Raw genomic sequence first — 72,089 nt, 5'->3', positions numbered from 1 at the left:
GCCAAAAGTGGCTAACAAACTTCGTGTCCCTATCTGACACTATGCTCTTGGGGACTCTATGAGGTCTCACCATCTCTCGAAAGAACAAATTAGCAATGGTCGTTGCATCATTGGTCTTTCGACATAGGATGAAATGAGCCATCTTGGAAAACCGGTCCACCACTACGAAGATAGAATCTATGCCACATTGAGTCCTTAGTAGTCCCAACACGAAATCCATAGATAGGTGATAAGTGTCCAATTCAACATTCAAATGTCCACTTTAGTGCTAGGTTATTTAATTAATTTGGTGTTATTTTGGGTATTATTGCTTGTTTTGGTTTGATTTGCCTCCACATGACTCAAATGATTAAAAGGAGCAGAATTGGACTTAATTGAAGAAACTTTGGACCAAAAAGGAATTTGGTGCTGAATTAAAGGAGCTGAAGCGAAAATGGAGTTAGTCTTGCCCAAGACTAAGGACCTCCGAATCTGCGGATGTTCAAATTGACCAGGACCTTTTCCAACTCGAAAAAGAAGGCAGAAAATCAGGGATTTGAAATTTGTAAAAGAGGTTGCTGATTTAGATAGATATTATTTGGTTACCTAACTTTTAGGATAAGGTTTTCTCTATAAATAGACGGGGAACAAAACTTCTTCTGGGAGGTTTTTTTCTTTTTGGGTTCTTAGTTAGCTTTATTTATTTTTATCGTCTTTAATGGTTATCATAGTCAAATTCATGACTATGTGTAGCTAAACACTTTATTCGATTAAGGGATTAATTAAAGGCTAGCATTATTTCCTATTGTGAGATTGTTGTTCTTAATTTCAGAAATCTAATTTTATGTGATCTGTTTACATGTTTATCAATCTATAAAATCAGACCTTCAATGAAAGTTTAGGTTACAGTTCGGCCGGGCTTCAGCCTTTTCATTCATTAAAACAATGTTAGGCTATAGGATTTGTAATCATCTGAAATCCTGACTATGTTCAAGCGCATAAGCATGTAACTTGGTTTAAATCGGAATTGCTAGAATTCGGTTAACTTAGATTGGGTCCTTCTAATTCCTAATGCTTTCGTTAGATTAAATTCTAAGCACTAAGCTAGAACTGTCTGATCGAATAGAGGCTTATCTTTAGGAGCGCTAGGATTTGCTTTACAATTAAGGAGGATTAGGTCGGGAATGAATAAGGAACGACTATAACCAATCCAGATCATGTTCATTATGATGTCATCTCACTTTCAATGATCAACGAGGAAATAATTGTTCAGCCTGCGAGTTTCCCTTGATCGAAATTCCAACATATAATTTTACATTCAATTTCAATTCGATTCTGCAATTTTTATTTATTCATTAATCAACAATTTCAATCCCCCTTATTTACTTTTTTTTTTTGGTAATTGCTTGGTTATATTTGTGATTAGATCAGTATTAATCCTTTGGGTAAGACATTTACTTACCCTTTTTACAAATCCATATTCGGTCAAGTAAAGTATTAATTATTTTTGGTGGATTCGACACCCATCAAATTTTGGCACCGTTGCCGGGGATTAATTTAACTTGATTTAATTCCATATATGACCAGGTCTGAAACTTCAGAGCAACTTCTTTTTAATTCAGAAATAGAAAAAAACAGCAAAAAGACTTCGTAAAGAAGTGAGGTTGCAGAAATTACAAGGTGCTGAAACTTCCAGTTCTAGTGAAGAAGAGGAAATTTCCAGCGAGGAAAGCGAGTCATCTGATCAGCAGCCCTTATACGTCATTTACCCAATCTTGGATGCAACTTTTGAACTTAAATCAGGGTTGATTCATTATTTGCCTAAGTTTCATGGAATGGAAAGTGAAAATCCGCATAATCATCTCAACGAATTTCATGCAGTCTGCTCAGGTATGAGTCCCCAAGGAATAACTGAGGAACAAGTGAAATTAAGAGCCTTTCCATTTTCTTTGCAGGATGCAGCTAAAGACTGGTTTCTCAACCTGCCCTCTGGATCCATCACAACATGGATGGGTATGGCACAAGCATTCCTGGAAAAGTATTTTCCAGCTTCTCAAGCAACAATGATCCGAAGAGAGATTAGTGGAATAATGCAAAAAGATATTGAGACACTCCATGACTATTGGGAGAGGTTCAAAAGGCTATGTGCAAGCTGTCCCCAACATAGGATAACCGAGCACTCTCTCATTCAATATTTTTATGAGGGAATGTTAGGAAAGGAAAGAAAAATGGTAGATGCTGCAAGTGGGGGAAGCCTCATTGATAAAACGCCATTTGCTGCTAAAGAATTGATCCAAAGCATGGCAGCAACTTCCCAACAATTTGGGAAATAACAAGATGCTCCACGAAAAGCGTATGAGGTAGGTACTTCTTCCATTAAAGAAAAATTAAATACTTTGACATCTCTTGTACAAAATTTGGTTATAGGGAAGGTAGCTCAAGTGAAAACATGCGGGATATGCTTAGAATGTCCTACATTGCACGAAGGTACACCGGAGCAGATCAATGCCGTCTTTGGATATCAAGGGCAACCTCCACGGAAATATGATCCATACTCCAACACGTATAATCCAGGATTGCGTGATCACCCATATCTCAGCTACAATCAGCAAAATAATGTGCTTCAATCGAATGCAACCCAACAATATCAGCAAAGACCTCAACAATATAGACCTGTTCAAACAGATCCAAATTCAGGTATGCTGCCAAATCCTAATGACCAATCTGTTCTTTTTAACTTGTTGAAATTTCAGGAAGAATAAAGCAAAATCAATGTAAATGTTCAAGCAAATTTCCAAAATTTAGAGAAGCAAATGAGTCAAATAGCGACCATTCTGAGTGCAATACAATCCCAGGAGAAGTCACATTCACAAACTGAAGCGAATCCGAGATAGACATGCCTTTTGTAATTAAGGTCCCTTTCCCTCAACGTTTAGCCAAATTAAAGAAGGAAAAAGAAGAGAAAGACATCTTTGAGGTATTTCATAAGGTTGGGGTGAATATTCCATTGCTTAATGTTATTAGACAAATCCCTCGATATGCTAAATTCCTTAAAGAATTGTGTGCTAACAAGATTAAAAAAATTTGGTATGAAAAGATTACCATGGGTGAGAATGTGTATGCTGTACTCCAAAAGAAAATGCCCCAAAAAGGTAAGGATAGAGGTATGTTTGCTATTTCTTGTCAAATTGGGAATACTAGTATTAAGAGAGCAATGTGTGATCTAGGAGCGTCAATTAATGTCATGCCTAAATCAATTTATTCATCTTTAAATGCTGGTCCTTTAGAGGAAATAGGAGTAGTAATCCAACTCGCTAACCGATCTATAGTTTATCCCGAAGGTTTGTTGGAAGATGTTCTTGTGCAGGTTAATGGTTTAATTTTCCCAGCTGATTTCTATGTCGTAGACATGGAAGATGAAGATCACTCTTCAGATTCATCAGAAATCCTGTTAGGTAGACCATTCCTAACAACTGCTCAGACAAAAATCGATGTTAACAAAGGAACAATGACTATAGTTTGATGGTAAAATTGTTCAATTTGATGTTTATAAGGCCATGAAAATTCCTAATGAAGTGTCTTCTGTTTGTGGCATAGATGTTATTGAACCAATAACTCATCAAGTTTTTGAAGCATGTAGGGAAGACAGGATGCAAGTAGTTATAGAAGAAAGCTTAGATGTGAGAAGCAAAATAGAGGAGAAAGAAGAGGAGATTGGAGAAGATGTGCAAGAAACACCGGCCGTTGAGCAGTGTAACATGAATATTGATGAAGCAGGAAAACTCAAGAAGTTAAAAGGACAAGAACTTGAGGAACTAAGGAATAAAGCTTGTGAGAGTTCGAGGATTCACAAATTGAAGACTAAGAAAGTGGAAATTCAGCGTTTGGAGAACGGGAAATTGCAGAAAGTAAATGGCCATCGTCTCACGCCATTTTATGAGAATATCCCGATTGAAAGTGGTGAAATTATGGAGATACAAGTTCCTGGAGACTAGCCTGAAGCTCGATTCCGTCTAGCCAAAGACGTTAACTAGCGGCGCTAATGGGAGGCAACCCAGTGTTAGTCCTGCCCAGGACCAGCATCTGTCATTTATATTCAGTCTTTTATTTATTTATTTATTTATTCAATTCATATGGAATAACCAATTTTTCCATCATCTTCTCCAAATGACTTAAATTTCTGGGTTTTGATTTTACAGGTATAAAAGAAAAAAAAAAGAAGTCCCTAATTCTATCCCTCAAGCCGCCACTCCCCCTCTCATACCTACCTGACGGCAGGTCAAACCCCTTCACCACAACCCGCAGCTTCTGGCCACCATCCTCCACGGGGCAGTAACTCTTACTCTTTTCTTTTATTCTACTACTGACCTTAGATTCTTAATGGTTTCTCTTTTTACATCGAGACGATGCATGTTATAAGTGGGGGAGGAGACTTGAGTAGTATAGGATGTTAATATATATGTTTGGTGCTGATTGGTGTGATAGGAGCTTTGCTTTGGTTTACATGTGTTGCGGTAAATTTTTATTTATTTATTTTTTGATGTAAATTTGGGGTCGGAACTGATTTTTGACTAAGTGTGAGGTGCACACCAATTTCTGATTGTGAATAAGTTTGAAATAGCGTGGGGGTGTACACCCTTTGTTTTGTCCCTAGAAATAACAATGCTAGCTCTCAGTTTTGCACTTGGTTGAAACTAGGTTGCCAACTTAGTACTGAAACCCTTAAGTTTTGTTTTGAATAAAGCTTTCGATTTCAAAAGGTTGGGATTGCACAATTGTCTTGAGCATGCATATGAATCACTTGACTAATCTCCCATTACATGACAGACGTTTTCGATGAAGTAACACCAATTTGACCCCAATTTTTGGAAAGTTTTTTTAGCCTAAATGCAAGAACAAAAACATTACACTTTGTTCTATTCTTTCAGAGTGTTATCCAATTCTAGTTTGGAATTCTAGAACTTGCCATGTTATGCATTTCGAGACCACACTGATGTATTCGAGTATTAAAAATGATAAGGGCAGTAGGTTTCTTTTCTTAGCCATTTCAAATAAAATTCGAACCCTTAGTCTTGCTCAAGACTAACAAAAATAACAGTACCAGCCCTTAGTTAGCCACATTTGAGCCTTTTTCCATTCTTGACACACCTTTGTTCGAGTCCCTTGGCCAAGGACGTTCTAGCCATCAGAGTTTGTACATTCTTTAATTTATTTCTATGTTTAGTTGTTGCTTTGAGAAATTTCCATATTCAAATTGACCACAAGTTCATCAAAGTATGAGGATTTAGCATAAGTCCTTTAGTTATATGTGGTTGTGCTTCCAAAGGTGTCTCAATGGATATTAGATTACAAAACAGTAACTATTCTTTGTTAATAGCAATTTTAGTGCAAAGAAAAAAAAATAATGAAAAAGAAAGAAAACAAAAAAAAAGGGAAAAAGAAGTAGAAAAGAAAAGAAGTTTTTCTGCTCAATGTTTCATGAGCATTGTTTATAAGTCTGTTTGATTTTTATTTTGGCCATTTCCATTCTCATCAATCACGCTTCTCTCTCATTTCCTTTCCAAACCTTACCCCTAGCCTGCATTACACCCTGTTTTAAGTCCCTTTGATTTATTGACTTGAATTCATACTAAGTTGTGGAGATTTGATATATTGGCAAGCCTATGGTAATTGCATTCTAGGTTATGAATTGAGCGATTTCTTGAAAATTAATCATAGCCTAAACACTTGAGTGTAATGAGCGATTTCTGTGAGGGTGTTGTTGATTCTAATTCACACCTTATGTACATGGTCAAAAGCTTGTTTGCTGAGATTTTTCAAGTGGTTACGTTGTGTGTTTAAACATGAATAATATCTTGGCTTTGAGAATTGATGGCTGATAATCTTTACATTATGAGGGGGGTCAAGAAACGTTGGTAAACATGAAATCATAAGAGTAAAGAGCTGATGACATGATCTGATATGCTTGGGGACAAGAATTGGGTAAGTGTGGGGTATTTGATAAGTTTCCAATTCAAAATTCAAATGTCCACTTTAGTGCTAGGTTATTTAATTAATTTGGTGTTATTTTGGGTATTATTGCTTGTTTTGGTTTGATTTGCCTCCACAAGACTCAAATGATTTAAAGGAGCAGAATTGGACTTAATTGAAGAAACTTTGGACCAGAAAGGAATTTGGTGCTGAATTAAAGGAGCTGAAGCAAAAATGGAGTTAGTCTTGCCCAAGACTAAGGACCTTCGAATCTGCTGATGTTCAAATTGACCAGGACCTTTTTCAACTCGAAAAAGAAGGCAGAAAATCAAGGATTTGAAATTTGTAAAAGAGGTTGCTGATTTAGATAGATATTATTTGGTTACCTAACTTTTAGGATGAGGTTTTCTCTATAAATAGATGGGGAACAAAACTTCTTCTGGGAGGTTTTTTTCTTTTTGGGTTCTTAGTTAGCTTTATTTATTTTTATCGTCTTTAATGGTTATCATAGTCAAATTCATGACTATGTGTAGCTAAACACTTTATTCGATTAAGGGATTAATTAAAGACTAGCATTATTTCCTATTGTGAGATTGTTGTTCTTAATTTCAGAAATCTAATTTTATGTGATCTGTTTACATGTTTATCAATCTATAAAATCAGACCTTCAATGAAAGCTTAGGTTACAGTTCGGCCGGGCTTCGGCCTTTTCATTCATTGAAACAACGTTAGGCTATAGAATTTGTAATCATCTGAAATCCTGACTATGTTCAAGCGCATAAGCATGTAACTTGGTTTAAATCGGAATCGCTAAGAATTCGGTTAACTTAGATTGGGTCCTTCTAATTCCTAATGCTTTCGTCAGATTAAATTCTAAGCGCTAAGCTAGAACTGTCTGATCGAATAGGGGCTTATCTTTAGGAGCGCTAGGATTTGCTTTACAATTAAGGAGGGATTAGGTCGGGAATGAATAAGGAACGACTATAACCAATCCAGATCATGTTCATTATGATGTCATCTCACTTTCAATGATCAACGAGGAAATAATTGTTCAGCCCGCGAGTTTCCCTTGATCGAAATTCCAACATATAATTTTACATTCAATTTCAATTCGATTCTGCAATTTTTATTTATTCATTAATCAAAAATTTCAATCCCCATTATTTACTTTTTTTTTTTGTTAATTTCTTGGTTATATTTGTGATTAGATCAATATTAATCCTTTGGGTACGACCTTTACTTACCCTTTTTACAAATCCATATTCGGTCAAGTAAAGTATTAATTATTTTTGATGGATTCGACACCCATCAATAGGTCTTCCCAAATAGACCCTGGCACCGGTAATGACATAAGTAGGCCCGTATTGGACGCATGTCCCATGGAAGTTTGACAATCCACACATCTCTCCACGATGTACGCTACATCTCTTCTCAACTTCGGCCAATAGTAACAATAGTTCACGGCCTCAAAAGTCTTGTCTCTACCAAAATGTCCTCCCAAAACTCCACCATGTAGTTCCCATATCACCCTTTCTCGGATTGATGTCCCCGAAAGGCATAATTGCTTACCCCTCATGAGATATACATCCCACAACTGATAATCTCCATCCTCGGTTGGCTCCTTACACTTCTCCCAAATACGATTGAAGTCCGGATCCTCTCGGTATTCCTCTTTGATGTGCTCAAAACCCACTAACTCCAAAGCCACTGTTTTGAGGAGTGCCACCCTCCTACTCAAAGCATCTGCCACCTTATTTTGTTCACCCGCCTTATGGAGAAGTTTATAAGGGAACTTATCCATAAAGGTGGACCATCTGGCATGCATGGAGCTCCGGAGCTGTTTTTGGCTTCCCAAGTATTTGAGGGCTTGGTGGTTGGTGTATAGCATGAACTCCTTCCCTATGAGATGGTGCTCCCACGTCTTAAGAGCCCCACACTACCATATAGAACTCCTTGTTTTAGGTGGCCCATTTTGGTGTGGCTCACATAACTTCTCGCTGAAATACTCAATAGGCCTCTTATCTTGCATCAAGACTCCTCCGACTCCACTTGCATGATATTCTAACTCGAAGAGCTTGTGAAAATCTAGAAAAGCCAATACCGGGGTCGTGTTTAGCTTCTCCTTAATCAATGCAAAACTACCCTCTTGTTCATTCCCCCACTTGAAGCGTCTCCCCTTCTTCAAACACTCAATCAAGGGTGCTACAGTAGCGCTAAAATTTTGGATGAACCGCCTATAGAATATGGCTAGCCCGTGGAAACTCATAATGTCCCCAACGTTCTTTAGAGTCAGCCACTCCCGGATAGCCATTACCTTCTCTTCATCAACCCAGATTCCATCCCCACTCACAACATACCTGAGAAACATAAGACTCTCCATCAAAAAGTCACACTTCTTTGTGTTAGCAAATAGTTGGTTCTCCTGGACTAATCTCAATACGGCTCTCAAGTGCTCCACATGCTCTTCCAAGGTCCAACTATGGATGAGGATGTCATCGAAGTAAACCATAATGAACTTCCTAATCATCGGCTGAAGGACTTGATTCATCAACCTCATAAAATTGCTCAGTGTGTTGGTCATCCCAAAAGGCATCACTAACCATTCATATAGTCTGTCCCGCATCTTAAAAGTGATTTTCCATTCATCTCCCGCTCTAATCCGGATTTGGTGATACCCACTCCTCAAGTCAATCTTGGAAAACACCTTAGAACCACCCAATTGATCTAACATATCATCAAGTCGGGGTATGGGAAACTTATATCGAATGGCAATCTTATTGATGGATCTACTATCCACACACATCCTCCATGACCCATCTTTTCCGGGGTTAATAAGGCCGGAACCGTAGATGGGCTCATACTCTCTCTTACGTATCCCATCTTCACTAACTCTTCCACCTTCTCCCACATAACCTTACTCTCCTTCGGGCTCATTCGGTAGTGAGGAAGACAAGGTAAGCTAGCTCCCGGCACTAAATTAATATGGTGTTGAATTTCCCTTAGAGGTGCTAACCTGTGGGGTAATTCTTCCGAAAACACATCACAGGATTCATTAAGAATCCTTCCTACTTCTTTTAGAACTTCTCCCTCTTCACCCTCTACATCACATAGCTGCCCACTAGCCTTCACCATCACCACATAAACCATTTGGATTTCCTCACACTCACTGATAAACGACTTGTGAGTAGGACAAACGATCAACGTGGCCTTTTCTTTAGTTTTAGGCTCTCCTACGATTGGGGTAAGCATGTATTGAATCCCACTCTTCACAAACCGATAGGTGTTCTTCCTTCCCGTGTGAGTAGCATCACGGTCAAACTGCCAAGGACGCCCCAAAAGTAGGTGGAAAGCACCCATCTTAACGATGTCACAATAGATCTCATCCCGACACTCCCCTGTTGGAAATTAGGCTAAGGTATAGCAGCGGAAATATAAAAATTTTAGCCTACTTCCTTTTAACCATAGGATCCGTTAATCGTTATTTCATATAAAGAGGGATAAGAAGAAATACCTTATGATGAACAATCTACCGTTGTTAATGAAGTGCCCACAACTCTTCTCCGAGTTCCCAAGCACAAAGTAAAACACAGTGAGATTAAGTTAGAATCAACCGTATGACATGCAGCCAAAATAGATTGCCTCTAATTAATCAACACAAGATCAAAGAGAAAAGAAGATGAATGAAATTAATCAAACGATGAAAGCCGTATTAATTCTCGTCCACGAACTAGGGGAGTCAAATTCTCTTTCTCTCTCTAGATGTAGGTTTCGAAAATCACATAGAGGGGAGGGTAAGAGCTTAGCCGAAATTCTATGTAGTAGGGGGTATATATAATCACTTGTATCTAAACCCTAGTTAGATAGGAATAGGTTACTTAATAGGAATTCCATTCGGAATAGAATTCCTAATTATTATCTTACTATATATCTAATATATCTAGGATAATAATAAACAACCTTATTGGATAATAATAGGAGTATATTAATCTAATTAAAACTCCTAACTTAATTATCTCTTAATTAATTTAATTCATATTCCTAATCAAATTAGGATTAATAAAATCAAAATAATTAATTACTAATTATATATAAATTTTGGCCCCCCTTTAATTAAATGGGCCTTACTGGGCTCAATTGGGCTTCCATCAATTAATAACATCCATCTCTCTTTTGGTTCCAAGTCTTATGTGTGATCCATTAGGTTCTTACTACTTTTGGCCGTATGCAACTATTAAATTAGTTTCTTCAAGAATTATATTTAATCTTTGCATAACGGAATGATGTACTGAGTATGTTATTGGCAAGTCTGTAATCATTCCCCCAGAGTCCGTTAAGAAGACAGGTTGATTCCATCGTTAACCTTTCTGTATTAGTTACAGTATAATTCGATCCTTTATCAACTACATCCTTGAACTGAATCTTATGACTATGGATGATGTCAAGTCACATATAGGGAGACGTTCGTTTTTCTTGTACAGACCGAGTCAACTCAAATAGATAGGTTAAGTGAAATCCGTATTTCTTACTCTTAAGCTATCACCTTGCAAGGATTTAGAGTCAAGTCTTCCACAAGCGATCCTTGGATGTATCTCCCATTAATCGGGAGTGATAAATGCTCAATCCAATGTATAACTACCCTGATATTACCTCCTGTGACACCCAACCTTTGCCGTTCACACCCCAGAGTCATCTCTGTTAAGGATCGTGGGACAGCAGGATCAAAGTCTCACATTCAGTAATTCAGGATGACCAATTAACATTCATTTGAGTCTGAGGATTAGTTATACCTATTAATACCAATGAGATGAACAGGTGACAAGGATGAATCTACCCATCCTGTTATCTCAAATCGGATCCCCAATCCTAATGAACGACGTTTCATCGGATCTATGTAACTGTCCAGATATCTATATATATGAAGCTTGTGAGATTAGCTTTCTGTCGGACAGAAGACATTGTTACATACAAGTCTCAACAGTGATATATCAATCCTAAACATATCACTTGACTTGTGGTGGTTTTAAGTTTATTAGTTTATTATAAAGTTTTGTCTCACTTCATGCTTGTATGAACACTTTATAATCACTTTAAACAAACTTACAGATTTCCTTTTATTAGACTTTATTTAGTGCTTAAAAGGGATTGCCTTTATATAGTTATAAAACATATATCTCATTAAACAAATGATATAAAGAACAATTCATTTACATTAAGTTTGTATCCTAGAACAATTGTCTATAGGACACTAAACCCCAACATACTCCCACTTGGACTAAAGCCAATTGTTTCTAAAACTTATCCCAGTAGAAGTTAAATGACGATCATGTACTTTCTGGGTTAAAGGCTTTGTCAACGGATCTGCAACGTTGTCCTCTGTAGGTACTCTTTCTATTCTCACATCTCCTCTAGCCACAATCTCTCTTATGATGTGGTATCGCTTTAGGTAGTGCTTGGATGCATTATGAGACCGTGGTTCCTTTGCTTGCGCAATGGCTCCATTTTTATCACAGTACAGAGTAATGGGATTGACAATGTCAGGCACCACACCTAGTTCTGTAATGAACTTTCTAATCCAAACTGCTTCCTTTGCTGCTTCCGCAGCAGCGATGTACTCTGACTTGGTCGTAGAGAAAGCTACGCTTCCCTGCTTGGAACTCTTCCAACTGACCGCGCCCCCATTCAAGATAAACAGGTATCCTGATTGGGATTTAAAATCATTCTCATCTGTGAGATGACTAGCGTCTGAAAATCCTTCAATTTTTAGATCTCCTTCTCCGTACACTAGGAACATATCTTTAGTCCTTCTCAAGTACTTAAGAATGTTCTTGATGGCAATCCAATGCTCGTCTCCTGGATTCCCTTGGTAACGACTCGTTACAGATAACGCGAACGCTACGTCAGGTCTAGTGCATAGCATAGCATACATAATCGAACCGATCGCACTGGCGTACGGGACTACAGCCATGCATCGTTTGTCATCATCAGTTTTAGGACATTGATGATTGTTTAACTTTACTCCATGTAGCATGGGTAAGTTACCTCGTTTCGATTCAAGCATGCTAAACTGATTTAGCACCTTTTCAATGTATGTAGCCTGTGAAAGACCAAGCAGTCTTCTCGATCTATCTCTATAGATCTTTATACCAAGTATATAAGCTGCTTCACCAAGGTCTTTCATTGAGAAGTTACCGGATAACCATACTTTTACCGACTGTAATAGAGCAATGTCATTTCCCATTAACAGTATATCGTCCACATATAGTATGAGAAATGCTATAGAGCTCCCACTTGCTTTCTTGTAAATGCAAGCTTCTTCGCAATTTTGTTCGAAACCAAATTGTTTTATGGTTTCGTCAAAACGCTTATTCCAGCTTCTAGATGCTTGCTTGAGTCCATAAATGGATCTCTGAAGTTTGCAAACTTTATTTGCATCCTTTGATATGAAACCTTCAGGCTGCATCATGTATACATCCTCAAGCATATTTCCATTTAGGAAAGCTGTTTTCACATCCATTTGCCAAATCTCATAATCGTAGTGAGCGGCAATAGCAAGCATGATTCTGATTGATTTGGACATAGCAACAAGAAGAAGGTTTCGTCATAATCAACACCTTGTTTCTGACGATATCCTTTTGCTACCAACCTAGACTTGTAGGTGCTAACCTTTCCATCCATGTCAGTCTTCTTTTTGAAGATCCACCTGCACCCAATGGGAATTATCCCTTCGGGTGGATCAACCAAAGTCCACACTTGGTTAGTATACATGGAATCCATTTCAGAATCCATGGCCTCAAGCCATGCTTTAGAATCTGGACTAGTAAGAGCCTCTTCGTAGTTTTCGGGTTCGTCGTCTAACACGGGAACCTCATTATCATCTCCCGCTAGAAAACCATATCTAACTGGGAGTTCACGAACTCTTTGTGATCTACGAATAGGTGGCACTGGAGTCTCATCTAATGGGACTCCTTCGGGTACCTCAACCGCCTCTGTCGTTTCAGTTGGTGTCTCTTCTTCTTGAACTTCGTCAAGTTCAATCATGCTTCCCTTTTGTGTTTCTTCGAGAAACTCTTTCTCTAAGAAGGTTGCATGCTTGGATACGATTACTTTCTGATCATCTGGATGATAGAAGTAATATCCCATAGTTTCCTTAGGGTATCCAATGAAGAAACATTTATCAGATTTAGAATCTAGTTTGTCGGACGCAATGCGTTTGACAAACGCTGAACAACCCCATACTCTCATGAATGAGAACACGGGTTTCCTACCAACGAACAATTCATATGGTGTGGAACTAGCGGATTTAGTTGGTACTCGATTTAGGGTGAAGAGGGCAGTTTCTAAGGCATAGCCCCAGAACGTCTTTAGAAGTAAGGCCATGCTCATCATGGATCGTACCATATCTAGTAGGGTACGGTTTCTCCTCTCGGATACACCATTGTTTTGTGGTGTATAGGGAGGTGTCCATTGTGAGCATATCCCATATTCAGTTAGATAATTCAGGAAATCATCTGAAAGATATTCGCCACCTCGATCAGATCGAAGCGTCTTTATTTTCCTTTCTAATTGATTTTCCACTTCATTCTTGAAGCATTTGAATTTCTCAAAAGGTTCTGATTTGTGCTTCATCAAGTAGACGTAACCATATCGGGTATGGTCATCTATGAAGCTTATGAAGTATCTGAATCCTCCTCTTGCTTGGACTGACATAGGACCGCATACATCTGAATGAATAAGTCCTAGAGTGTCTGATACACGCTCACCTTTATTGCTAAAGGGTGTCTTTGTCATTTTACCTTTTAAACATGATTCACATGTTTCCAATGATTCATGATCGATTGGATCTATAAGCCCATCTGAATGTAGCTTTAGCATGCGTCTTTTGTTTATATGGCCTAGATGACAATGCCACAAGTAAGTTGAATTATCTATCTTATGTCTTTTGGTATCAATTGCAAAAACATGAGTTTTGTCATCCAACACATAAATCCCATTTTGTGATATTCCTGAAAAATAAAAGATCGAATCTTTATAAAAATTGCAACTATTGTTCTTTATTGAAATATGAAAACCGTCGTCAACAAGACGGCTAATAGAAATAATGTTACGAGACATTTTAGGAACGTATAAACAATTCCTTAATTCTATTACAAGCCCAGAGGGCAAAGATAAAACATAATCTCCAATTGCGATGGCGGCAACTCTTGCTCCATTTCCCACTCGCAAGTTTATGCTTCCTTTCTTTAGTTCCTTAGTCTGTTTTAGCTCCTGCATATTTGTACAAATATGAGATCCACATCCGGTATCAAGTACCCAAGATTCAGACAGTGAAACTGTATTTATTTCAATATAAAACATACCAGATGTTGTAGCACCGTTATTTTCCTTCTTGTGGAAGGTTAGGTACTCCATGCAGTCCCTCTTCCAATTCCCCAAGTCACCACAATAGTAGCATTTTCCTTTGGGCTTCTTTAATTCCTTTCCCTTTGTTTCAGTGAGCATAGCCCCCTTGCCTTTATCAGGATGGTTTGGATCGGGAGAGATCCCTTTCCTTTTTCTCGATCCTTCAATAGCAAGGGCCAGTATCTCCTCGTTTTCTTTTATAATGGGCTCGACTGACTCTAGCATATGTGCAAGCTCTGCAAGAGAGATTTGCAAGCCACTCATTTGGTAGTTCTCGATGAACTGTGAGTAACTCTCGGGAGGGATTGAAGAAGTAAGTTTTCACTTAGTTCATCATCCATCGCATCTCCAATACTAGAAAACTTGGTGATAAGGCTGAACATTTTGGCACAATGTGCCATTACAGATGTGCCCACCTGCATCTTGCTTTTGTATAACTCCTTTGTTATTTCGAAGCGCTCGCACCGAGTTTCATTTACAAATAACTCTTTTAGGTGCTTGACCATGGAATAGGCATCCATATCTGAATGTAGTTGCCTTTTAACTTCCGGTGTCAAAGATGCAAATATGATGTCTCTTGTCTGATCATCATCAGATTTGTGCTTCAAGTAAGCATAAGACTCTTGGTAGGAAGCATCATTCGTTGGGTAAGGGGGTATCGGTGTATCAAGTACATACCCTTTCCTCTCGAACTTCAAAACAATTTTGAGGTTGTGATACCAGTCGGTGAAGTTTGAACCATTCAATTTGTTATCGGTAAGAATGTTTCGCAGATTGGTGTTAGTCATGATTTTAAGAGTGTGCGTTTAATTAAACCTGAGAGTGAGAAAGAGTAAACGTATGTCATTCATTTGCTTAAAGTATATCAATCTAAAATCATAGGCCTTTTAGTTTATTTTAGATTGCTCCCACTATTTTGCCAAATTAATAGCCCTCCATATTAACTCGAAGAATTTCACAAATCCTTTAATGAGCTAGGATCCTAACTCTTGAGATTTCGCCTTGAGTTTACTCAACAAGCTAGTCTCATTCATTAGGTAGATTCATATGATCAATCACATCTCTAATGTGATTCCTAGGTTATTGGGCTACTAACCACATTAGTAACTAATATGCTATTCATATTAATCCCAACCATCTTGCCCATTAGTTTATGACAACATGAGTTTACTCATCCAATTATCATAATATAATTTAAGTATTACCTCATATTCATGAAAGAACGATTTTCGATAATTCAGGTGTTACCATAAGACCCCGAGCTTGAGTTTACTCAACAACCCAAAGGCCCCCAGTACTGCCGGCTGAATTATAATATTAGGGAGGGGCAACCGATTTTAATAACTTGCTTATTTACTTAACTTTTTAATGAGGGATTTTATTTTAGGTCTCATAATCTAACTTAGTCTTGATTTGCTTTAGCATACATCAGACACATACATTCACATACATTGGCGTTATGGACATATCATCTAAATTATTCCGTCGAGCCAGAGACGGAATAAAAGGGCAAACCTAAGGAAATACTAACTATTACATATTTCTCTTTAGGTCCTCCGTCTTCTCCATGATGCCTTGAAATTACATATTAATTTCTATACTACTATAAGAAAACTTCAATTGAATTGAAGGGAATCAGATGGGAGGAGAAATTACAATAGATAGTAGAAAGGCAGGACGCGCATGCCCTATTTCAAAAAATACCAAAAGACTAAAAGAGGGTCCAAATATGTCCATAACTCCAAACATGCATAGACTCAATTAAATAAATTTAATTGGTTGATTACATAACCGGCTTATGTAATATTTAGGTTAATCACATTAACTCGTCAAATTAACTTTCATCCAATTTTACTTCTAATCGTTTTGTATCTTTATATTAATTCTTAGATTAATATAACCATATAAAACGTCGATTATGCATGTCCCAATTATTTTGATTTCAATTCATTTAACACTTTGATTTACAACTTGGTAAAAACAAACTTTTAAACCAATTTTCATTCGATAATCAAAACAGAAAACTATTAATTTTCGAAACATATATTTCTATATACAAGTTATATTCAAGCCGATTTTAACAATTAAAATCAAGTGGGATTCGGGCCGGGGCCCGAAACTGGGCTGCTGCCGTTTGGCAGCATCCCCGCGGCTACGCACGCGGCTGCCGCCGCGAGGCAGCAGCCGCGCGACAGCGGCTGGTCGCGCCGTGAGGCGCGACCCGAGCCGTTGTCGTATTTTTTTTAAAACATATATATGTATATATATATATATATCAGATTTTAAAATGGTTTTAAAAACGATTTTCAGAAATAGGAAAAACTACAATAGATTTCCGTTTTATCTTTTAGAATTAATAAAAATAATTTTATTAACCTAACTATAAAACTAATAGATTTTGTTATAATGATTATCAACCGAAATAATTAGGAACATACGCATAATCTATTTTAATCAATAATTAATTAAAATTTATTTATCTTTAAAATTAATTAATCAAACAATTTGTTAATTAATCCTAACCATAAATATTTATTCAATCCTATTGAAAAACTTCTAAATTTTCATGAAATAACAGATTTAACGATGGCTCTGATACCACTGTTGGAAATTAGGCTAAGGTATAGCAGCGGAAATATAAAAATTTTAGCCTACTTCCTTTTAACCATAGGATCCGTTAATCGTTATTTCATATAAAGAGGGATAAGAAGAAATACCTTATGATGAACAATCTACCGTTGTTAATGAAGTGCCCACAACTCTTCTCCGAGTTTCCAAACACAAAGTAAAACACAGTGAGATTAAGTTAGAATCAACCGTATGAGATGTAACCAAAATAGATTGCCTCTAATTAATCAACACAAGATCAAAGAGAAAAGAAGATGAATGAAATTAATCAAACGATGAAAGCCGTATTAATTCTCGTCCACGAACTAGGGGAGTCAAATTCTCTTTCTCTCTCTAGATGTAGGTTTCGAAAATCACATAGAGGGGAGGGTAAGAGCTTAACCGAAATTCTATGTAGTAGGGGGTATATATAATCACTTGTATCTAAACCCTAGTTAGATAGGAATAAGTTACTTAATAGGAATTCCATTCTGAATAGAATTCCTAATTATTATCTTACTATATATCTAATATATCTAGGATAATAATAAACAACCTTATTGGATAATAATAGGAGTATATTAATCTAATTAAAACTCCTAACTTAATTATCTCTTAATTAATTTAATTCATATTCCTAATCAAATTAGGATTAATAAAATCAAAATAATTAATTACTAATTATATATAAATTTTGGCCCCCCTTTAATTAAATGGGCCTTACTGGGCTCAATTGAGCTTCCATCAATTAATAACATCCATCTCTCTTTTGGTTCCAAGTCTTATGTGTGATCCATTAGGTTCTTACTACTTCTAGCCGTATGCAACTATTAAATTAGTTTCTTCAAGAATTATGTTTAATCTTTGCATAACGGAATGATGTACTGAGTATGTTATTGGCAAGTCTGTAATCATTCCCCCAGAGTCCGTTAAGAAGACATGTTGATTCCGTCGTTAACCTTTCTGTATTAGTTACAGTATAATTCGATCCTTTATCAACTACATCCTTGAACTGAATCTTATGACTATGGATGATGTCAAGTCACATATAGCGAGACGTTCATTTTTCTTGTACAGGCCGAGTCAACTCAAATAGATAGGTTAAGTGAAATCCGTATTTCTTACTCTTAAGCTATCACCTTGCAAGGATTTAGAGTCGAGTCTTCCACAAACGATCCTTGGATGTATCTCCCATTAATCGGGAGTGATAAATGCTCAATCCAATGTATAACTACCCTGATATTACCTCCTGTGACACCCAACCTTTGCCGTTCACACCCCAGAGTCATCTCTGTTAAGGATCGTGGGACAGCAGGATCAAAGTCTCACATTCAGTAATTCAGGATGACCAATTAACATTCATTTGAGTCTGAGGATTAGTTATACCTATTAATACCAATGAGATGAACATATGACAAGGATGAATCTACCCATCTTGTTATCTCAAATCGGATCCCCAATCCTAATGAACGACGTTTCATCAGATCTATGTAACTGTCGAGATATCTATATATATGAAGCTTGTGAGATCAGCTTTCTGTCGGACAGAAGACATTGTTACATACAAGTCTCAACAGTGATATATCAATCCTAAACATATCACTTGACTTGGGGTGGTTTTAAGTTTATTAGTTTATTATAAAGTTTTGTCTCACTTCATGCTTGTATGAACACTTTATAATCACTTTAAACAAACTTACGGATTTCCTTTTATTAGACTTTATTTAGTGCTTAAAAGGGATTGCCTTTATATAGTTATAAAACATATATCTCATTAAAACAAATGATATAAAGAACAATTCATTTACATTAAGTTTGTATCCTAGAACAATTATCTATAGGACACTAAACCCCAACATCCCCTATCTTAAGAGGTACCTTACACCTTTGGGTCACCTTTATCTCCCCCACATTCTTGATCCACCCCACACTATAGGGGTTTGGGTGCCTCTCCATAGTCAACCTGAACTTCTTAGCCACCACATCACTTATAATATTCTCTTGGCTCCACTATCAATAATCATATTGCACTTCACTCATTGCACAAGACAACATGTGCGAAAGAGTTGGTGTCTTTAATCCTCCTCTGTTCTACTAGAGACCAATCATCTTCTCACTACATGGATGGCACGATCATCTTAATAAGCCCCCTCATCCTCATCCTCAATGGGCTCATAAAACACATCGTCATCTTCATCATAGTCCTCTTCATACCTCTCAACTACATTGGCACTTTTCCTCTTGGGACATTTATTAGAGCAATGACCCGGCTCATTGCATCGAAACACTTGAACGAAGCTGGTTTTTCATAGGGGTTATTGCCCCTAGGAGGTTATACCGCCCTAAAGGGCCTTACATCCCCACTAGGTGCCTTAACCGCACTAGGGACTTTGGGGTCACTTGAACTAATAACGCCCTTCCTCTTATCAACTCCCTTTGGAAGCTCCTCTTCCACCATAGGTATTATCACTTCTCGCTCTCCTATACCCATCATGTGCCCTTAGATTCAATTAAGATTCGGCCTTCAAGGCAAGCTTCTGAGCATCTTGGACCCGGATCACCATCTATGTTTCGATTCGGTCTTGAATGTTATACCTTAGCCCTTCAAGATACCTTGAAGTCTTTTGTCTTTCTGTTTTCGACAAGTTAGCCCTTACCGGAAGCCTTAAGAACTCCGAGGTGTACTTATGCACGCTCCTCGGCCCTTGAGAGCAATTTCGATAGGAGCTATAAATGTACTGTTCATAGTCGGGTGGTAAGAACCGCTCCCTCAACATCGACTTCATCCTCAACCAAGATCTAATCGGCTCCCTTCCTCCCCTTCTTCTCCCATCTTTCATGTTATCCCACCAAACTGAGGCTCCCCTTTTCAACCGATATGCCACTAACCGAACCTTTCTATCTTACGGTATGCCCGCATAATCGAAGAACCTCTCTACCTCAAACAACCAATCAAGGAATGCCTCTATGTCAAGTTCCCTTCCGAACGAAGGTAGATTGACTTTCAATTTGAATGCATCATCCCACTAGAAGTTTCCTCCATACCTAATCCTTCCATTCGGCTCATCTCTATACCCGCCCCTCTCATTATCATGTCCCCCATACGGGTCATTCGTAACATAATTTCCCCTTTCATGACCACCTACAACATTATCATTCAAAACATCCAAATTCCCAGCACGCACATGCATAGGACCAACAACATCATTTACATTTCTAGCATGCCTATATCTATCATTCACAACATTATCATCATTTCGAATACCCATAGTTCTAGCAATCCTAAGCAGATCAAAGTCATTAAACATGTCCCTATCACTGTCACTATCGACATTTCTAACGATAACGACATTAGGATGTCTTACCTCATAACCCCAAGGGCCCATTTGTTGTGGCAAAGGATTTCTTCTAGGTGGTGGTGTTAGGTGTCATTCGAGTTGAGGCTTAATAGCCTCCTTTTGCCTCCGGTGAGGACCTACGACGGGTTGTAGTTGAATGTTTCGTACCTCAAGCTTTAGTTCTTTAATGGAGAGAGCCAACTCTCTCATGCTTGCTTGATGCCTTTCATTTTGCTATTGGAGGGTGTCATTCAACCGCTTCATGAAGGATTCTACCTCTTCAAATCTTTTCTCATTGGACTCCATAGCTTTATTTTGTATTCGTGGTTGAACCATTTTCGAGAAGAAGTCTCCGGAAAGGACAACGACTCGGCTCTGATACCAACTATTACAGACCGAAATCGAAGTGAGGATTTTGATCTTAAATCCACAAAGAAGTTCTTTACAAGCTAAAGCTTGAAGGAGTAAATCCCAAGTAGTAAGAATAAGCTCTCAATGGAGGCTAGGTTTTTTTATTAAATTCATAAAAGTTACTCTTCATTACAAAATAGGAAGTATTTATACCTATCTCTAATTGAAGGTAAAAGACCAAAATGATAGACTAGGATTTCCACCACAAGTGGGGGTCCTAGGGATAATTAGGGAACAAAATAATAAGGTGGCAGTAGTGTAAATAGAACATAGTGGTAAAACAATAAATTGATGGATCTTCACTTCTTGTCTCTCATAACCTGAACTTGGCAAGGAAGTCTTTTTCCCTTCATCCACGCTCCGTGTGAGTGACGTTCTGCCCCTAATCACTACAATGCGCGATCTTCCTCTCTTCGGACAATGCTCCACGCTCCACACTCCACGTCATTCAACTCGCGCTCCGCGTGAGTGGTTCTTTGCCCTTGATCAACCAAGATCGATCTTCCCCCACTCCAGCAATGGATCCACGCAGGGCGTGATTTATCGGACACTCCGCGTGGGTTACTGCTAGTTCCGCTCTTCCTTCAGCTCCCACATCAGTGTTGCCCCCAACACAAAGTATATTCTAGGATTAATTTTGTAACATTTATTTATAAATTATTCTCTTCGTCTCTTAGTGACTTTCAATTTCATGTCAAGATTGAACAAAATATGTTAATCAATCAAGGATTCGAGAGCAAAATTGTAATGTCCATACATTAAAGAACATTATATTATTATTAGTATGCATTTTTATTAGTACTATTAACTTGTTGCTATGTTAAGAGGTTAAATAAAACTAAAACTATTAGTTTTCATGCGATATTTTGAACTCCCGTTCAACCCCCGGTTGAATCTTATACCGTTAACCTTTTGTTCTTATCGGTCCAGTTTTGACAACCATGGTATATGGTATGTGTTTTTTTTTACAAAACAATGTATTTGAAATTGCACTGTTAAATTATGATGACAATCAAGAATATTTTTTAAAAATTATATTTACATATTGACAAAACACATACCCTAAAATTGAATTACAGTTTTGTAAAATGAATTTAAATATCAATTTAGTTCTCAAAATTGTCAAATTAGTAAAAAACATAAAATGTTCACCATATGCTTTATGGTTTCGTTTTAGAGACTTGTGTTTTGTCGATATGTAAAGATAATTTTTTTAAGGTAAAAATGTTATTGATTGTAATGAGAACTTAAGAGTGTAATTTTTGAACTACAACCCTTTCTTTGCAAATTGGACAAAGCAGAGGCATTTTTTTGTACTTTTCCTTAAAAAATAGAGAAAAGTAAGAACCTCATAGTTTAATCTATCTGAAAAGATAGTCCTCGTGGTTTAAAAGTATGTAAATAGAGATTTATAATTTGTGAGTTTACGGATAAAATATATATGAGTTTATTTTTTGACTAAATAATACGTATTGTTTAGTTAATTTGTAAAGTTGAACTGTGTATTTTATTTTGGATAATTTGCAAAGTTAGGTTGTTTTAATTGTTCCAAATCGCTCTGTTTTGAGGTAAATAATTACGACAATAATTTTTGAAGGAATAATGGAACTTGTAAACTGCAAAAGGCAGATATCTCTATTTGGAAACATTTAAACCATGGAGATTTTTTTTTGCAAAATTAGACAAACAAAATGTACTTTTTCCTAAAAAATACCTTTAAATCATAGATTGTACTGATAACATTGACAAAATAGCTTAATAAAGAAAATCATTACCTACACAAATTGCATATTAGTACATTCAAGAACAAAAAAAAATTGTGCTGTTCTTATAATTTTATAATAGATTTAGAGATTTTTCAAAAAGATAATTGATTTAAAGATGAAATACTTTAATCACATAAAATATCTAGACTTTTTATTTAATATGTACATAATATGATAGATTTTTTTTATTCTCTTTAATATGACATAATATGATGTCGCATATATATATATAAAATATCATATATCTAATGTTTCATTAGATAAAATAATATAAATAAAAAAAATTTGAAGGAATAAAACATTGTATCCAGATACTAACAAAAAAAAGATTAAAAAAACAATAAAAATTATAAAAAAACAAATAAAACAACAAAATATAAATCATATCTTTTTTATAAGTTGAATCCAGTTGAAATCCATTCTTTATCGTGTAGACTATTCTGAGCATTCAGATTTGAATATTTTCTTTGTTTGCAACCATACAAATTTATAAATTTATGGATAAGATGAATCATTTCAAGATCGGAAAAAAATATGGTTAAAAAATATAGATTCAACGGAAAAAACACATTGATAAGGAATATAGATTTTAAACTAATAAGAAAATGTAAATAAGAAAATAAAACTAAAACTAAAATATAGATAAAAGGAAAAAGAAAAAGACAATTTATTCTGTCTTAAGAAAATCTGGTTAGAAATAAGGAGATGACAGTGGCACAATGACAACCACAATGGAGGAAGGTGGAGGGTGGAGGAAGTGATTGTGTGAAAATATTGATTTGTAAATGAAAAAACTTGTAATATAAAATTACTTTTAAGTAATCAACGCTTAAATATATTTTTGTAATTTATTTATTTTCTTAAACTAAAAGGCCCACATAATGAAGATAAAGAATCCAATTTAATCCCTATGAATTTCCTTCTTCCTTCTAGATTTCATAATCATTCAAATGTACACTTAAACATGTCATAATCATGACTTGGCATTCCATAATTTTACAATTAACTATTTCATTCATTTATCAAAGGTAAATAACAATATTATTACTTTTTTTAAGTTCCAAATTTATCCTTATAATTTTTTTTTTTTAACAAAGTGTAAATTTACCTCTCTAATGTATGAAATGGTAAATTTTATTTCTAATGTTTTAAAATAAGATCAATTTTATTCTTATCTGATAGTATTTTTTGTACAACTTATACTTCATAGACTTAGATGTTATTTTGTCAAGCTATTGACAATTTTATTAGTATCACAATAAATTTAGACATAAATGATTTTTAGAAGACCTAATACATTACCAGTTTCCTGAACTTGTTCAAAATAGTAGATTGACTCTCTAAACTTTGTAAGTGTTTTACAAGTTCCCTAAATTTGTCCATAAGAGTAGATTAACTCCTTGAACTTTGCAAGTGTCTCACCAACTCCTTAAACTTGCTTATTCTGTAACAACTAAATACAAAAACTTATTAAACCTAAATTCTAAAAATACGTCTTCATCTATTCGAGAGGTAAGTTTTTTGCTTCTCCTACCTTTCAACCTATTATAAGAATTAGTGTTGCAGGTTTGAGAGATTGAATGGATGAGGATCGAGAGTTAGTATTATGGTTTTTGTATTTCATTGTTACAAAATAAGCCAGTTTAGGGAGTTGATGAGACACTTGCAAATTTTATGGAGCTAATCTACTTTTATGGACAAGTTTAGGGAGCTGATGATAGGTAATAAGCAAGTTTAGAGAGCTGGTGAGACACTTGCATAGTTCAAGAAGCTAATCTACTATTTTAGACAAGTTCAGGGAGATGGTGATGTATTAAGCCTTTTTAGAAAGTTTGATTTGACCATTCAATAACAAGTTAAATAGTGGTTAATCGGTTTGTTTAAATTTTATGTCAAGTAGAGATAAAATTAATCTTGTTTGAAAATATTAGGGAATAATTTTTTTTATCATTTCACACTTTAACGGTAAATATGCACTTCCCAAAAAATAATAGGGGCAATTGTGGAACTTATCCCTTTTTTTTAAACGTAATAATATGGGATAGAGTGTAAAAATACCTAATATTGATAGTCATGAGCAATTTTATCCCTAAAGTTTAAAATGGTACACTTTTACTTTCAACGTTGTCAAATTGGATCAACTTCAGACATCATTATAAAACATAATTATTTTGTTCTTTATTCTGCACCAGTTGTCCATCAGTTGGTTCTAAAAGAACTATTTCACATTTTTTGTGATTTAATATTAGAACTAGGGATTAATATTTGGATTTTTTTTTGTCAAACTCGTATAATTACAATATAATCTTTTGATTTTTATAAATATCTATTCATATAGTTATGATCTATTACTAATGAGTGCTAAAATGACGCATATGTAAGTTGTAGATGACATGATTTATGACTGGAATGACATTTTGATGAATTAATTTTCAAATTGAATCAATTTGTCAACGTTATAGGTAAATTTGCTCTTTGATACCAACATTATAGGTAAAATTGCACAATTTTAGACGTTAGAGGTAAAATTGCTTCTGACTACCAACTTTAGGAGTATTTTTACACATTATCTCTAACAATATTGTTACTTTATCTGTACACATTGCTTAAATTAGCTTAATTTTACCAAATCAGTGTCGCTCAATTAGTACACCTATAATTTTAGAGGGAAAATGTGCAAGTTGAAACCCATTCTTTATATATATAAAAAAAAACTTAATTATGACTATAAAAAATAGCTTAATTATAATAATTATCCAATCCCAAATTATAAACTAATATTTGCAAAACATCTATTTAAAATAGTTTAAGGCGACGGTGGATGCTAGTGGCGCGGATATGAACCCTAATCCAATTTGATCTGATTTTGTAATTTCCCCTTAAATTATTTAGTTAAGATAAAAATTATTTTTTTTGATAAGTTAAAATATTTAATTTATAAATTTAAATTAAATATTATTAACTAATATTTTTGTATTCAATTATAAAATTGTATTATTTAATATTTTTAATATTTATAATATTCAACTCTTAAAATCTAGTATTTATTTTATCAGCACTTAATTTTTAATTTTATCAAATAGAATTATAGAAAAAAATTCTTATAATTTCTTATTTTTGACAACTAGAAATATGTAAATTAAACGATTGGATATAATTATTTATATTGTAGAAAAGATTAAAAAAAAACATTCTAGCCATTCTAATTTTTGTGGACTGTTTCATTAATGTTCATTTTAACTACTAAGTTCTCAATTTTTTTTATGTTTGATTATATTAAGTCCTGTTACATTAGTTAGTTATAGGTAAATATTTAATAATTCAATTACAATATCGTTATTTATTTCATGTGTTTGAAATTATATTTTTTTCATTCAATTTATTTTATAGTCACATCACAGAAGTAAAAAAAATGATCCCAAACTATTAAAAATGCAAAGCAGTCATTTTTTATATACATAAAAGAATAATCAAAATCTATTTTTCTAGAAAAATTAATAAATTGTTAGTAGTACTTTGGTACTTCATTTCTGTTACTTTTTGATATAGTTGATTATGCTTACAGCATTTTTAACCCAATTCCCCTTAATTCCCTTCCCTATCCCTAATTTCCCATTTTTTCTTCCTCAATCTTTATTTTTTCTCCAACCCATTAATCAAATTGCTTCTCCAATTCCATTTAATATACAACATTTATTAATATTATAATACTTTTTACATTTAAAACATATCCTTAATAAATAAAACCTAATATAAATATATTAAATTAATGTTCCCATAGAATGGGGAACCATTTTCTTTCCCTTCTTTTAGGGAAGAATTCTGAATTTCCCTAAAAGAAGGGAAGGATATAGGGAGGGTTGGACTTCAACCATCCCTGTATTAGCATCTCCAATGTTTCTTATGGGGAGCGTTGGAGATGCTCTTAGCATGCTTGTAATAATGATAGCCTGACCAAATGAGAAGATGCAATTTGTGGGTTTTTCTTATTAAAACATACTAAGAACCAATATTTAATCAATGAGAATCAAACGTAACCAAAATAAAAGAGATCTGTGAGAGAATCTAAATAATTATCAGCAATCAAATAAAATTTAAAATTTACTAAAATTGATATACATTATAAGTTATCCAATTATTAATTTTTATTTTTTTCAAACAGCCCAAAAGTTTAAATTTTCTAAGAACTATTTTTTTCAAAGAATTTGTGATCGTACACCCAAAATATATAAATATAATTGTACAAAATGACATGTTGAATTCGGTAAAGGCTATGCTTACTTTGTTTTTTACAAAGTTGTTGGGCTTAGCCCAAGTACAATTTATGAAATAAAGCCCATTCAAGTGTCTTTATGTTTTTTCAAGTGAAAAACATCCCACATTGCTTTCAAAGCACTTGGTGGAGATGTTTATAAAGAAGGTCCTCACATGTTTGGGGTGTGCCCCAAGGGGTACCCACTTTTGTGAAAGGGTGAGGACCTATCTCCTTGGTTGACCACCACACGCGCGCGCCGTCCGACCGAACCGGGTCGGATCGGTGTGGTGTGGTGTAAAATGTATATTTTTTTATTAAAAAAAATTAATTAATTAATATTATTATTATTATTATTTTTATTAATTTCGGAAATAATTTTTTATTTAATTATTTACATTCTGATTCAGTCTTTGTGAACGTTATTCATAACGTCTATTTTGCTCTGAACGTGTCTTCACCAACCCAGTCTTCCTGATTTTCCTCCTTCATCTTCTCCATGTAATCAGAGCTCAACAGCTCTTTCCTTCCTGTATAAATAGGTGAGTCTGGCATACAGAAAAACACAACATTGAATTTACTCTTTCCTTTTTTCGATTCCAAAAAACTGAGCAAGTTACAGAGTGTATTACAGAAACGATTTTTGTACGGTGCAATACAAAATCGTATTTAAGATGGCTGTTTTATCCTGGAGGCGACCGGAGTTTATACTGTTTGCTAATTTTCGGCAGTTCCTCTACGTCTTAAAGAAAGCGACATTGTCCGCGACTCTGCCCATTTTTCTTTTGTTCGGTCTGTTCATTTTCTGAGTTCGATTTTCAACAATTTTAAGACGTTTTCAATTACTGCTGATGGCTACCGAACAATCAAATGGTATTGCTGAAATCAACAAACCATTCCGGTTTGAAGGAGCTCACTTCCGAAGATGGAGACAGAAGATGCTTTTTTACCTCACCACGAAAAAGGTTGCTTCTGTTCTGACTTCGGAGAAGCCTGTTGTTCCTGAAGATGATGATGAGGCAAATGTTCGTGCTGATATTCGTGCTGCTGAAAAATGGACAGAAACTGACTTTCTGTGCAAAAATTATATACTCAACGGGTTGACCGGCGATCTATATGATTACTATACTGCTGAAGAAAAAACAGCAAAAGAAATTTGGGAAGCTCTGCAGAGGAAGTATGACACTGAGGAGGTCGGATCGAAAAAATACGCTGTAAGCCGCTACCTCAAATTCCAGATGACTGATGACAAGTCAGTGGAAATTCAATCTCATGAATTACAGAAGATAGCACATGAAATTATTTCAGAAGGTATGCCTTTAAACGATCAATTTCAAGTTGCTGTCATAATTGACAAATTGCCTCCTTCGTGGAAAGATTTTAAAAATGTTTTGAGGCACAAAACAAAAGAATTTTCGATGGAAAGTCTGATTACATGCCTCCGAATTGAGGAGGAAGCTCGAAAACAAGATTTAAAAGAAGAAGTGCTTATTGTTTCTAATAACACTAAAAGGTCCACTGCGGTTCTGAAACCCACTTAAAAGAATTTTAAGAATCAGAACCGCAAACCAATCCAAAACCGCAACACCCGAGTTAATTTGAATTGGAACCTTCAAAGGAACCAAAATAGGCCACAGCAACTACCACCTAGAAATGATGCTGCTTTCCTATGCTTTAATTGTGGGAAACCAGGTCATATGGCACGTAAGTGCAGGAACAGGCCAAACACTACTCATAGTGTTAACCTGACTGAAGAGCAACATAATTTTGTTGCTATGATTTCCAAGATCAACCTCATAGGTGGATCAGATAGGTGGTGGGTAGACACTGGTGCTTCTCGTCATGTTTGCTATGATAGAAGTATGTTCAAAACATACAGTGCTGTGACCGAAGATAAGAAAGTGCTATTGGGTGATTCCCATACCACTATTGTTGCTGGAATTGGTAGTGTGGAATTGAACTTCACATCTGGAAAAACCTTAACTTTGAAGGATGTGATGCATACTCCAAAAATGAGAAAAAATTTGGTTTCGGGCTATCTACTCAACAAGGCTGGTTTTACTCAAACTATAGGAGAAGATTTATTTACTTTGACTAAGAACAATGTATTTGTAGGAAAAGGTTATGCTACTGAAGGCATGTTTAAGTTGAATGTTGAGATTAATAAAGTGAATGCTTCTGTTTACTCCTTGTGTACTTTTAATGTTTGGCATGCTCGTTTTTGTCATGTTAATAAGCGTATCATTAAAAATATGAGTAACTTAGGATTAATTCCAAAATTGAATTTGAATGAATTTCTTAAATGTGATTATTGTAGTCAGGCAAAAATCACAAAAACACCTCATAAATCTGTTGTTAGGGATTCTGAACCTCTAGATTTAATTCATTCAGATATATATGAATTAGATGGAAAGTTGACTAGGAATGACAAACGGTATTTTATAACCTTTATTGATGATTGTTCTGACTTTACTTTTGTTTATCTTATGAAAAATAAAAGTGAAGCGTTTGACATGTTTAAGTTGTTCATAGTTGAAATAGAAAATCAATACAATAGGAAAGTTAAGAGACTTCGTAGCGATAGAGGCACAGAATATGGTTCTAGCCTGTTTATTGATTTCTATAAAACACATGGCATTATACATGAAACCACAGCACCTTATTCACCAGAAATGAACGGAAAGGCTGAAAGGAAAAATAAGACACTTACTGAATCTGTAGTAGCTATTATGCTTAGTTCAGGTGCCGCCCCACATTGGTGGGGAGAAATCCTTTTGACTGTTTGCTATGTGCTAAATAGGGTCCCTAAATCAAGAAGCAAAATCTCTCCTTATGAGATCTTGAAAAATAAAACACCTAGTCTATCATATTTTAAAACTTGGGGTTGTTTGGCGTATGTTAGGATTCCTGACCCAAAGAGAGTTAAACTTGCTAGTAGGGCTTATGAATGTGTGTTTATTGGATATGCTGTGAATAGCAAAGCATATAGGTTCTATGATTTGAATCCAAAAGTCATATTGGAGTCAAATGATGCTGACTTTTATGAAGATAGATTTCCTTTTAAGTTGAGAAATAGTGGGGGTGCATCATCTAGTAGCATACCTGCTACTAGACCTATAGTGCAAAAAGAGATTGAGGAATCTGAACCTAGGAGAAGTAAAAGACCTAGAGTATCTAAAGACTTTGGTTCTGACTTTTATGCTTTCACAGTAGAAGAGGATCCACTTACTATACAAGAAGCCTTAACATCATTACATGCTGACTTATGGCAAGAAGCCATTAATGATGAAATGGACTCACTTGAGTCAAACCAAACTTGGCACTTAGTAGACTTACCACCAGGTTGTAAACCAATAGGTTGTAAATGGATCCTTAAGAAGAAACTGAAACCTGATGGTTTAGTAGATAAGTTTAAGGCTCGCCTTGTAGCTAAAGGCTTTAGACAAAGAGAAAATGTTGATTTCTTTGATACTTATTCACCTGTCACTAGGATTACGTCTATACGTGTTTTGATTGCTATTGCTTCTGTGCACAATCTAGTAATGCACCAAATGGATGTTAAAACTACGTTTTTGAATGGTGAACTAGAAGAAGAGGTTTATATGGATCAACCTGAGGGCTTTGTAGTCTTTGGTCAAGCCCATAAGGTATGTAAGTTAGATAAGTCTTTATATGGGCTAAAACAAGCACCTAAGCAATGGCATGCAAAATTTGATAACTTGATTATTTCAAATGGCTTTAAGGTGAATGAAAGTGATAAGTGTATCTACTATAAATATGAAAATGGTCTTTGCACCATTATATGCTTATATGTTGATGACTTGCTTATTTTTGGATCTAATATTCATGTTGTAAATGCTGTTAAGTCAATGTTGTGTGAAAACTTTGACATGAAAGATCTAGGAGAAGCGAACGTCATTCTTGGCATAAAGATAACTAGGTCTGAAACTGGAATTTCTTTAGATCAATCTCACTACGTTGAGAAGATTCTAAAGAAATATAACTACTTTGATTGTAAACCTGCATGTACACCTTATGACCCTAGTATAAAACTTTTTAAGAACACTGGAGACAGTGTAAGACAATTAGAGTATGCTAGCATAATTGGCAGTCTTCGTTATGCCATTGATTGTACTAGACCCGACATCGCGTATGTCGTAGGACTGCTATGCAGATTTACTAGTAGACCTAGTGTGGAGCATTGGAATGCTATAAAAAGGGTCATGAGATACCTTAAAAGAACCATGAAACTTGGATTACATTATCAAAGGTTTCCAGCAGTCCTTGAAGGATATAGTGATGCTGACTGGAATACCTTATCAGATGATTCCAAGGCTACTAGTGGCTATATTTTCAATATAGCTGGTGTTTCATGGAAGTCTAAGAAACAGACCATTCTAGCTCAATCAACCATGGAATCAGAACTGATTGCACTAGCTGTGGCTAGTGAAGAAGCAGGTTGGTTGGGAAGTCTGTTAGCTGAGATTCCCCTATGGGAAAAACCGATTCCAGCTAAATTGATCCACTACGATAGTACCGCGACTATTGCTAAGATTCAGAATCGTTATTACAACGATAAGAAACGACAGATACGTCGTAAGCACAGCACTGTGAGAGAGCTACTCACAAAAGGAGCTGTTAGAGTGGATCAAATACGCTCAGAAGAGAATTTAGCCGATCCTTTGACGAAAGGATTAGCTAGAGAGAAAGTCCATAATACGGTAAAGAGTATGGGACTTATGCCCCTACAGTGATGAGTTACACACAATGGTAACCCAACCTATAGACTGGAGATCCCAAGAAATAGGTTCAAAGGGTAATAACAAGTTGTGTTGTAATATGAGTCAGATCATGCAATTTGAAGCATGAATATCCTGAAGCGATTTGAGGTTGAGATAATAGAAACTCTTAATGAAGTCTATACTCCATTTGGAGTGAAGTACATAGCTACAGGAGTACTTTTGATAGACTCACCTATATGAATGTTGAAGTGAGGCCGCTTCCTATGAGTTTAGGGCAAAACTCTAGAGCATTCATTAAACCGGGATAGACGTGCAAGGCCATAAATGCACGGGCTACTAGAACTACACTCTGAAAAGGTTATGGCGTGATATACGTCAGAGATAGAGTTCAAGACTATGAGTCACTCTAGTAAAATCTGAACTATAATCACTACGCAAAGGTTCAAATCGAAAGATACCTATGTTTATATCTAACCTTATGTAACTGCTCAGTAAAACGATTTCAAAAATTCTAGTGGGGGATTGTTGGGCTTAGCCCAAGTACAATTTATGAAATAAAGCCCATTCAAGTGTCTTTATGTTTTTTCAAGTGAAAAACATCCCACATTGCTTTTAAAGCACTTGGTGGAGATGTTTATAAAGAAGGTCCTCACATGCTTGGGGTGTGCCCCAAGGGGTACCCACTTTTGTGAAAGGGTGAGGACCTATCTCCTTGGTTGACCACCACACGCGCGCGCCGTCCGACCGAACCGGGCCGGGTCGGTGTGGTGTGGTGTAAATGTATATTTTTTTATTAAAAAAAATTAATTAATAATATTTTTATTATTATTTTTATTAATTTCGGAAATAATTTTTTATTTAATTATTTACATTCTGATTCAGTCTTTGTGAACGTTATTCATAACGTCTATTTTGCTCTGAACGTGTCTTCACCAACCCAGTCTTCCTGATTTTCCTCCTTCATCTTCTCCATGTAATCAGAGCTCAACATCTCTTTCCTTCTTGTATAAATAGGTGAGTCTGGCATACAGAAAAACACAACATTGAATTTACTCTTTCCTTTTTTCGATTCCAAAAAACTGAGCAAGTTACAGAGTGTATTACAGAAACGATTTTTGTACGGTGCAATACAAAATCGTATTTAAGAGGGTTGTTTTATCCTGGAGGCGACCAGAGTTTATACTGTTTGCTAATTTCCGGCATTTCCGCGAACGTCTTAAAGAAAGCGACATTGTCCGCGACTCTGCCCATTTTTCTTTTGTTCGGTCTGTTCATTTTCTGAGTTCGATTTCCAACAAAAGTAAGCCTTAGTGTGTTTTTACCATTGGATTAACTTTATACTCCATCATCTAATGATGAAAACACACCAAGTAATGATACTTTATCAAAAACAAAGTAACTATAGAAGGCACCGTTGAACTCATTGTTTTTGTTGCCAATGAAAAATAAAGAATGGCGGTGAATCTGACATAGCGACTGAGTCACCCAACTAATGGAAGTTTGCCACGTATTAACCTAATTTCTCAACACTGGTAGGACAGAATTTGTACTCTCAAAAACTCATTTCACTCCTAAAGTGGTCCTTCATTAGCCTTCTTGAATTAATAATAATTAATAATATTATTAATTTTTTTTTAGATTATAAATCTGAATTTAAGTATATAATTATATCAACGGAAATTGATGAACATTGTCCTAGATTAATTTATGGATTAAATCTTAGTTTGGGTAATTTATATAAAAAATTACCCCATTAGATCTGGTTGGGATTTCCTACAAGGGGTTGTTTCCCAACCAGAGTTAATTTTTATATTTTTTTTAATTGGTTTTACTCATTACGGCACCGTAATGAGTAAGTGGACAGGAATTCTATTCCTGTCCACAACGCCACTACCCCCAACAATTTTTTTTTTATTTTATAAAAATAAAATAAATATAAAAATATTTCATAAAAATAAAATTATATATTACAATAATGTTATTGAATTTTGATTAAAATTAAAATTTAATTTTGCTTAAAAATGTTAGGATTAAATTTGTATAATTTTATACGTTGTGGTTAAATTTGCATTTTACTTTAAACGTTACGATTAAATATTTAGTGCATTACTAACAAAAAAAAATATTTAGCATATTAATAACAGAGTAAAATATTTTAGACATTATCGACAAACTGGTTTAAAATGTCTGACGTGGCTAAATAACAGTCAAACAAATTTTTTTCAAATTTTCGGTAGCGTATGGTTAAAATTGATCTTCACTGGAAACGTTAGGTCTAAATTTGCACAATTTCATACATTAGGGCTAAATCTACATTTCGCTTGAAACGTATATGTTCGATATTTAGTGCGTTGCTAACAAAAAAAAAACTATTAAGTGCATTAATAACACAGTAAAATATTTTAGACAATTAAAAAAAAAATTGTGATTAATTTATATGTAGCGGGTTTATTTTTTTGAAACTGTCTAAAATATTTTACTGTGTTATTAATAAGATTACAAAAAAAATGTATGAAATTGTTTCAGTTTATCGACAAACCAATTTCATACATTTTTTTTGTAATTGGATTAATAACACAGTAAAATATTTTAGATAGTTAAAAAAAAACTTGCTACATATAAATTAATCACAATTTTTTTTCAAATTGTCTAAAATATTTTACTATGTTATTAATGCACTAAATATTTAACCGTAACGAAGTGCAGATTTAGTCCTAATTTATGAAATTGTGCAAATTTAACACTAACGTTTCCAATGAAGATCAATTTTAACCATACGCTACCGAAAATTTGAAAAAAAAAATTATAAAATAAATATAATAAGAAATTAGTGTATCATTATAAAAATAAAATTATATATTACAATAATGTTATTAAAATTTTCGGTAGCGTATCATTAAAATTGATCTTCATTCGACAAACCAATTTCATACATTTTTTTTGTAATTGTATTAATAACACAGTAAAATATTTTAGACAGTTTCAAAAAAAAAAAAATAAACTTGCTACATATAAATTAATCACAATTTTTTTTTAATTGTCTAAAATATTTTACTGTGTTATTTTTTTTTGGTAGGAACAGGAAAGGAAAAAACAAAACAAAGAACAATTAACTTGAGATTAGCCTAGGAAAGCTAATCTCAATCCTATCTTCTAAAAGAAGAGAAGAGAGAAAGGTAAGGGGATCAGGAAGGGTAGTAACACCTAACATCCCCTCATGGCCAGCCGCAGCCAAGCGATCCGCAACACGGTTCTGCTCTCTGAAAATGTGACTGAACTTTAAGATCTCAAAGGAAGAGCAAAGCCTTTTAATAGCAAAGCCTTTTACTGTGTTATTAATGCACTTAATATATTTTTTTTTGTTAGTAATGCACTAAATATCGAACATATACGTTTCAAGCGAAATGTAGATTTAGCCCTAATGTATGAAATTGTGCAAATTTAGCCCTAACGTTTCCAATGAAGATCAATTTTAACCATACGCTACCGAAAATTTGAAAAAAATTTGGTTGACTGTTATTTAGCCACGTCAGACTTTTTAAACCAGTTTGTCGATAATGTCTAAAATATTTTACTCTGTTATTAATATACTAAATATTTTTTTATTAGTAATGCACTAAATATTTAATCGTAACGTTTCAAGTAAAATGCAAATTTAACCACAACGTATAAAATTGTACAAATTTAATCCTAACATTTTTAAACAAAATTAAATTTTAATTTTAATCAAAATTCAATAACATTATTGTAATATATAATTTTATTTTTATAAAATATTTTATATTTGTTTTATAATTTCTTTTTTATTTTTATAAAATAAAAAAAATTGTTGGGGGCATTGGCGAAGCTACTGCCCCATTTGTGTTGTGGACAGGAATAGAATTCCTGTCCACTTACTCATTACGGCGCCTATGGCGCCGTAATGAGTAAAACCAATTAAAAAAAAATATAAAAATTGATCCTGGTTGGGAAACAGTCCATTCGAGGGAAAAATTTCACAACCAGGTCTAATGGGGTAATTTTTTTATATAAATTACCCCAAACTAATTACGTTTTATAATGAAGAATAAACCAGAAAGTAAAATTTGGAATCGGAGAATTGCGTATTACACAAAGGAAAATATACATATTCTTTTATGGGAAGATAATGTATTTCTATTTCAATTACTTTCTATTTTATAATATATTAAAATGGATTGGTTTGATATCTTTGTATTCAAGATAAACAGATTTGATATTTTTATAGTGGACCTTTACAAAAATTAAATCATTTTAGAAAAATAATGAAAAAATATTTCGCAGAGATAGAATTTAAGAAGAAAAAGATACTTTTAAAAAAAATAGCACACAATGTGCTTACATATTATTAAAAAAGAAGAAAGAAAAATCATCATCTCACTCTGATGTGATTTGAACTCATGACCTCCTAAGTCATAAGTATGCTCTCAACCACTAGGTTAAGAGCTTCACCACATAAAGAAAAAAATACCTGAAAATGATGATTTTTACTTAGCAAAATGAGTTTCCGTCACATTTTATGAAGTCTGCGAAGAGAACTTGACCTGGAAAATGATGATTATGCTTCACAAGAAGCGAATATGCGAAGAGAAATCACATAAAAATGGATGATTTTGCTTCGTAGGCTTCGCATATTCGCTTTCTACGAAGCAAAATCATCATTTTTAGGTAATTTTCTCTTCACAAACTTCGCAAAATATGACGCAAACTCATTTTGCGAAGCCATTTTCTGGAAAAAAAATATGAAGACGAAACAGTAGATACTTATCTTATTTTCGCATGTTGCCACTAAAATCGACAATAAACATATGATATTCGCAGAAGAACATCGAATAACGATGCATTCGATTCACAAAAGAAGAAAGAAACTAAGAGACGAACATAAAACAAGAAGATGAAGAACCATGCCTTCACAAAAACAGAGAGACAAAAAGAGAAAGAAGAGGATGATGAAGAAGATTTTTTTTTTTTTGCGATTGACCTAGAAAATCAATTGCAATGGCAGCTTAGATCCACCGCGGCTTGTCGTCTATCTCCACTGCCGTTCGCCGCTGATCAGGAAAAATCATCAACGGATGCAACTGTTCTCCACTGTGTGTTTCATCTTATCTCCACCTTCGCTCGCTGCTAATCAGAAGGTTCGACGAAAACTCTTGAAAAAGATGGGGCGGCGATCTACGATCTAGTGCGGTGTCTTCTCTCCATGAGTGATGACCTTGGTTCATGCTACTCCCAATCTCTGCCGCTTTCCATCGCGTAGCCTAAGGTTTCTGTTTGTTAGTGCGATGGTGTGAGAGGGTGCGTTTCCGGCGGCCGCCTTCTGATGAGGGCATCCACCCTCTAGAGGCTGACCCAGAACCTAAAGACGAGACCCGTAGAGAGCTAGCCGAGGGAGATGAAGAAAAGGGTAAACAGGGGAGCACGCGGGGCGTACCTGGTAGGGCGCGGGGCGTGAAGAGCCCAAAGCCGGTAGAACAACCCAGCAAGTCAAACACGCGGGGCGTGCCCTCCAAGGCGCGGGGCGTGGAACCAGTCTACGATGAGAGTTCAGACCATGAGGTCGAGTACGCGGGGCGTATGTCTCAGGACGCCACGCGTAAGAGTGCCCAACAAGAACCACCAGGTCCAGGGACACATCCACGCGGGACGTGAGGGAGGCCACGCGGGGCGTACCTGGGTTGAGGAATACTTCCTCCCCAAGTTCTTGTTGCTAAGGACAATATCTGCCACCTCTTATTTACTGTTTTGCCATTTAGTTAATTACCACTTTGCCATTGAACTTATTTACCCTAATATCTATCTTTATGCATTTCCTATCTTACCCCTAGGGCTCCTTAGTTGTTGGTAACCCTAGGGGTGGCCTTTTAGTCTTTGTCTTTTATTTGGGAGGAGTATATATTCTCCGTCTTTTGTAATGTTGGTTAACTTTTGATGAATATTATATTTTGAAGCCTCCATTGGAGCAAGGATTCATTCCTTTTGGGTTTACTCAACCTTCAAGTTTAGCTTGATAAGTTTGTAATCTTTGTTGGTTTAAGATTAAAACCTCGAGATTGATTTAATCTATATCAGTTGGTATCAGAGCCGAGTCGTTTTCCTCGACCGGAGACTTCTTCTCGGAAATGGTTCAACCACGTATCACCACCGAAGCCATGGGAGCCAATGATCAAAGGTTTGAAGCCTTAGAAGCAAGTATGAAGGCAATGAATGACAAGATGATGGAGTTTGAAGAGAAGCAAGAAGCGGGTAGAAGAGAAATGCAACTTGCTATGGAGAGACTTGTTCTTGAGTTTCGGAATACCCACACTCAACCCGCCGGAGACCTTCACCGAAAAAATGAAGATGCGGTCCGGCCTCCACCGGATAGACACCCAACGCCACCTCCTTTGAGAAACCAAGCACCACAACGAGCGGACCCTCGGGTTCATGAGGTAAGGCATCCTAACCCCATGGTCATTAGAAATCCCGATAGTGATAGTGACGGTGACCTATTTGATGATTTCGACTTGAATAGGATTGCTAGAAACATGGGTATTAAGCATGATGTCGGTATTGGGAATGTTAGGCATGTGAATGATATGAATATGCATGATGTTGTTGGTCCCGTGCATGTGTGATAGCACGAAGTCTAGTGGTCGTATTTCTTACGACGAAATGTATATTACGATGATTGTGCTATGATTATGGGTGTGGTCTTTCTAAGTGCTTTGTATCTACTAGACGTCACTACTTAGGGGCAAGTGTACCTCGTCGTAAAGTAATAATCCGGTTAAGACCGGGTATCGAATCCACGGGATTTATAACTGCAAGTATTAAACGACTCGGTTTTATATGTTATTTAAGCGGTGAATACTTTGAGGTTGATGGGGGAACCAACTACAAACTACTCCTAACTACGGGTGAGGAAAATTTATGTAACGAAACTCTTAAGAAGTGATACGGTTGGTGATAAGTTATAACTATGACAAATAACGACTCCTAATGCACATAAGGTTAATGTTTTGCTCTTGCAAAGACGACTATGTGTAGTTCAACCGACCCGTGAAGTACTTAGACGACGTGGTTCCTAGTCAAGGCGTGTCTAATGCTTGGGACTAGAAATTAGGGCCCGTAAGTTCCGTGGTTTGTCAATTCCTATGGTTTCCGGTTTGTCACTTCCGGTAAGGCAACAGCTATATAAATCCCTAAAAATAGCCCGAATGGCGTCGGTAGTCGCGTTCTCCTACACAACAATCAATTATAAATATCAAAAAAAGTAACAAACATCAACACATATATAGAAAAGAAGATTACGAATCATAAATTATAAATATGGAAGGTGTAAATATGGATTACAAACAAGCCTAGTACATAGGATGAGATCAAGCTAATTAGCAAGTGTAAAGGGAAGAATCCACCCTCGGAACTAGCTAACCGGACTCAAAAGCCGTCTCTAAGGACTTGAATGGTGGAACTCTCGAGCTTGGTGTGCGGAGAGATGGAGCGGTACTTCGATGGAATGCCGGGAGCAACGAACAAGCTCTCGAGATGGAAGAGTTTTAGTACACAAAGCCTAAAAACACAAATCTAAACTAAAACAAGTATAGTTTTTGCTCTCTAAAACATATGGTATGGTCCTTTTTTTAAATGGAGTTCAAGAGCTTCCTATTTATAAACATCAAGCAAGGGCAATGTTGTAACTTCACAAAGCACAAGTATGGAGCAACATTATTTGGTGCAGAAATCCCATGATACGCCCCGCGTAAGTGCCCATTCCGTCAGAAATCTCCTGCATGTGGACCAATTCCATATCTTGTTGTCTCAAGCATGCCCTGCGTAGCTGAAATACGCCCCACGTGTTTGAGTCTCTGAAGTTTTATTGCTTGAATTGGAGCTTTTACACCGTGCGTAGCTGAAGCACGCCCCGCGTAAATGAGTCTCTGAGCTTTTATCATCGAGGAATTGCCTGGTACGCCTCACGTGTATGGCGATACACCTCGCGTACGAAGAGTTGACTCAAGGAGACAGTGTAGTCTGACTTTCAGGATTAGGCCAATTATTTCCGACATGTGTCATACGCCCCGCATAGGGTGGCATACGCCCCGCGTATGCTGAGTAAATTCCACATGGCGTCTGCAGATAAGGCAATTATTGCTGACACCATGTTTCACGCCCCGCGTAAAGGATGATACGCCCCGCGTATTTGAGTAGATTTTTGCTCCTTGCTCGTACCTGAAATACAAATCTTGCGAGCCGAGTTAGCTTGACGTTTTTATTTCCTAAACTAGTCAAAAATACGGAAAATTAACTGAAAGTACGAAGTTTATTTTTATTTCTTTATTTTATCAAAACGCTTTACTGAATTGAACCGTTTGACTTGGGCTTTGACTCTTGTATTGGGCTTGGGCCTTTTAATCCTTGTGTCTTATAAACAATTTAACTCAACATTGAACAAACACATTAGTAGAATAAATCAAAGCATTTAAACTTAGTGTTTTTAGAATATGTTTTTAATTATACTTAAACAATTTTGTCAAATCAAAATTATGTGGAAAGGTGTTTCAACAAACTCCCCCATTTTGATGTTGGCAAAACTATTCAGCGAGGAACTCAGTGTTGAGCTCCCCCATGATAGTTGACCTAATATAACTTAGCAAACTCCCCCGTAAGGGTTGAGCTACTGACTTAGTTTTACTCTAAACATTTAAAGGTTTAATTGAGTAAGTCTAAGGTCAGTTCATGGAACATATTCTATTTTACTCAGTGTTAAGCGGAAGGTTTTAACATTCAGAGGGCGCTGAGTAATTTATTGTTCAATGAGTTTTATAAGACTATATATAAGTCAATGTCAAACATGTTATCAGCATTTGGTTCAATCAATAAATTTTATAAGCATTTAAACAAGGCTGATTCAATTGAAGATACATAATGACATAATACACAGCATCGTATAAAAATAATTCATAACTCAGAGTTTGAACATAAGATGCAAGTATTGATATTTAATGTACGTAGTCAGTGTTTACAAACAAAAATTTAAGACAGGCATAGAGACTAAATACTTAGCCTATACTGAGCTAGCCTATATCTATTTCTTTTTCTTCTGACTAGACTCATGCTGTGTTCTCGCTCGTGCTTTCTCCCCCGTTTTGTCAGCATCGGGAGGAGGAATCCTAAAGGAGTCGGTTAAGACGGCTCTGGTCAGTTCTGTGGACAGCGCTTTAAGTCTATCGGCGCTTTCATTGACACCATCAAAAATAGCCACTCCATTATCTGAGACCTCGGCGGGTATATTAAGCTCAGCAGCGCTGATCATGCTGACAGTGAAGGCTTCAGCTTTGCCTATCCATGTAAGTGCATCGGTCAGTCCAGCAATGACTTGATGGAATGTTTTGAGTAAGTAGGTGTCATAGTATTGACGCTGAACATTGCTGTGACGTATGTGATTGAAGGTTTGTCTGGTTATGGACAGCATTTCATTTTGTTTCATAGCGTCAGTATCCATCTCTTGCTTGTTCAGATTCAGCAATCGAACAGCCTCACCAATTTGCTCTACTGAGCACTGAGAATAAGAAACCATTTGCTCATTGGTTTTGAGTTGCTCGGTGTGAAGCTGAGCAAAGAGCATCTTTACTTCATCAGAAGTGGCATAGCATGTGTTCGCAGCTGACAAGGTCTGAACTTGTTGTTGTAGAGCGTTTAAGTGTTGAACAGTTGTCAGCTGGATCTCAGCCAGCTTTGCATTGGAATCCTGCTTAGCTTACTGTGCTTGAAAAGTAATGATGACGTTCAGCAAATCCTTGAATCCCTTAACTTCGTTGAGAAGCTGAGTGACTTGGGAAAGCTGAGTAGTCTCAGTAGTGGAAGACCCAGCAGCAGGAGGAGTAACTTGTTGAAGGTCTTTGATCAAAGCTTGCACTGAGTCGATTATTCTTTTGCCAGACTCAGTGGCATTTAGGTAACTTTGAGAGCCTTCAGTGACATCAGTATGACCGGTGGGAAGAGGAGTCAAGGAAATGATATGGTCAGTGACTGGTAGTGTGGTTCCAATCTGCACTTGAGGTTCTGGTAGAACTGATTGATCGGCAGATATGTTGAGTGGAGAAGAGGAAATGCGAATACTGTCAGTGCTGACGGGAGCAGATATGTTTGGAGTCAGCACAATGCTTGGAGTAACAGCATTTACAGTAATCGGCTCAACTTGACTTGTTGAGTTGGCAGAAGCATTCAAGTCGGCGTGTTCCTTTGGTGAAGAAACAGAGGCTTGCTTTTCGATAGATGCTGATGTAGTAGAGGTTGGTTGTCTTTTGAAAAATTTCAGCTTAACTGCAGAAGGGTCCTGGGTTGGCTTCTGAATAACGAAGTCAGGAAGAGTTGGTTGTGGAATAGGAATGTCGCTGACTATCTTCTGACTTGCCTTAACCAATCTTCTTCTGCGAGGAGGAATGTCAGCTTGAATAGATTCTCCTAAGTGAGATGGAGAAGTTTCTTCTTGTTCAGCATCAAGCTGGTCAGCTTGCTCATGTACTTGATCAACATTGTGTTGGTCATGTTCTTGTTCTTCTCCAGCAGCCAACTCAGTATTGGCTTGCTCAGCTTCAATCTCACTGGTTATCTCCTCATTTTCCTCAGCGTCATCCTGACCGCTGGCCTCTTCTTCTTCGTCATCTTCTGAACTGTCACCATCTAGTTCTTCCTCAACTTGTGCAATGAACTGATCGTCCAGATGCACCTCTTCTTCTTGTTCCTCAGCTACAGTTCCTAGACACTGTGTGTAGTGGGAGTCACCAGGCACAATAATGTCAGTAGTAATAGCATCAATGGGACTCAGTGTGGAAGACTTCTGCTTCTTTTGAGGCTGTACGTCAGCATCAGTTCTGTCCTCAGTTTCAGGCTCATCTTGCCTGCTTCTTTTATCAGCTGACTTAGGTCTCTCCTGACCTGGTTCAGCAACTGACTTAGGCTTCTTTGCCTTAGGCTCAGCCTTCTTTGAAGTGGTCTCAACAGCTTTCCTCTTGCGGGCAGCTGGAGCCTTAGTTCTTCTCCCTTTCTTCGGGATAGTTGTTTCCTCAGCTTGTTGTTCATCAGCAGCAGCAGTTTTTCCTTTCTTCAGAGGCTGATTGAACTTTAAAGCCCTCAGCGAAGCTGCTGTGATTTCTGATCCTCTAGCTTTAACTTCATCAGTTAGGTCTATCTGATGATCAATGAGGATCCTGGTGATGAGCGATCCCAGCCTTAGAGTTCCGGTACTCCTTAGGAAGCCAGCAATGAGGAATACTGGCATGTTGATCGGCTTATATATCAGCATATGCCATATGAAGCATTGCTCGAAGTTCGTTGCTGAGGTTGTGCAGTTGATCTTTGGATAAATGAAGTAGGACAGCAGATAGTGAGCCATCTTTTGATGCTGACCCATAGAGGAACTGGAGACTTCTCCTGAGTGACCTTCACGTTTACAGAAGGTGACTACGTACCTAGTATTGTCCTGATCTCCAGATCTTCTCAGCTTTGCTCCTTCATTTTTTAACTTCAGCAAGTTTTCCAGATAGGTGGGATTGATGAAAATCGTTTTCCCCTTTACTACTGTTGCCAGACAGTCCTGGTTATCATCAGCGACTTGGAGGTTCTTGTAGAATTCCCTTACTAGGTCAGGATAGGTGTGATCTCTAATGGAGAACAGCTCGGTCCATCCATTTTGCGATATCCATTCGCAAAAAGGTTGCTCAGAAGTCACGAAGTTCTCCGAGACCCATCGTGAGAAGTCTACCTTCCATTCGGTAATATTATCAAAAACCTTGGTATAGGTTCTGACTTTGGTCGATTTTTCTTTGGAGGACGTAGCTTGCCCAGTTTTTCCTTTACTCGGCGTAGTGACCTTGGTAGTTTTAGGGTGACCGGCACCGGAGATATTGACGGAAACTTGAGTCATAGTTTCAGAAAGGGTTTGGGAAGATTTGAGAGTTTTTAGAGAGAACGCTCTTTGCCTTAGAATTCGGTAGATGTAAAGAAAATAAAGAATGGGGATTTGCCCATTATTTATAGCGGTGAAGTGTGGATCTTATCGAATCCATGTGTCAGTTTTGCCTTGGGATTGTCAACCGACAAAAATCCTGGCTTTTATGACACATTCGGCGCATACGTCATCCTAGGTGGCTATTCGCGTGCTTAAGAATTAAGTGCAACGGATCTAACACTCAGCGTTTAGAATACTAAGCGTTTTGGATTCTGAGTGGTCAGTAGTATATGAAAGGATGATTTCTCAGTTTAAGATTTACTACTCGGTGTGCATATTGACTTAGTATGGATATGTATTTTATGTTAAGTGCTCAGCATAACAATCACTCAGCATGCATTTGTGTAAATCATTCAGCATAGTAATTCACTCAGCATAAATTTTCATTTTAGAATAGGAAATTACTGAAGAGGATTAAACATACCAATGGCTTCTCTCAGTATGCTGAACTGTTCACGAGCCAGTGGCTTTGTGAAGATATCCGCAAGCTGCTCATCCGTTGGGATGTAGGTCAGCTTTATCTCACCTTTGAGTACATGGTCTCTAATGAAGTGATGTCTTATGCTGACATGCTTCATTCTGCTGTGTTGAATTGGGTTCTTTGATGGATCAATTGCACTTTTGTTGTCGCATTTGACCTCAATTGTCTTTGTTTGAACACCATAGTCTTCAAGCTGTTGCTTAATCCATAGGACTTGAGCAACACAATGACCAGCAGCAATGTACTCAGCTTCAGTGGTAGACAAGGCTACTGACGCCTGCTTCTTGTTGAACCAAGATATAAGACAGCTTCCTAAGAAATGACATCCTCCAGAGGTGCTTTTTCGTTCTAGCTTGTCTCGACCATAGTCAGCGTCAGTGTATCCAACGAGTGTGAAGCCATGTGTGTTGGGATACCATAAACCTGCGTTCACTGAGCTTTGCAAGTATCTAAGGATTCTTTTTACAGCTATGTAATGAGATTCCTTAGGGTTAGATTGATATCTAGCACAGTAGCATACTGAGAACTGAATGTCCGGTCTACTGGCTGTTAATTAAAGTAGAGAGCCTATCATACCTCGATACAATTTACTGTTTACTGACTTACCATTCTCGTCAGCGCAGAGGACAGTGTCAGTGCCCATAGGAGTGGATATTGGCTTGCAATTTTCCAAGTCATATTTCTTTAATATCTCCTTGGTATATTTAGCTTGACTGATGAAGATGCCATTCTTTCCTTGTTTTATTTGAAGTCCGAGGAAGAAGTTGAGTTCTCCCATCATCGTCATTTCAAACTCAGTCTGCATTTGTTTGCTAAATTCCTTGCACATTGATTCGTTAGTTGCACCAAATATTATATCATCAACATAAATTTGAGCCAGCAGGGTATCTTTACCCTTTCTCTTAATGAATAAGGTTATATCAGCTTTGCCCCTGACATAATTTCTAGTCAGCAGGAAACTGGTCAGCCTCTCATACCAAGCACGTGGTGCTTGCTTGAGGCCGTACAGAGCCTTTTTGAGTTTATAAACGTGGTTTGGGAATTTTGGATCCTCAAACCCTGGAGGTTGATTAACATAAACTTCCTCGTTTATAACTCCATTAAGAAATGCACTCTTAACATCCATTTGGAATAATTTGAAGTTCATGTAAGATGCATATGCACATAAGATCCTAATAGCTTCTAGCCTTGCCACTGGGGCAAAGGTCTCACCGTAGTCAATACCTTCTTGCTGACTATAACCCTGAGCTACAAGCCTTGCTTTGTTCCTGACTACATTTCCTTGCTCATCCATTTTGTTGCGGAAGACCCATCTTGTTCCAATGGTCTTCTGACTCCTTGGATGTGGCACTAGCTCCCATACATCATTTCTTCTGAATTTGTCGAGTTCCTCTTGCATTGCGCTCATCCAGAATTCATCTTCCTCAGCATCAGCGAAGTTCTTAGGTTCCTGTACTGAAACGAAGGCTACATTGCTGAGGTACTTCCTGAGTTGATTCCTCGTCATCAGGGTATTCCCAGCAGAATCAAGGATTGCACTCTCTGAGTGCCCTCTTGGAATCCTTATCTCTTTAGGTAGATTTATGTCTTGTGCTGTCTGTGTTTCAACAATCTCTACAGAAATAGATTGGTCAGTGAAAGTAATCTTAGGTTCACTCTTACTCTTGGTCAGCCTTTTAGTAAATGACTCAGTAGCTGGTTCTTGGTCAGCGGTTACTGAGTGTGGATCATCCTCGGTCAGTGGCTGGTATCTACCTGCAGGGTTAGTCTCGTCGAACTCAACATGTACTGACTCTTCTAAAATTTGACTTCGTTTATTGAAAACTCTGTATGCTTTGCTGTTTGTTGAGTAGCCTAAAAAGATAGCCTCATCAGCTTTTGAGTCAAACTTTCCTAAGCTATCTTTGGTATTCAAAATAAAACATTTACAGCCAAAGGCACGAAAGTATCCAATGTTGGGCTTGTTGAAACCTTTCCACAAGATTTTGATTTGACAAAATTAATTAAGTGAAAATAAATATTCTACAACACACTAAGTTTAAATGCTTTGATTTATTGTCACTAATGTGTTTGTTCAATGTTGAGTTTATAATTTATCATAAGACATAAAGATCATAAGGCTCAAGCCCTATACGGAAGTCAAGGCCCAAGTCAAACAAGACCAAGATCACTCAGCCCGCGTATTCCCAAAACGTCGCCGTTGAAGTAATGAAACGCATGCTGAGTAAAGAAGGATCGAGAAGATCCACGTAGACAACTTCGGTATGAAGCTGCTGAGCTGTCTCGACAAAACGTACAAGACAGCCGCTGACCATAAGACAGCTTCCAGACAAAGTATTTCCTCTTTAAGTAAAGATCAGAAGACACAGCAAGCTGTCTGGTTGACGTTACCCAAAATGGAGGAACATACTGTCACACTGACCGAAGAACAGAAGACGCTGGAATCTGACTGGCTAAGAGAACTGCTGGCAGACTGAGTGAAAACGACCTGTAGCCGTTTCCCTCCAACGGTTATTTCGAAATTCGAAATAACCAGAAGCTCTCGCATCTCTCTATAAATAGAGCATTCAGAATCCACATTCAACAGAGAACTTTGAGCAAAAGCCGTTACGCTGACCAAACGTATACAAAAGTTCTCCATCAAAAGCAAAGCAAATTCTTACACTACAAAGTCTATTCATTTGTGTAAAAGTCTAGAGTGATTGTTTTTCAATCATCTAAGGTGTTCTAGCAATTGTTGTTTAGGACAAAATCTTTATCATTTCTAGAAGTAGAAAAGAGAAGCTGAGTACTCGGTTTTAGTACTTAGTGAATTAGAATAGAAGTGAGTAGAGGTATAGAGGAAGGTACTCTTGTTATACTCAGCTTCTGATTTTGTAAAAGGTTTGAGGCTCTACCTTTAAAGAGCTCAGTAGAGGATTTGAAATCTCGGAAGTGTTCCGGGGACAGGACATAGGCTTAGAAGAAGCCGAACCTGGATAAATCTGCTGAGTGAAGTATTTCTAAACCTTAACTCCTTATTTATATTGCTTGCTTAAAATAAACTAAAACTGACCAAGTAAGAGAGGTCAAGCTGAGTTGTGCGCTACCAACAAGTTGGTTCAGGAATAGACTCTAAGTGCTACTTCCTGACCTAAGCAACGAAGCTGTCCTAGTCACCAGTTGACTAAGCAGTGTCTTGCTGAGTGTTAAGAGCCGATGTTATATAAACTTTTCTTAAAGAAAAGAAATCTGCCCAAATTATTTTAAAAAAGGTAAAATAGTTCCTAACCCCCCCTTGGAACTATATTTGCAACCTTAAAAGGGACCAACAGGGCTTTCGTCCTTTCCAAAGTTCATAGGGGGTTTTCTTTAATATAGGTCTAACTAGAGCCTTATTAAGAATATAGCACGCTGTGTTAACAGCCTCTCCCCAAAAATACTTTGGAAGCCTATGCTCATCCAGCATTGTCTTGGCTATTTCAACCAGAGTTCTGTTCTTCCTTTCAACAACCCCATTTTGTTGAGGTGTTCTAGGAGCAGAAAAATTGTGGTAAATGCCGCTGGCTTCACAGAATTCAACAAACTTTTGGTTTTTGAATTCTCCACCATTATCACTTCGGATGTGAGCCAATTTTAGGTCTTTATCATTTTCAATTTTTCTAACCAAATTTGAAAATGTCTCAAAGGTCTCATCCTTGCTACTCAGCAAGATGACCCAAGTGTACCGAGAGAAGTCATCTACAATGACCAATGAAAATCTTCTTCCACCCAGACTCAGCGGCTGGACTGGACCGAAGAGATCCAAGTGTAGTAATTCTAACGGACGCTTAGTTGAGACAATATTTTTGCTATGAAAAGATTGTTTGGTTTGTTTTCCAGCTTGGCAAGCGTGGCATAATTGATCTTTTTCAAATTTAAGTTCAGGCAGTCCCTCAACCAATTACTTTCTTGCTAATTTGGCCAGGAGGTCCATGCTTACATGACCAAGTCTCCTGTGCCATAGCCAGGAATTTTCTTCCTTTGATACTAAGCATACAGTTTTTGAAAACTTTTTCTCTAAGTCTAGCATAAAGACATTATCTATGCGAGGCGCAGTTAAAATTAACTCATTTGATTCACCCTCGTATATTTTACATCCAGTAGCATCAAATATAACTTTTCTCCCATTATCACATAGCTGAGCTACGCTGAGTAAGTTATATTTGAGTCCGCTGACTAGGGAGACAGATTCAATAGTAGGATTACCTCCAATGGTTCCTGACCCTACTATCTTACCCTTCTTATTGTCTCCAAAACTTACGCTTCCTCCTCGTTTACGCTCAAACGTGATGAACTGAGTTTCATCACCAGTCATATGCCTCGAGCATGCGCTGTCAATATACCACATCTTTGAGTTCTCAGCACATCTCAGGCTTACCTGCATTGTAGCTAGTTACTTTTAGGTACCCAATTCTTTTTGGGTCCTTGCTTGTTAGGTGCAACAGGTAAACCATTATATTTTATTTTATGGCGACATACATGGACAGTATGGCCATTCTTTCCACAGAAGTGACAACTGACCTTTTGTTTAGGTTGTCTCACTGACTGGTCAGTACTCCAGTGCTGAGCATGCCAGCACACCTTTGTGGTGTGACCTTTCTTCCCACAGAAGTCACACTGGACATTCCACTGGGGATTCCATCTCTGCTGAGTACCTTGGTACTGAGTTCTCAGAGGAATGTTTCTTTTATTTGGAACCTTTAATTGGTTCTGGATAGTTGTGATGTCCTTTCTCAGTTTCTTTGAAACTGACTAGACTTCAGAGACAGACTCATGTATGATCTTCATATTATCATGCAGAGTTGAGTTGTCCTGAAGAAGATATCTGAGGTCACTCAGCTTGACCTTTTCAACCTCATCACAGCGCCTGCTGAGTGCTCTAATTTTCTTATTACACTTTTTGACAAGTGTATAGAGATCACTCAGGGTATTACCCATTTCGTTTCTGAGCTGGAAAAGTGATATTACCTCATTTGATTGCTCCTCATCGTCAGATTCAACGGAGGGGTCAGCATGCTCAGAGATGCATGGCTCAGTAAGTTCGTCAGCCATGAAGCATATCTTTGCTGACTCGGTGGCCTCAGCTTCTGTTGATGAAGACTTATCACTGTCGCTCCATGTAGCCACCATTGCCTTTTTGCCATTCTTCTTATCTTTCCTCAGCGTGGGGCAGCTTGACTTTATATGGCCAGTTTGATGACATTCAAAGCATGTAATGGGCTTTGAGTTGTCTTTCTTGTATTTGCTGTTGCTGGAGTCAGCTTTATACTTATCAAACTTTCTGTAAGGCTTCTTAGAATATTTGTCATTCTTCCTGAAGAGCCTTTTCATCTTCCTTGTGAACAATTCCGTTACGGTTTTGGGGACGGTGCGGAGCAAGGATCTCCATCATCGAGCGTGTGTCGTTGCCCCCGCGAATGTTGTTCACGTGTGGCCTTTGGTTTCCTTCGGGTTGGTTGACCTCAGCATTGGGGTTTGCCATCTTCTCTTTTTGAATCCTACAAAGTGTACGTTCAATTTCGAGATCAATAGGAATAAGAGAATCACTCCGAGATCGGGTATGCATAAAATAAGTGAAATAAAATATAATATCAACAAGAAAGAATGATGTTAGTAAAAGTATATATAAAGAATTTATACAAAAAGAATGCTTAAACTAACAATAAAACATTTTTGTCTAATATTGCAAGATGTTATAAATCCTCGGCAACGGCGCCAAAAACTTGATGGCACGAAGTCTAGTGGTCGTATTTCTTACGACGAAATGTATATTACGATGATTGTGCTATGATTATGGGTGTGGTCTTTCTAAGTGCTTTGTATCTACTAGGGGCAAGTGTATCCCGTCGTATCAAGTAATAATCCGGTTAAGACCGGGTATCGAATCCACGGGATTTATAACTGCAAGTATTAAACGACTCGGTTTTATATGTTATTTAAGCGGTGAATACTTTGAGGTTGATGGGGGAACCAACTACAAACTACTCCTAACTACGGGTGAGGAAAATTTATGTAACGAAACTCTTAAGAAGTGATACGGTTGGTGATAAGTTATAACTATGACAAATAACGACTCTTAATGCACATAAGGTTAATGTTTTGCTCTTGCAAAGACGACTATGTGTAGTTCAACCGACCCGTGAAGTACTTAGACGACGTGGTTCCTAGTCAAGGCGTTTCTAATTCTTGGGACTAGAAATTAGGGCCCGTAAGTTCCGTGGTTTGTCAATTCCTACGGTTTCCGATTTGTCACTTCCGGTAAGGCAACACCTATATGAATCCCTAAAAATAGCCCGAATGGTGTCGGTAGTCGCGTTCTCCTACACAACAATCAATTATAAATATCAAAACAAGTAACAAACATCAACACATATATAGAAAAGAAGATTATGAATCATAAATTATAAATATGGAAGCTGTAAATATGGATTACAAACAAGCCTAGTACATAGGATGAGATCAAGCTAATTAGCAAGTGTAAAGAGAAGAATCCACCCTCGGAACTAGCTAACCGGACTCAAAAGCCGTCTCTAAGGACTTGAATGGTGGAACTCTCGAGCTTGGTGTGCGGAGAGATGGAGCGGTACTTCGATGGAATGCCGGGAGCAACGAACAAGCTCTCGAGATGGAAGAGTTTTAGTACACAAAGCCTAAAAACACAAATCTAAACTAAAACAAGTATAGTTTTTGCTCTCTAAAACATATGGTATGGTCCTTTTTTTAAATGGAGTTCAAGAGCTTCCTATTTATAAACATCAAGCAAGGGCAATGTTGTAACTTCACAAAGCACAAGTATGGAGCAACATTATTTGGTGCAGAAATCCCATGATACGCCCCGCGTAAGGTGGTCTACGCCCCACGTAAGTGCCCATTCCGTCAGAAATCTCCTGCATGTGGACCAATTCCATGTCTTGTTGTCTCAAGCATGCCCTGCGTAGCTGAAATACGCCCCGCGTGTTTGAGTCTCTGAAGTTTTATTGCTTGAATTGGAGCTTTTACGCCGTGCGTAGCTGAAGCACGCCCCGCGTAAATGAGTCTCTGAGCTTTTATCATCGAGGAATTGCCTGGTACGCCTCACGTGTATGGCGATACACCTCGCGTACGAAGAGTTGACTCAAGGAGACAGTGTACTCTGACTTTCAGGATTAGGCCAATTATTTCCGACATGTGTCATACGCCCCGCATAGGGTGGCATACGCCCCGCGTATGCTGAGTAAATTCCACATGGCGTCTGCAGATAAGGCAATTATTGCTGACACCATGTTTCACGCCCCGCGTAAAGGATGATACGCCCCGCGTATTTGAGTAGATTTTTGCTCCTTGCTCGTACCTGAAATACAAATCTTGCGAGCCGAGTTAGTTTGACGTTTTTATTTCCTAAACTAGTCAAAAATACGGAAAATTAACTGAAAGTACGAAGTTTATTTTTATTTCTTTCTTTTATCAAAACGCTTTATTTTTGTAATTAAACTTATTTATTTTATCCAAAATCAACCCGTAAATCACGCTAAAAGATATGGGTAAAATACCCCTATCAATGTGCGTGCTGGAAATTTGGATATTTTGAATGATGATGATGTAGGTGGTCATGGAAGGGGAAATTATGGAATGAATGATCCGTACGGGGGTCATGCTATTGATAGGGGTGGATATAGAGACGAAATGAATGGGAGAGTGGGGTATGGAGGACACTATGATAGGGATGATGCTTTCAAACTTAAGGTTGGTCTACCTTCATTTGGAGGGGAGCTTGACATTGAGGGGTTCCTTGATTGGTTGCTTGAGGTGGAGAGGTTCTTCGACTATGCGTGGATACCGGAAGATAGGAGAGTTCGGTTAGTGGCGTATAGGTTGAAAGAGGGAGCCTCGGTATGGTGGGATAATGTGAAGGAAGAAAGGAGAAGAGGGGTAAGGGAACCGATTAGGTCTTGGAGGAGGATGAAATCGATGATGAGAGAACGGTTTTTGCCGCCCGACTACGAGCAGTATATCTACAGCTCCTACCGGATTACTCACAAGGGCCTAGGAGCGTACACGAGTATACTTCGGAATTCTTAAGGCTTTCGGCAAGGGCTAACTTATCAGAAACCAAAAGCCAAAAGACTTCAAGGTATCTAGAGGGGCTACGGTATAATATTTAGGACAGAATTGGGACACAAATGGTAATCCGGATTCAAGACGCGAGGAATCTAGCTTTGAAGGCCGAGTCTTAATTGAATGTTAGGGCACGTGATGGGTATCGGAGGCCGAAGATTGAGGAAACATGTGAGGAGGGCGAAGAGTCCAAGGGGGTGGACAAGGACAAGTGTGGCACTAGTTCAAGTGGCACTAAGATCTTGAGTGCGGGAAAGCCACCTAGTGGAGATGTGCGACCCTTTAGGACAGCCGCCCTTCCTAAGGGCAACAACCCGTACACCAAACCGGCTCCGTATAAGTGCTTTCGATGCAACGAACCGGGCCACCACTCGAATGAATGTCCAAGGAGGAGGAGCGCTAATATGGTTGAGAGGTACGAGGATGAAGAGTATGGAGGAAACAGTGGGGTGTATTGTGAGCCCGTGGATAGCGGATCATCCGGAGATGACCGAGGAGTCCATGTAGTGAAGAGAGTTCTTATGACGGTGGAGCAAGAACATGACCCGAGGCACCAATTGTTTAGAACTAGGGGTTTAGTCCACGGATTGAAATGTGAGTTAATTGTAGATGGGGGAAGTCAAGAGAACATCCTTAGCAAAGCCGCTTTGAGCAAGTTCGGCTTAGTACCCGAGCCGCATCTGAATCCGTATCGAGTGGGATGGATAAAAGAAGGGGAGAAGCTTAATGTCACTCACCGGTGCAAGGTTCCTATCTCTATTGGAGCCTACCACGATGAGGTTATGTGTGATGTGGTTGATATGGATGTGTATCACTTGCTTCTTGGGAGGCCTTGGCAATTCGACCGTGACACCTCACATGCGGGAAGGGACAACACGTACACCGTCTTCAAAGATGGGGCCAAGTATATTCTCACACCGTTAACGGGTCCTACTAAGGGAGAAAAGAAAGCCGCATTGATTGTGTGCCCTAGCCGGGAACCAATGTCGCTAGAAGGTACCCGCGTTGAGCAGCCCGTCGGATTGTTAGTAGCGGGTAAACCGAACCAAGAGACGAGTATTGCTAGTGGGGTGAGCGGAACATCAACCTTGGGGGTGAGTCATCCTTATGCTATCAATGAGTTGGGGTCCAACTCTTTTAAAGAAGGAGAGTATGATGAGGGCATCCACCCTCTAGAGACGGACCCGAAACCTAAAGACGAGACCCGTAGAGAGCTAGCCGATGGAGATGAAGAAAAGGGCAAACAGGGGAGCATGCGGGGCGTACCTGGTAGGGCGTGGGGCATGAAGAGCCTAAAGCCGGTAGAACAACCCAGCAAGTCGAACACGCGGGGCGTGCCCTCCAAGGCGCGGGGCGTGGAACCAGTCTCCGATGAGAGTTCAGACCATGAGGTCGAGTACACAGGGCGTATGTCTCAGGACGCCACGCGTAAGAGTGCCCAACAAGAACCACCAGGTCCAGGGACACATCCACGCGGGACGTGAGGGAGGCCACGCGGGGCGTACCTGGGTTGAGGAATACTTCCTCCCCAAGTTCTTGTTACTAAGGACAATATCTGCCACCTTTTATTTACTGTTTTGCCATTTAGTTAATTACCACTTTGCCATTGAACTTATTTACCCTAATATCTATCTTTATGCATTTCCTATCTTACCCCTAGGGCTCCTTAGTTGTTGGTAACCCTAGGGGTGGCCTTTTAGTCTTTGTCTTTTATTTAGGAGGAGTATATATTCTCCATCTTTTGTAATGTTGGTTAACTTTTGATGAATATTATATTTTGAAGCCTCCATTGGAGCAAGGATTCATTCCTTTTGGGTTTACTCAACCTTCAAGTTTAGCTTGAGAAGTTTGTAATCTTTGTTGGTTTAAGATTAAAACCTCCAGATCGATTTAATCTATATCACCTTCTCTCTCCTTCGGACGGCGGTATCTTGGCCTGTACTTCTTTCTTCGATTGGTAAGTCCTGCTTCCTAATTACTGGTTTCTTGGTTCTGCAATTGAGATTGGTGATTTTTGTTTGGGATTCAGAATTTAGTAGTTGATTGATTCTTGGTCTGTGTTTGCGATTATCTGAATCTACTTGGGATTCTGGAATTGTCGTTTTAGCCTGTCATTTATTGATATTTGTTTTGTTGTTGGTTCGTGGTTGTGTTAATACGGTATTGAGAATTGAGTGGTTGGTGAAGAATTTAAACCTTCTGTCATGTGCTCGTCTTTGTCTCTGGCGGCCGTCGCTGCACCATTCGCCATAGCCCACCTGTTCGATCGGAGGTCCTTCTCTCGTCTTGCGTCTCATGTCCCTGCCTCGCATCCGCTATCGATGCCAATTGCTTCGCCAACCTTGCAGCGGCTGTGAAGGGTTCGCTCGATAAAACGGTGATCCCTGCTCCGTCGCAGCCGGTCATCTTTGAAGAATGGGGATTTATGGCGGTGAGAATTCCTCAGGCTATTTATGAGGAACGAATTAAGTCTGTCCAACACTCTGTCATTGGTCGTGTTATAATGAACAAAGGAGATCGTCCCTGGAGACACGCTGATCTTAAGCAGAAACTGAACCAGATCTAGAAACGAGACCTAGATTGGAAGATGATATCCCTTGGGAAAGGATTCTATCAGATAGTTATGCCTGATGAAGGAGCCCTTCAGTCTATCTGGGGACATGGAGCCATTTTGCTGAAGCCCGGAATCATTAGATTCTCGCTTGGACCCCAGGGTTCAATCCAGATTTGCACAAATCCACTTCTGCGCAGGTATGGGTTCGTATTTACAATTTATCTTGGGAATTTTAGGATACCAGAATCATTTCCGGTATTGCTAGAGTTGTAGGGGTTCCTATCAGATTTGATCAGAATACAGTTAGCGGTGAATTTGGGCATTATGCCAGAGTTCTTATTGATGTTGAGTTGTCTCGTGATGTTCAATCTAAGCTCAGGATTGATACGGATAATCATAAGCAGTGGGTCTATGTGGAATATGAGAATCTACCAGCGCTCTGTGGTACTTGTTCCTCTATTGGGCACTTATCGGCTCAATGTCGCTGTAATACTGATGTTAAACAGAAGGTTCCGATAAGTAAGAAACAGAGGAATGATCATGGTAAGGATTGGCGGAAAGTTCCTAATGTAAAGATTATCGAAGGGAATCCGAAAGAGAATGAAGCTTCGCAACATGTGGAGAGATCTTGTGACAAAGAACAGCAGGTAAACGCCCTGCAGTTGGTTCTACATAATTCTGAAGCTCGAATGAATGCTGCAACTGGAGATAGGGCCGAGCCTAAGTTTTGGGATGATTCTAGTGAAGATCTCAGCCGACCTGCTTCGGATTCTGAGGGAATTGCGATGAACCTGCCAGCGGTTATACCAAAAGAGGTAAATTTCCTGACTGAATCTCATGAATGGACACAACACTTAATTAGATCAAAAAATAGGGATTCTAGTAATGGGAATGACTTTGCTGCTGAGAGTAGTGACTGGATCACTGTGAGAAAGAAGCCTAAGGCTAAATCTACCGAATCTCGGTTGAAAGGGCGAGTTAAATCTCCCATCAAATATACATGAATATTTTGTACTGGAACTGTAGGGGTATCCAGAATCAGGGTACCCAAAGAGCTTTAAAAATGTTGTGCAATACCAATCATCCTGATTTGGTGTGTTTATCTGAGCCTATGGTTGATTTTGATAGAATTTCTTCTCGCTTTTGGAACGCCCTAGGGTTGCAGCTCATCTCTCAAAATGATAGCAACTCAATTTGGCTTTTTTGTAAGATTGGTCTCAGTAGTCACTATCACACTCTTCTTAATCATGAGCAACATATCACGGTTAGGTTCAGTTTACAGTCTAATGAATTTCAGATTTCCTTAGTTTATGGGCATAACAGTTCTAGCAGGTGCCGTTTACTTTGGGATTCAGTTTTAGCTATTGGGGAGAGTAATAAAAGAATTGTTCTGGGAGATTTTAATGCTGTGAGGGGGGTGCGCATGAGAAAACTGGCAGAAGTCCTCCTGAAAGCAGTTGTAGAGACTTTAGAGAATTCATTCGAAATGGAGAATTGACTGAAGTAGAAAACACAAGTATGCAATTTACTTGGTCTAATGGTAGAATGGGTGATGCACATGTTGAATGCAGGTTGGACAGGGCTCTTGTCAATGACAATTTTATTGATAGCTGGGACAGAATTCATTGCTCGGTTCTTCCTCGAAGCAAATCTGGTCACTGCCCGATCCTGCTTTCTTGTGCTTCTGGCATGGCTCGGAAGGGAAGATTTAAATTTCTTTCTATGTGGACCACTCACAGCTCTTTGCACATTGATCCAAGATCATTGGAGCTCCTGCGCTATATCTCTTCCACCTGCTCAGCTTCTTTGTCACAAACTTAAGTCTCTTCGTCCTAAGCTCAGGGCATGGAATATTGAAGTTTTTGGTCGTATTGACAGTAATATTGCTGCTGCTCTTGACAAACTGGGAGAGGTCCAATCCGATATCTCTAGGGATGGCTTAAATGATTCTCATTTTGCTCAGGAAGTGGAGGCTCAGCAAGACCTTGATTTACAGCTTATCAGGCAAGAGATGCTTCTTAGGGACAAAAGTAGAGAAAAATGGATCAGGGCAGGAGACAGAAATTCGACCTTCTTCCATCGGTCGTCTAAAATTAGGAAGGTTCAATCCTCTCTGGATAGTCTCCTAATCAATAACACTATGGTAAGCGATGAGAATGAGATATCTCAGCATGTGGTTAATTACTATGAGTCTCTTTTCTCTGGTAACTTAGGATTTGTTGATTATGATGCGGTTAATTCAGTCATTCCCCGTAGTGTGACTGATTCGAACAATGAGCTTCTTCTGAAAAGACCTTCTGATGATGAGATCCGAAATGCAGTATTCAAAATGAATAGGGACAGCTCGCGGGGGCCTGATGGTTTTGGAGGTAAGTTTTATCAGCATTATTGGGATATTGTGGGATCTGATGTGTGTAGGATGGTGCTCAGCTTCTTTGACTCTGGTTACATGCTTCCTGGCATGAATTCTAGCATTCATTGCTCTCATTCCCAAGCTAGAAGGAGCTGTTGAAATTCAGCAATTCAGACCTGTTGCTATGGGTAACTTCAATTACAAAATCATTTCCAAGATTCTCTCTGACAGGTTGGCTCCTATTGCTTCTAAAATTATCTCTGACAATCAGTTCGGCTTCATCTCAGGCAGAAGTATTCATCACTGCATAGCCGCGGCTTTAGAGGGTATCAACATGCTTAAGAAGAAGTGCTTTGGAGGAAACATGGCTCTAAAAATTGCTATCAGAAAAGCTTTCGACACATTAGACTGGAACTTCTTGTTAGCTGTTCTGGATTCTTTTGGCTTTTCTCTGAGGTTCAGAAACTGGATTCTAGAAATTCTTAGATCCTAGAATTTCAATTGCTCTAGGAGGTGGAATTAAAGGATTCTTCAGTTGTTCTTGTGGTGTCAGGCAGGGGGACCCACTCTCCTCCACACTTTTTAGGCTAGCTGAGGACTTTCTTGACAGATGGATTAGCAAATTGGCTGCTGAAGGTAAATTTGATCCTATGATTTATACTAAGGATGCTGGTTTTCCCTCTCATCTTCTATATGCAGATGACATGATGCTATTCTGTCGAGCCACTATGAAAAACATGAGATGCATTAGAGATATTTTCGCCCTTTATGATGCTATTTCTGGCCAAGCTGTCAATTGGGATAAATCACAGGCTATCTTTGGCAACTATATCTCTTCCACTCGCAGAAACCGACTCTCTAGCATCCTGGGTATTAGGGTAGCTTCACTTCCATTTAATTATCTCGGAGTTCCATTATTTCAGGGGGCCCCTAGGTCTAGATACCTGCAACCTCTAATTGACAGATTTCTCAGCAAATTCAGTTTATGGAAGGGACAATCCCTATCATTTGTTGGTCGTCTCACGCTTATTAAATCTTCTTTGACTGGTGCGCTGGTGCACTCATTCTTAATTTACAAATGGCCATGTGCTCTCATTGCTCGAGTCAACAAGGCTGTTTTCAACTTTCTCTAGACCGGGGATAGAGATAGAAGGAAGCTCATCACTGTTCCTTGGAATATCTGCTGTGAGCAAACAGGCTTTGGTGGCTTAGGTATTAAGGATTTTCAACTTTTCAACTCTTCCTTGATTGCAAAATTTAGTTGGGATCTATTGCAGGGTCAGAGCTTCATCACCTCGCTGCTCCGGCGTCGTTTCCTAGAAAACTCAGGTTTGGCAAAAAAATACATTGCAAATTCCTCAATTTGGACCTCTTCGAGATTGATTTTTCAAACTGTCAGGAATGAGACTATTTGGTGGTTTGAGGAAGATTCTAAACTAAACTTCTGGACTGATCGATGGATTGTCCCTCCTGTTGCAGATCAGTTGGGTATTCCGAAAAAATTACAGGCTAATCTCTACAGTCTTATCCATGAGTACAGATTGAATGGCAATTGGGCCAATTTGCAGGAGCTACCGGATCAGGTTCAGAATAATATTAGAGATATTGAGGTTTTTGGGGAGTCTGACTGTTGTATATAGCAGTCGTCTGACACAAGGATGCTTTCGGTTAAAAGCTTTTATTTTGAACTTCAGCCGAGGACCCCTGTGAACTGGTGCAATTTCTTGTGGAATTCGTTTGTGCCTCCTAGGCGGGCAGCGACCTGCTGGATGTTATTACACGGCAAGATGGCGGTACAAGCACAGCTGCAGCGTCGAGGGTTCTCGCTAGCTCAGCGATGTGAGCTTTGCCTTGCTGATGGTGAATCCATCGAGCACCTGACCTGTTCGTTAATTGCAGGGTGGCCGCAGACTTATGAACGATGGTCTGCAATATCCATTGGGTTAGCTGCTATCCTGGTTCTGGTTTCGTCGAGTTCTTCAACAGGCTAAAAGCTATGCGCGTGAGGAAGCGCTTGAGGAAAGGTTGGATTTTCTCGGTTATTACCTGTATCTGGTTCATTTGGTTCATCCGCAACAGGGCCGTCTTTGATAACGAGCTCCCTTCAATCCAAAACTTTCGACACTCTTTGTTACACTTTATCAGTGAGGGAGCTGTTGCCGCTACTGCCCGCACTCGACCTCCGCCTGAGCCGGATTTTGCAATAGTTCGTTGGATCCCGCCGCTGACTAACTGGCTAAAGGTAAACACTGACGGGGCTTCGAGTTCGAATGGCAGTGTCGGGGCAAGAGGGATTTTTAGGAATTATAGAGGCTTCGTGAGGGGATGCTTTGTGTTTCCTATTCATAACTCGCCTGCACACATTGCTGAGCTGAAAGCTATTATCTATGCGGTTAACGCTGCCTGGGAGAGAAATTGGAGGAACCTGTGGATTGAATCCGACTCATCATATGCCGTGCATCTCCTTAATACTTTTTCAAGTGGTGTCCCTTGGAAAATAAAGAAAGATTGGCATTCCTGCTTAGCAAGACTTTCTGGCATGAATTGGAAAGCCACGCACATTTTTAGAGAAGGTAATCAGGCTGCTGATAGGCTAGCTGCAATGGGGCAAACGGCTGACTCTTCTCTTTGGTGGCACTCTGCGCCACATTTTTGTCAATCTTTTGTTTTTGATGATCTGTGTAACGTAGCTCACATTAGATTTCTGTAATTTTCCTTTTCTTCTTCCTGTCTCTTTCTCCCTCTTCTGTACTTTTTTTCTTTATTAATAAAATTCGGGTTGTTGGCTGTGCTGGAGGTGCCAACCTAGTTGGGATGTCTGGCCTGGCTTCGCGTCCCAGCCTTTCATTCAAAAAAAGAGGATGATGAAGAAAATGGAAGTGATTCGCAAAATATAAAGGAAGGGAAAAGCTGAACACAGCAATGGGAGATGGAACGATTAAACCGATAGAAAATAAGTGGGAAGATGAAATGTTTGAGACATTTTAGAAAAATCACAAATATATAGTTTAGATAGGTAATGGATTGGGTAATTTGTCTAAATATGTAAATAAGTCTCCAATTTGATCTCGTAATTTTTCCTTTCTTGTATTGGTCTTCATATCTTAAATAATGACCATAGTTTCTCATTGCAATAAAAGAATCATATAGTGACCATTAAGAGTATAAAAAGCCTTCAAAGGAGTTCTAAGTAAAAAAAAATCTAAAATACTTTTCAAATAATGCATTCATAATATAAACTAGGGTAATTAATTTATTAGTCTCTATATTTTGACAAAACACACCGTTTAGTCCCTGTATTTTTAAAAACACACGGTAAATTCTCTAACGTTTTTCTCGGTGAACTGTTTAGTCCCTACCGTTAGACTCTCATGAAGATTATGTTAGTCAATTTGGATTTCCGTTCTTCTTTTCCTTTATTTTCCTTTCTTTTAAACTCTAATGCATCTGAAATCAACTTTGAGTGTTCTTCTTCTTGATTTTCTTCTTAATCGTTCAAATTCGTAAGCATTGGGTTTGTTCTTTTTCTTGTTCTCCATACAAATAGTTTCTTCTTCTAAATTGGATTTCCTTTTCTGAAGTTTGAAGGTAAATAGTAAAGGGTAATTTAGTCATTTCCGAAGTCATAAACGGTAAAAAAATCTAACAAACAGACGGAATGACTAAACAGTTCACTGAGAAAAAGGTTAGGGACCTTACCATGTGTTTTTGAAAATATAGAAATTAAACAGTGTGTTTTTGTCAAAATATAGAGACTAATAAATTAATTACCCTATAAACTAATATAAAAAAAACAATAACATATAGATTTATTTTTTTAACATCAATCATCATATTATACATCTTTTTTTTATTATTTTGGTGTTTAAACTGAATATTCTATAACTTCTCCTTCAAAAAAAAAATTATATATTTTTTTAATTGGGGCATGGGAAAAATAATAATTTGTAATATATAATATGATTTCAAAGGGACCAAAAACATCTAGGATGATCATCTCATATCAATCCTTTCCTCTACGTAATAATAAATTATAGTAATAAATATTTAGGGGACCACTTTTTTATTTATTAAAAATTCAAATTCAAAGATATTAATAATATATAGCCGTTATACATTCATATCCTTCTTCTAAATATGTAACTTTCAAGGTGATATTGGGAGCTATCCATCATCTTCATTGTCAAAAATCACATTTAATGTAATACCTTTTTTTTCATATAGTATATAGACCTTTAATTTCAAATAAAATTAGTCATTCTCTCTATACCATTTTTTTCATATAGTCTTTTTCAAATATGACATCTAATACATAATTCAAAAAAAAAAAAAAACTATCTTTTAGAAAAAATTAATTTTTTTTCTCATGACTAAATTATACATTTCATTCTGAAATATTATCATACATATTTTAGCATTTGTAATATTATTTGTTATGTGTCCTCTATTTTGTAAGCATAAATAATTTATTTAATTAAGAGATTTACAAACAAAAATCTAAAGCATTATATTGTGTTATTGAATTGAATTTTATTATTTTGATTTGAATAATATTGTATGGAGATATGAAGGAAGGAGACAGCGAAAGGTACCAAAAACAAAAGAAATGTATAGAAGAAAGGGAGAGAAGAGAAGAGAAGAGAAGGAACACAAAGACACAATTCACATGAGAATCCAATTATTATAATAAATAGACAAAACTTGTCCATCCAAAACAAAATCTCCTATCAATGCCACATTTTCAAAAAGTTGTATTGCTTTGTAGAAATAGAAAAAAAAATTATGATTCAACAAAGTAATATTTGAGATACAATTTTACAAATGAGGATGTTTATACATGTTGGAAATTTTGTTAAAATAATAATTTTTTTTTGTTATTTTTTTTTTAATCAATTTGAAGCTTAAATATATAACGGATAAATAGAATTTAAAATAACTTGAAATACATCAACATATTCTATGTCATGAAATATTTGCAACAGTATATTATAAGTTCCAAATGGACAAGTGATGAATGAAAAATTGATGTTTAAAGTGAATCACTTGAAATGGTTTTAAGATGATAAAATTAAATTAATTAAGCTTCTTCATTCCACACGGTAAGGATTTGCTTACGTGATTTGTTGTATTATAAGAGACAATCGTCAATAGCAACAAAAACTATCTTAGAAAAACTGTTTATATAGACCACACAAATTTATCTAACTCGGTTCCTTTTGATTTCTATTTAAATGTTTCATAAATTTTCATATACTTTTACTTAGTTTTTTTTTTTTTGTTACTTCAAATTTAATATTTATGTTTTTTTTTATTTCTATATTGTATTTATTTGGACTAATTAGAGACAATAATATATTCACAATATATAAGTCATTTTCGAATCAAATGCTTTTCTTATGTCGGTTCATTTTCATATTCTTTCTTTTTTTATGAACTACGAAAATATGATATCAATCATTGCCTTAAATAATCCAATTGAGATTATATTTACAATTGAAAGTGAATTTAGCTCTGAACAACATATATTTATATTTCTCTTAATTACTTTCAAACATATGTAGCTGGAGTTTAAATTCAAATCTTTCCAATTTGTGGAAATCGGTGAGATAAATCAATTTACTGATTTTTGGATGCTTCAGCAAACCAAAACGGCTCCAGGCAGCTCATTTAAAAAAACTGGCCTTGATTTATATGTACTTTTTTTTAAAATTTTAAATAAAATATTAAATATCCTAGAACTTCAAAAAAAAACTATCAAATGTTACTTTTAAATATAGTAATATTATTTTGACACATTTTATTAGTAATGTTATACATTTTTATTTTTAAAGAAATTAATATAATAATATTAATATATATATTTTTAATTATATTTATATAAAAATTTAATTATTAAAAATTCAAAAAATACAACTCCAATGAATCTCCAAAAACTGTCTATCCGACTAAGACATGATGTTTTTTACAACCTTAACTATAATATAATTATATATGAATTATGAAACATGACACAATATATTATCAATGCAAGTGTTACAACTAGTACCCCTTAGGTATCATACCCATTAGTAGGGTTGCAATTGGAGCGGGATGCGAATGAATAGGAAAACTCTCATCCCCGTTGATAAAATGGGAAAAATTATACCCATCTCTGTGGGGAACTTCATTCACCATACTCAAATTCTAAATTGCATTTTTTAATGTAGTTTAAAATTTTGTTAGTATAATACTATTAGGAAAATATAATATTAATTCAATTGTTATATTTTCTTTTGTCTCGGTGCTCAATTCAAAATTCGGATCACCCACTTAATAGGCTACAATATAAGTAATTATAAGTTTAATAATATTATGGGCCCGTTTGTTTTACCTACTGTTTGTTGTTGCTGTTACAGTTTGCTGTTGTCATTTGCTGTTACGGTTTGTTGTTTGCTTTTTGAAAAAGCTCTCTGCTTTTCAGGTGTGAAAGGCAAACAGGAGGTCACTAACCAAACACCTAATGCTGCTTTTCAGATTTAAAAGGCAAACATAAGATAACTAACCAAACACCTAAAACTCTCTCTTTTGAAATGAAAAGATAAACAAGAGTGTGAAAAGTAGCAACCAAACGGGCCCTATATATATATAGGCTATAAAATATATACTTTTTAAGAATTTCCGCAGAAAATCCCCGTGGACACATGGTTGGGGTGAGAGATAGGTCCCCGTCCTTACCCCATCCCCATCTCTAAGAATTTTTTTCCCGTTTCCACCCCTTGGAAAAAAGGGGGTTCCCCATTCCCATTGGGGCGAACCCTGCGAGGATATGGAATTTCTTCCCCAATTGCAACCCTACCCATGAGTAGCGGATGATCAAGGACACAGACATCCAGACAATATAGTTACATCTACAATGAAAAATAATTCACAAAATAAAATTGAAAAAAATGAAATGAAAATCATGTCAGATTAGTTAATAAGAACACCTACTTGCTGGCATTCTGTTTACCCCCACGATGGAAAGTGGGAAAAGAGCTAAAAACCCATATTCCATTATTACTAACCCAAAACTCACATTCCTCTTTGTTTTCAATACGCAACTAAACCCCTTATCTATACTTTAACTAACCAGAATTCTGTTTTACCTCAACATACCCACAGATTTGTTTTGGACCACCGTTTAATGATTGAAGCACATGTCATGTTAGCAACTTTAATGCATAATCTGAAATTGCATAAAAATAGAAAAAAAGTATCACCAGAAACTGTAGAGTAAAAAACCACAGCATTTCAACAGAAGCAATCATAGAGCCTGAATAGTGAATCACTGCACAAATTAAAATCAAAACAAATCAACATATGTTCTCCAAACAAATTTCAATTTCTACTTTATCCAGGTGGTTTAAGAACAACACTGCACCTTAATTAACAAAGAAAAGATAATGTCTATTCATTGATGAAAAGTAAAGTAGTACCCGGAATGATCATTGAGAATCTCAGCCTACAGACAAGGAAAGGACATCATCCAATTATAAGGATTCAACTTTTTGGCAAAGGGATCTCCAGTTCAGACCAATATACAATAACAATTTGCCAAACCCACTCTCTGCAACAAGAACACCTTCTGTACAGGATATACACTAGATTCAATCCTCAAAACCGACTACGAATCATTTACATCAGGTACAGCTAAGTTGTTGGCCCGAAATTGGTTACTACGATGCCTGCTCGTTCGGAAAACTACTAACCCCACTATGTAAGCTTAGTGCATTTACAAAGAAGATTTCTCTATGTTAACCAGAAAACCCTGCGTCCATTGCTTGTAAGATTCCAGCAGTGTCGAATCTAAACTTTCTGAAGCTTTTCCCCGGGCCTGTGTCAGGAGGATGAATTTCAGGTACAGGTTTAGTTGATTGGGTCTCCGTATTCCCTATGGAAGTGTTCTTCGCTTTCCATACACACATGGCTGCACATAAATCAAACATTAGAAATCACCAAGAATAAACCATAATAGTTAGCATGGTAGCAGAAATGATAAAACATTACTCGTCGCCAATTAATATAATGTATGATTCCCCTTTTTCAATTCCATCACTTAATTTTAGCATTTTGACTAGGGAACCCAACATGCATAGGGAAAAAGTAAATGAAATCCTAAAATAAAACGACTTTGAAGCACTTCGATCATTCTGATTTGCCAGTCTGTTCCAATAACTAAAAATCATACAATTGCTTTCAAACCTAAATGATAAATCTATCTCATATGGTTACAAGTTTACCCTCACAATAATTTGTTATCCATTGAGCCACCCACCAACGAAACCTCCTAGCCCAAAGAAAAAGCATATTTTGACAATACCGTAAATATGCTGACACGTATGCCTTAGGAATATGTAATATGAACTTATTGCAAATATTGCAAGAAAGTATTGTTCTTATGTATTCTTTTCTATCCATGAGCTTATTGTAGACAAAAAGATATAAAAAATTCCAAGGCAATTAGAACAGTTAAAACCTTTGACAGGCCTTTCAAATCTTGGAGCTACAAGGGGCTGATGCTCTGAAATCCATAATTTCAAAGACCTGCAAGCATAGACATGAAATCTGTTGTATCAAGGAAAAAATAGTCGAATACCAAACTTATCTTATCAAGGTTATGCACTAAAAAGTACTCACTGTAAAAAAGGGGCAACCATATAAAGCTTGAGGCCAGTGATCCCACGAGATATTACATCATAATTTGCTGCTGGCAGTTCATCAAGTCGTTGCCATGCAATTTCCTGCAGGCAGATAAAAGACACCATGCCTATCATGAGATTTGCAAAATGCATTATTTCTTTTTGATGAAGTAAGCTATGTGATGAAAACACATCAGCTATCTAGTCACTGATCATGGTTAGAACTTAGAAGATAAAGAGGACTTGCAATTTGAAAGAGAGCATAAAATTAACAAAAGTCCACGTGGCAGATCCAATTTAACCCAAACGCTGCATGGTATTCTTCATTATAATTGGCATATTTTTCACAAGAAAATCTTGAATTCTTAGCTCATGTTTTTATTTTCATCCAATCCTATTATGTCGTTGAACTCTAGCATTACTGAGAACTGTCACCAAATGTAGCAAGGAAAGATTGTATATACAGATCCCATATGAAGGAAAAGAAAAATATTTTTATTTCTTTAAAACACTGATCAAAGAGCATATCATATATCACTAAATGTTCACAATTGTCACCATTGACACAGAAATTTTTTGTAACATTAAAAGGTTCTGAATTTTTTTATAAACAAAGTGTAGGAAATTTATGATAATATGACCTCAATTCAGTAACCATTAACAAGTGTCAAACATAAACACATCATAAGAAAAATTCAAAACCCAGTTGTCACCATCAGTAGGCAGTAATTTTTACCCAAATCACACCTCTGTAAGCCTCAGTTTATTTTGCCATTTATGTCTAAAACAATGCAATTGTATAAGATAATATTTCATGTTAACAATCTCCAAAAACGAATTTCACAAGAGCATATTATTAATTGTATGTTTAAGAAATTGCTCATGCTTCTACTGAGACATTAGTTGAATTAATAATATGAGTTATCACATACACTGATCTCCTTTTTCGTTTGTGGTGCAAAGGCAGTATCATCCTTGACACCAGCAATAATGTAAAGTTTCACCCTTTGCTGTCCAAACATCTCTTCAATATATTCCTCTTTGTTCAGAAGATTTGAAACATCAAAGCCTGTTTCCTCCAATACCTGCATTCCAAATAGAGAATAGAGAAACAAAGTGTCAATACCCACCCACATTTGTGATATTAGGTACATCATTCAGAACATATAAGAACACCTAGAGAACCTAAATACATTTTTACTGTTCATCGGTTCAACTTTTAAGAGCATTCTAAGAGGAAGATATTACTGTGATACAAACAAACAAGGCATCAACAAAAAGAGACTGCTAAGCAATATACAATCTTACTTCTCGGACGGCACATGCATGGTCTTCTTCATCTTTGTTCTTTTTTCCGCGTGGAAAACTCCAGCTAGTACCTTTCCATCCCTTCACTAGCAAGCACTGTCAATCAAACCATGTTAGAAAAGTGAATATGCAATATTCTATTATTTAGTTCAGCACCAAATAAGTAGCAAGTATACATATTCAAGTTTCTTTTCTTAAACTACAAGAGGAACAGAATACCAACCAATGTAAAATGCATGACAAAGAAAACATGTCAAAGATAAATATGTCATGCTGTGAAGAACATCCAATAGACAATAGACAATAAACACAGGAAGGTTTTTGAAATGATTGATATAGCTGACTTGAAATCAAATAGTTATTGCATAGAGTGATAAGAGCATCAAGTCTTGAAATCAAAAAATTATTGCACAAAGTGATAAGAGAATCAAGTGCAGAAATTTGATAAGCTCAAATACAATTTTGTTCTCAATTTCACATTCAAGACTCTTGTGAAAAAGCACAACAAAACGCAAATTGTTGCTAAATTTCATTATAGAGGAAGCCTCACCCTTTCATAGGTTTCATCCAAAATTATTGCCCCAGTTACAGGAACTCGAACCTTGTAAGAAGTGAAGTCCTTAAATATGTCATCAATATGAGCAACATAGGGTCTCAAAACGTCACAACTGTTAAACACTGCTGTATATTAAGGAAATAAGATAAAATAGTGTAAATGGTAGAAACATGTGGGTATCTAGAAGAATATAGAGAAACAAAGTGCTAATCAGATCTTCTGAACTGCACTCTCATTAACTAACACAGTATTATTTTAAACAAGGATAACAAGGATCTTGCTCTGAATTATTTTCGGGTTTCCTACAAGCCAATGCATCATGGTCATGTAAAGAAGCTAATAGCAAGCATAAATTGGGCATTTTGGATAATAGCTTGGGGGCTTATTGTCTGCAAAAGGAACCACAGAGCACATTCGAATCTACCAATAATAAATTTCATTCATATTTAGGGTTATGTAACTCAAAACAATAAAACTACAGCCTATGTTATTAGCTTGCTTCAAAATAAAGATCTCCTTCGCAAATTGAATACTGAAAAAATATCCAACCTACTGATATCAAGTTTGAAACAAGAATCAATCATTGCATACATACCTCTCTGTTAAAACCATGCTAACATCTTCAAATCGTAAAAGGTTATTGATACTAACAATTATCAACCGCAAAGTCAATAAAACCTGCTTCTAACCACAGGATTTCTGGCATCTACATGTATTGATTTCAATTTCATATAACTCACCTTTGATAAAAGTAAAAAAAAAAAAAAAATGTGTAAAAATGCATGAACAATCTCAGGGCTTCCCAAGCCATTAACTTTCTAAATTACTTCTTGAAAATACCATAGTGTTTACAGCATTAAAGCAGAAATAATATAACATAATAAAGATAAAAAGACAGGTTCTATTGTTTATGGATGATGACCCCATGCAGTAGATTTATTATCTCAGCTAACTAAATAAGAACAAACGTTATGAAATTAACAAAACACATTCATTCACAAATTCAAAGAAAATCATTAATAATTATATCCCATAATTACAGGATGCATTAAAAAAATCAGAAGGTAAAAATGAGGATACATAAGGAAGTGAACTCTTTCAGATTGAATGACTTCAAGGAAGGATTTTTTTCGACTGAGTTGTCCTCATAGAACCAATGTGCATACTCCACGAGGAATAGAATTCTCTCAAACGATTGCTGATCTTCTTTCGGCACATTCAAAACAAACCGACTGCATCATATTGTTGATATTTATATAACATATATTAATTTTACAGTTAAAAAAGAACACAATAATTATGGTCTTCTCAGGGGGGAAATGAAAGACGAGCACAACAATAAGCAGAAAAATACTTCCAGCACTTGCATACACATAACAATGGCTAGAATATCAAGTCGAGAAAAATAATAGATACTCAATATCGTAAACAGTTCACTGAGGTTTCGATAGCCCAAAAACACCACATCTACATTCCATCAGTATAGTTCGCAAAATGCTAGTCATAGATATCATCTCCGGTAGAAGAATAATTGAATGCACACACATGTAAGGATGTAAGAGATATTTTACAAAAAAGGATGTTCTTGGTAGTCCAACATGTTGATTGCCAACTAAGCATAGGGAAAAAAAAAAGCTTATTGAAGTAGATCTTTTATTAGATCCTAAATCAGGGGAATACTGAAACTAAGGGTTCAAGATGGCTGCTAAAATTAGAACTGATCAAACTAGGACATACTCATTAATTGTTGGTTTAGGCCATCAAATTTCAATAGATTTCGGTAAAGGTGCAAACTCACTGTTCATATTCGTGAAGACAAGCCTTTCAAATCTCACTGTTCAGGCATGTTTACAAATCTCACTATTCAGTCATTTTTTCATTCAAGATACTGAAGAGATGAACATTTAGAACTTTGGTTTTCTACTAAGAAAACGTTACATCAATTAACAAATCCATATAGTGAAGATTATCAGTTACTTATTCAAGACTAGAAAAGAACAAATTCAAACTATTTTCTTGCAGACTAACTTTCCGAGTCTGAACAACCAAACAACAAAGTAGAAAAACAATGTTTCAATAACCCACCATTAAGTATTTTACCAATACAAAATCGTAATCAACTCAAGTCAAAAGAAAAAAAAAACAAAGCAACACGAAATCAACAACTCTAGCACTAAAATCAAAATGAAATTCCAGCTACATTTAAAAGGAAACGTGATAACAAAAAGAAACCTGCAAAGATCATCGAGAAGTTCTTGAGGAGGGAGGCCACCGTTCTTCAACGTAGCGCTTGAAGAACGATGCATACCAGACATGATTCTTCTACTATGTAATGAAATCTAAAATTGGGTGAAAAAGTTAAATCCCTAATATTTGTTGTACAGTGAGAAAAGGAGCTCTTTCAGCTAGGAGAAATTTATACAGAAAATGAGGAAAGAGCTCCTCTGCCCTGCTGGAGAAATTGAAATTGAAATCAACTTGGTCGTGGAGCTTAACACCTCTCTAGGGATATTCTATTCTTCCATTAACTGCGATCTTATACTGGACCGGAGATCGCTCTTTCAACCGGATCGGTTTACCGATTCTTTTATACCGGTCTGACCCATTGTTCTTATTGAACCGATCTAATCTAGCACCCCATTTAATGGGCACATTAAAATAATATTCAAGAAAGTTTAATGGAAGGTTATTAATTTGTTTGTAAGTTATTTTTGAAGAATAAATGAAAGTTAAATTTTTACTTTCTATAATGGAAGTAGTATTTACTTCCTTTAACTTTCAAACTCTAACCTCCAAATTTTGACGTTAATGGAAGTAACGTAAAGTTCATTAAAAAAATTTATCTCTACGAAGTAAATTTAACATTCATTCCACTATTTATTTGACATTTCAAATGAAGTTAAACTTTTAACTCTCATTTACATTCTATAAACTCCCAAACAGGTTAATTTTTAACTTTTATTTCTACCACTTCCTTTTCCTTTTCATTACCCCTTTAACTATCACCTCCATTAACCTCTAAACTCCCAAACAAAGGTTAATACAATTTGACTCAAAGAAAGCAAGGAATGTAATAAAAGAAAGGGAAAATTATAAAATTGTGTCAAATGAGAGACTCATTTACATATTTAACCCATTTACTCAACCTACTACATATCTAGACTGTTTTTGTGTAACTTTTCCAAAATACCCTCAATATGTTTGTAATTTTACAGCGCGGCTGTCTCCTTCCCGTCTGACTTCGCAGATTCTAGCATATGCGAAGCCTGTGAAGCTAATATTTGGTTTAGTTGATGATTTTAATTAGCATATGTGAAGCCTGCGAAGCTAATGTTTGGTTTAGTTGATGATTTTAATTAGCATATGTGAAGCCTGGATGTGTTTTTAACAAAATTCGCTAAGTGGTGTATAACAAAAAAATATCAAACAACAATGGATTCTAACATTAAAATCATAACATTATCAAAATTTACAACAAGATTGGCACAATAACAACATTAAAATAATAACATTATCAAAATTTACAATAAGATTGCCACAATAAACTCTTAATAAATCACTTCAAAGTGAACGTGACGAATCTGGACGGAAATTTCTCCCTAGACTGGAAGTCCAGACTTTTTGGGATGATAAATGGAAGTCCAGATTTTTTGGGATGGACGTATCATATGGTACACAACAAGATTGGTACAATAACTCCTAACCAATCATTTTAAAGTAAATGTGACCAATCTTGAAATGGAAATCCATGCCTTTTGAGATGGATGTCTCTCATGGCACCCCAGTACGCCGCCTTCCAGAAATGGATGTTATGTATTCAACCACCTTCAGAAAAATTTAATCGTGTTAGGCAGGAAAAATGAAGATTTTGGCTTCGCAAAATGACGATTCGCGAAGTATGCGAATATAAATATGCAAGAGAGATGATGATTTTACTTCGCGAAACGAGATTTCGCGAAGTCTGCGAGGGAAAAATCATGAACTTTTCCCTTGCAGACTTCGTAAAATCATCATTGCGTGAAGTAAAATCATCCTCTTTCAGGCTCTTTCTCTCGCATACATTCGCGAAAACGGAATATGCTAAGTGAATTTCTGGAAAAACGTAGAGAAAACAGTAGATACTTACATTTTTCGACAATAACTATATGATAAACTGGGAAAAACAATGAAAATAACGTAGAATAACAATTGCTTTGGACCGCACAAGAAGAAAGAAACCAAAAGACGAGCAGAAACATGAAGATGAAGAACCATAGCGTCGTTTTCTAGCAATAGGAAGATGAAGAATCAAGAGATGAAGAGATGAAGAAGAGAAAAACATGGTGATGAAGAGAAATGGTGCAGATTTCACGAAATATAAAAGAAAAAATGAAGATCAAAGGTCTGGGAAGAGGAAAGGTTAAGGAAGCGTAAGGAAGAGACCGTTCGCGTAAGGAGGAAGAGGAAAGGTTAGGGGTATTATGGGAAAGTCACATAAAACAGTCTAGATATGTAGTAGGTTGAGTAGTTGGATTAAATATGTAAATGGGTCTCCCATTTGACCCAATTTTGTAATTTTCCCTAAAAGAAATGGTAACACAAAAAAGAACA

The 72,089-nt window shown here is 36.9% G+C and overlaps 1 protein-coding gene across 2 annotated transcripts; it reads right to left on the bottom strand.

Annotated features, from left to right (window-relative positions):
* Positions 1-63,895: 63,895 nt before the first annotated feature.
* On the bottom strand, positions 63,896-70,021 carry LOC136226847 (mRNA-decapping enzyme subunit 2). Of its 2 annotated transcripts, XR_010687875.1 has the most exons (9): positions 69,732-70,021; positions 68,580-68,731; positions 67,494-67,621; positions 66,944-67,039; positions 66,568-66,720; positions 65,634-65,737; positions 65,473-65,540; positions 64,433-64,923; positions 63,896-64,284 (listed from the first exon to the last, which is right to left on the bottom strand). XR_010687875.1 is itself a non-coding variant. In XM_066015507.1 (8 exons), the coding sequence occupies exons 1-8, from the start codon at positions 69,812-69,814 to the stop codon at positions 64,751-64,753; spliced, it is 957 nt and encodes a 318-aa protein (XP_065871579.1). In that variant the 5' UTR covers positions 69,815-70,021; the 3' UTR covers positions 64,383-64,750. The 2 variants fall into 2 exon arrangements, 1 of the variants encoding a protein (XP_065871579.1); XM_066015507.1 differs by lacking the exon at positions 63,896-64,284 and having other exon boundaries at positions 64,383-64,923.
* Between the last annotated feature and the right edge of the window lie 2,068 nt (positions 70,022-72,089).

The sequence above is a fragment of the Euphorbia lathyris genome, chromosome 4 (genome assembly GCF_963576675.1).
Source record: "Euphorbia lathyris chromosome 4, ddEupLath1.1, whole genome shotgun sequence".
Classification (NCBI taxonomy): Eukaryota; Viridiplantae; Streptophyta; class Magnoliopsida; order Malpighiales; family Euphorbiaceae; genus Euphorbia; species Euphorbia lathyris.
The sequence above is the reverse complement of the archived record's forward strand: the minus strand, read 5'-3'. Positions and strand labels throughout refer to the sequence as shown.

Excerpts from the sequence above, each read along its gene's own strand:
- LOC136226847 (XM_066015507.1), bottom strand. The coding sequence starts at position 69,814 with ATGTCTGGTATGCATCGTTCTTCAAGCGCTACGTTGAAGAACGGTGGC. Across the intron at positions 65,738-66,567 it reads AAACGAAAAAGGAGATCAGT|GAAATTGCATGGCAACGACT; the intron begins GTATGTGATAAC and ends ATCTGCCTGCAG. Across the intron at positions 64,924-65,472 it reads ATTTGAAAGGCCTGTCAAAG|CCATGTGTGTATGGAAAGCG; the intron begins GTTTTAACTGTT and ends ATTTATGTGCAG.